Source organism: Schistocerca nitens, chromosome 7 (assembly GCF_023898315.1).
Source record: "Schistocerca nitens isolate TAMUIC-IGC-003100 chromosome 7, iqSchNite1.1, whole genome shotgun sequence".
NCBI classification, from domain to species: Eukaryota; Metazoa; Arthropoda; class Insecta; order Orthoptera; family Acrididae; genus Schistocerca; species Schistocerca nitens.
Window position 1 is genome coordinate 19,903,347 of NC_064620.1, and position 72,089 is coordinate 19,975,435.

Sequence of the window (72,089 nt, forward strand, 5' to 3'; positions counted from 1 at the left end):
GTCAATGTCGGGCTAGAGGGGAACACATTTCACCAGGTGGCAGGCAATGGCGGAGGTTGTGTCATGAGCACCGGATGAAGGGAAACACATGACGAACAGTGTGTGACCACGTAGTATTATAGAGATGTCATGGATTATGTCCGGGGGGACAGGCACAAACACCTTGAGTGAGGGCACGTTCAAGATGGGGGGACATGAGAAACCTCGACAGGGCGAGGCAGGCAACAGGGGAGAGGTTGAAAGGACTGGAGAAGGGCCCGGCAGCGAGGGCGTGATTGTAGGTAAGCTCAATGTGGGGAGCATGTGACCACTCCATGGAGTGCGTGAGACCAGAGTAGAGGGCGTGAACCTTAGGGTGGGAATGGCTGGCGGGCGGAGGGATGTGGAGGTTGATGAAGTGGCGTCTGACGTGGTCCAAGAAGGAAGGTAAGTCAGACTGAGGGAGAGAAGCGAAAGGGCTCATAAGTTCGCCGGGGAGAACAATGTTCTGGCTGTATACGAACGCAGCAGGCCTTTGAGGTCTTCCATATAGATCGCATGAATGTCTAGTAGCACAAGAGGAAGGGATTCCATCCAAAGAGAGTCATGGCATCGAAGAGCTGCCTTGAAAGTGCGGTGCAAACACTCAACTAGCCCGTTACTTTGTGGGTGATATGCTGTGGTATGGATGCGCCAGATATGTTACAAATCTTGTTGAACAGGGCCAACTCAAATTGTCTGCCCTGGTCAGCTGTGATGATAGCTGGACATCTGAAACGCGACACACACGACTCGACGAAAGCTCAAGCAACAGTTTCTGCTGTGATATTGGGGAGGGGGACAGCCTCGACCCAGTGAGTTGTTCGGTCGATAGACGAGAGAACATAACAAAAGCCATTAGAGAGGGGGAGAGGGCTGACAATGTCTATATGAATATGCTGGAAATGCCCAGGAGGGATCGAAAAGGTGCCGAGGGGGGGGGGGGGGTGAAGTGTACGCAGGAGCATTCCCATTGCTGGCAGTTCTTGTTGACATTTCTCCACACAAAGCACTCCGCTACGAGGCGGGCTGACGCACGAACACCAGGATGGGCTACATTATGCAGTGCGTTGAAGACAGCTTGACGGAGCATGGTTGGGATGAGAGGGCGTAATGTGCCTGTACTGTCGTTGTACCAGATCTCACCAGAAATGCCAGGGAAGGTGGTGCGTACGAAGTGTAGTGAAGAGGTAAAGTATGAAATCAGGTTTTGCGTGCCCTTGTCAGCGGGTTGGAGGTTAAGTAGTTCAGAGAGGTCTAACAGTGAATTAATGGCGTCGACTCATGAAAGTAATCAGCAGCTATATTTCAGCACCCTTTATGTGTCTGACATCGGTGGTGAACTGAGATATGAAGTCCAAGTATCTGAAACGGCGAGGAGGTGGGTCAGCTGGCGGGTTTGAAATGGCCGCAGCCAGGGGTTTGTGGTCTGTTAAAACATAGAAAGGGTGTCTCTCAACATCGGTCTTAAAATGTTTGATCGCTTCGTAGACCGCAAGCAACTCCCTGTCAAACACGGAATATTTCCATTGTGCCTTGGTGAGCTTACGCGAGAAGAACTGCAGAGGCGAAGTTTGGCTGTCGACTGTCTGGCTAAGGACAGTGCCAATGGCAGTATCGCTTGCGCCTGTGTTGGTGAAAAGCTGTGCATTGGGATGAGGATGCCTGATGGTACAGGCCTCGGCAAGAAGATTTTTGAGGGCAGTGGAAGAGTCACTCATAGCAGGGGTCCATGGAACAGGCTGAGATCCAGAAGTCTTGGTGCCTGCCAAGGTGTCTGTCAGTGGAGCCTGAATCTCTGCAGCCTGAGGTAGATGTCGGCGATAATAATTAATCATCCCCAGAAATCACCGGAGCTCTTTGAATGAAGAAGGTCTGGGTAGGTTTAGCATTGTTTGTACTTTGTCAGGGTGTAGTGAAATGCCACTGGCAGAGACTCGAAAACCAAGAAAAGTGACAGCGGGTGGATGTAGCTGCAATTTGTCCTGGTTGGTCTTGATGCCTGCTGCCGCGAGAGTGTCCATAACAGTTTGCACATGTCGAATGTTGTTCTCGACGGAGGAGCTGAACACAAGAATGTCATCAAGATATGCAAAGCAGAATTTTAGTCCGAATAGCACTTCGTTGTTGAACCGTTGCCAGGTCTGGGTTGCGTTTTTCAGACCGAAGGGCATGAATCAAAACTGAAATAACCCAATCGGGGTAGTGGTTGCTGTTTTCTCGATGTCTTCAGGTGCCATGGGGATCTGGTGGTAGGCCCGTCTTTCTTGGGTGTCATATGTATGGGCATAGACCAGCTACTGGCAGAGGGTTCAATGCCACCAGAGCTTTGTAGTTCAGAAATCTGTTTTTTAAGATCGGAGAGGTGCTCGGGACAAAGTCGACGTGGTTTACTGGAGATTGGGGGGGGGGGGGGGGGGGCTGGCGTGAGGCAAAGCTTGTGAACTGTGCTGTTGGTGACGATGGAAATGTTGCCGGCAGCACAGGAGGCGGTTTGTTTACAATGTGTGGCGGGTGGGGCAGGCGAGAAGGGGTCGTGGTGTTCGGAGCCACTTGGCAGACCCAACGGGAGCCGAGGCGGCGAAGTGTCCCAGGAGTCAATGTGCCAAGATGGCCGCCCACAAAAAGCAGTGGCACCGTGGTCGGGTGAGCTTGGTAGAGCTCATTAAGTGTTAGTGAGTCCATTGCCTGGGGGCACGGCCTGTGGCAGCACGGTCACAGGTGAAGCGCTTGCCGTGAGTGCACTGTTTGTGATACCAGTGGCAGTCGCACGGTGGCGCGCAGGAGTCGAAGTTGCATAGTTTGAGGTGCTGTCCGTGAGGGGAGGGGTAGGAGCTGTCAGTTCGGGAACACGTGACGTTCGTCGCGCATGCGCACTCGTGTCTGGCCGAGTGTCAAATGCTACCATGTTAGAGGAGTGAGGTCCTGTGGAACTGTCAGTACATGTTATGGTAGACTTGATAGTACAGTTGTGAGGGGTAGCGGGAGGTAAGCACATGGAGGCTCAATTGCTGGGACTGCAAGCAGATTCGGCGCACTTACTGACCTTGCTTTGTCCTTGCTGCAGTGTCTGTAATTCCTTTGCTGTGTCGGAGAGCTGGAGCTGAGTTTCGTGGAGCCGGAGGGAGAGCTCGAAGTTTTCCTTGCCTAGGCAAGCGATGTTTTCGAGCTCGACAAGGCACTTATGCGAGGTTTCTTGTAACGTTGTCGACAGAGACGAGCATGTACAGATGAGATGAGCCCGGATCGATTTATCACTGGGTGGTTTGCACGACACAGCACAGGGGAAGTGAGTCTTGGATGGGTGATGAAACATGGTGTTTCACACTAGGTCCAGTGAAAGTTTGTGGAGTCGCCAGAAGTCACTGCCTAGTATAGGTTCATCAATTACACACACTAAAAAAGTCCACTTGAGTTTGCAGTTTGCGGAGAGTGAGACGACATGTGAAGTTGAACCCGAGCATTGTAGTTTAGTTGAATTCACGGCTTGGAGTGAAGTATGATAAGGGCGGATGTTCGACGATGCTAAGGACATAGGCAGCAGTGAAACATCGGTGCCTTTGTCCACTAGGAAAAGGTATCCCGACAAAATGTCTTTAATGTAAAGTGTCTACAATTATCCAGTCGTCACCGGACAGAATGTAGCACTGGGGGATGCCTGTCATGTTGTGTGCAGGAGGCGGCACCCGGACCTACCCGTGATTGGCATTTGGGAAGTAGCAGGGTGGTCTGCAGTTCCGTGCTGCCTCACCAAACCATGTGTGGAAGTAACAGTCAGGTGGTGCAGTTGCATTTCCTGTGGAACGTTCGTTGCCAGTGGCAGTGGCCGAGGTTCAGTAGTGGCAGCAGGCTCAGTTGAAGGAGGGGGCATGACCGTGGGCGGAGCTGGTGACGTCCCAGTAGCTTGTTTACTGTTTTCCGGAGCGAGCGGAATGGTCGGCACAGTGCGGCCCCGGCCGCATCCTGCCACAGGACAATGAGTCTGATCCTGAGATTACCAGGTAGGCAGTGGCTGGCGAAATGGAGCAGTAATGCATCGTGTAGCTTGTCAGCAATTGTCACTGTTTGCTCAACAGGTTCAGGAGGCCTCTGAGCCAGAGCAAAGCGGATGTGAGGAGATAGTTTATCTGACCAGATGGCGAGGAGAGCTGTATCAGAGAGTAGATCAGTGCTGACCAGGGTGCGTAGCCATCTCCAGAGTTGGGAAGGTATTTTGTTGCCTAGTTGCTCAACGAGGAGAACTTGCCGTATTGCTGCCGACGTGCAAGCCGACGTAGAACTGTCTCTTTGGCTAGAGTGTACTGGGTATATGAGTCCTGGGCATCGACCAGGTCAGCAATCAAGTCCTCCTGGTCGTGCAGGTTGGTAATGAGGCACAGAAACCTGGCTAACTCGTCAAGTTTGTAATGGTTGAACACTTCATCCACAATTTTGAACCAGGTTGTTGCTGTGTCAGGATTAAACGGCGGCAGCGTCGGTAAGCATTGTAGAATGTTCGGAAGAACAGGTTGAGTTGAATTCGTCGGGGCACTGCCTGAAACAAGATGTTGTTGCTGTAGTATTCCAGGAGAGTGTGCCTCCCGGGGATGTGGTGATGATGGCTGGTTTGGTGGGTGCGTGAAGGTGACGTGTTGTGGTTGAGTGCGATCTGTCGCGACACGGAAGGCTGACATGAGTGAGACGACACTGTAATGTGTCGATTGCATTTGTGGAAGCTCAACACATTGTGGTTGGGTTCAGATTGACGTGTCGCAGAAGACTGATGTGGATGAGGCACGGGATTTGCTGAGAACGGTAGCAGAAGCTAGACTGGTGCCAGCTGTCCAGAAGCACAGTGTGGAAAATGATGTCGAACATCGGACGGAATGTGTGAATGTTCACTGTTCGTAGACACTTCACTCAAAACGGTGTGCGGATAAGGTGAATGTCATGGCACAAAACACTGAGGAATAGCAGTGGGACGGAGATAACAAGTTATTGTTCCTGTTGCAGGCTGAGGTATCGAAGCAGGAAGGCATTTGCTGATCCTTAACCGAGGCAGCCCAGGCGTGGTTGGATGCTGAGGAGGTTGACCTGTGAACGAAGCAGTTCCGGCCAAGTGGCAGGAATCCGCATGGTACTGCAAGGATTGCGGCGTGGCAAATCTTTGTCCTGGCAGTGGTAGGTTGTCCAACAAAGCATTTGCAGAAATCGGTATTGGTGACGCACTGCACGGAGAGCCGTAAGAGGTAACTGCACCATTGATGAGGGAGGCCACATGTGGTGGGAACAAAGGTGTCAGATAGCCAGAGTCATACACACTCCTAACCTCACTTATTGTTGCACACTCGAAAACATCCGGCAAAATCGTTGTAATCGTCGAGTGAGAGGCATTGTGTTGCAGTCCTGGTGGGTGTACATCGCCCGCAACTTGATGCATGTCGATCACAAAATCCGGCGTTAGGCATTGCCCCCACCCCCCGACACCAGTTTCTCAGAACTCCGTAGGTGGGAACTAATACTAAAACATGTCCTTGGTTCTCACCTCCAACATGACCTTAATTTAAGTTAATTCCTTCCGTCTCAGCATTTCTTCGCAGTAACTAATCCCTTCTTCACTCCATTTTAGTTTTCTACATCTTTCATTTTCTGACCTGTCTTTTTTTTTTTGCTATCCCCCCTGCCACCTTTGTTACATACAATGGACTGAGCTTTTCACTCTTATTAACCCATGCATGATATTTTAGTGGTGAACTCTGTATTGCATAATACCCTGTCTTCCAATTTTAAGCTCTCAGGTTTTCAAATCTTATTCAATGCAGTCCCAAACAATCAGTCTTCCCTTCTCATCTCATCAGGTAAGTCTCCCCTTATCAAGGGGTCTGGGTGACTTTTCTGGACTGCACCCCTTTCCCTAAACCTCTCCAGTCCTTTTCCTTCACCCCTCTTTCTTCCCATTCAACTCTTCTGCCAGAGGAAGGGGCACAGGCTCCAAAATCTTTAAAGTGAAACATTTTGATGTGTTTGTTCTCCTGCTGCCACTTCTTGAGTAGAATTTTTATCAATCCATTTATGTTATATCGTCAAAACAAATTTTGCTAGTAATGTGGAACAATTACATGTAAAACTGTATAATGTACAACCTACTTCTTCAAATATCAGGCAGCATGTCTTTAATATGCAGTAAATGAAATGAAATGTCAGAAGATTCCTCTAAATTGACAAATGCCATAAACATAGGTTTGCCTTTCTTCAACCCACCTTCTAAGTCAATAAGTCACAACTATCTCCCATGTTCCTACATTTGTCAGAAACCCCAAATGATCTTTCCCGAAGTTGAACTCTATCAGGCTTTTCTTTTGCAAATAATTAGTGCCAATATTTTTCAATCATGAGTAATTAAACTAATAATTTGGTAATATTTGTACTTTTCAGTAACTGCCTTTTTATAAAATTGGCATTATTAGTGGCTGTCTGCAACCTGATGTGTCTTCTGTATAATGTAGCAGTCTGTGTTTTCCTACATTGTTAATTATTACAGTCATCTTGACATTTGAGGGTGTTTCAACTGCCTGACATACTTTGCACTCAAGTTGGGACATATCTGTAGTGGCTGGCTTTTCCAAGGATCTCAACTATTCTGAGGCAATGTCATCCACTCTATGGACCTTGTTTTGATTAATGTCCTTCACTTCTCAGTTACTTCAATGCTCTGTAAAATTCTACTCACTTTTTTGTACAACCTGTTTCTATAAACTGTCTTCAAATTCATTTCCCTTGTATAGCCCTTCTATATACCAGTTCCACCATTCAGATCTCCTTTCTTTTCTTAGTACTGGCTAAGCTTTGATATCCATACAACTGCTTCTGTTTTGTCCTAAGGTCTCTTTGTGTTGTAGGTTGCATTATCTTGTCCCTAGACCTTCATACATCTACAGACTTATACACTGAAGAGCCAAAGAAACTGGTACACCTACCTAATATCGCTTATGGCCCCTGCAAGCAAGTAGAAGTGCCGCAACGTGATGTAGCATGGACTTGACTGATGTCTGAAGTAGTGCTGGAGGGAACTGACACCATGACTCCTCCAGGGATATCCATAAATCCATAAGAGTAAGAGGGAATGAGGTCTCTTCTGAATAGCACGTTGCAAGGCATCTGAGATATGCTAAATAATGTTCATATCTAGGGAGTTTGGTGGCCAGCAGAAGTGTTTAAACTCAGAAGAGAGTTCCTGTAGCCACTCTGTAGCAATTCTAGATGGGTGGGGTATCACATTGTCCTGCTGGAGTTTCCCAAGACCATCGGAATGCACAATGGACATGATTGGTTGCAGGTGATCAGACATGATGCTTTCATACATGTCACCTGTCAGATTCATATACAGACAGATCCATGTATCACTCCAACTGCATGTGCCCCACAACATTACAGAGCCTCCGCCAGCTTGAACAGTCCCCTGCTGAGGTTCTCTCCATACCCGTACATATCCATCTGCTCAATACAATTTGAAATGAGACTCATCTGACCAGGCAACATGTTTCCAGTGATCAGCAGTCCAATGTTGATGTCGACGGGCCCAGGCAAGGAGTAAAGCTTTGTCTTATGCAGTCATCAAGGCGCCATTGTAGTAGCAGTAACCAATCTAATGACTGTGCCGGACACTTGTTGTGTTATATAGGCACTGGTGACTGCAACGCCATATTCTGCCTGTTTACATATCTCTGTATTTGAATATGCATGCCTGTACCAGTTTCTTTGGTGCTTCAGTATATATGTCCTCTAACCATTCCTGTTTAGCTAGAGTGCAGTTTCTCTCAATATCAGTACCAAATTTCAGTATTCCTTTTTGCATGCTTCTTTTGCTACAGTATTACATTTCCTCTTTTTGTCATTTAAATTCAATGTCTCAATTGTCACTCCAAGGAAGATGTCTTCTTTCCTACTAATCCTCTGCTGCCTTCAATATTTCATTCTTGAAAGCTACTCATTCGTCTTCTATTGTACACTCCTGGAAATTGAAATAAGAACACCGTGAATTCATTGTCCCAGGAAGGGGAAACTTTATTGACACATTCCTGGGCTCAGATACATCACATGATCACACTGACAGAACCACAGGCACATAGACACAGGCAACAGAGCATGCACAATGTCGGCACTAGTACAGTGTATATCCACCTTTCGCAGCAATGCAGGCTGCTATTCTCCCATGGAGACGATCGTAGAGATGCTGGATGTAGTCCTGTGGAACGGCTTGCCATGCCATTTCCACCTGGCGCCTCAGTTGGACCAGCGTTCGTGCTGGACGTGCAGACCGCGTGAGACGACGCTTCATCCAGTCCCAAACATGCTCAATGGGGGACAGATCCGGAGATCTTGCTGGCCAGGGTAGTTGACTTACACCTTCTAGAGCACGTTGGGTGGCACGGGATACATGCGGACGTGCATTGTCCTGTTGGAACAGCAAGTTCCCTTGCCGGTCTAGGAATGGTAGAACGATGGGTTTGATGACGGTTTGGATGTACCGTGCACTATTCAGTGTCCCCTCGACGATCACCAGTGGTGTACGGCCAGTGTAGGAGATCGCTCCCCACACCATGATGCCGGGTGTTGGCCCTGTGTGCCTCGGTCGTATGCAGTCCTGATTGTGGCGCTCACCTGCACGGCGCCAAACACGCATACGACCATCATTGGCACCAAGGCAGAAGCGACTCTCATCACTGAAGACGACACGTCTCCATTCGTCCCTCCATTCACGCCTGTCGCGACACCACTGGAGGCGGGCTGCATGATGTTGGGGCGTGAGCGGAAGACGGCCTAACGGTGTGCGGGACCGTAGCCCAGCTTCATGGAGACGGTTGCGAATGGTCCTCGCCGATACGCCAGGAGCAACAGTGTCCCTAATTTGCTGGGAAGTGGCGGTGCGGTCCCCTACGGCACTGCGTAGGATCCTACGGTCTTGGCGTGCATCCGTGCGTCGCTGCGGTCCGGTCCCAGGTCGACGGGCACGTGCACCTTCCGCCGACCACTGGCGACAACATCGATGTACTGTGGAGACCTCACGCCTCACGTGTTGAGCAATTCGGCGGTACGTCCACCCGGCCTCCCGCATGCCCACTATATGCCCTCGCTCAAAGTCCGTCAACTGCACATACGGTTCACATCCACGCTGTCGCGGCATGCTACCAGTGTTAAAGACTGCGATGGAGCTCCGTATGCCACGGCAAACTGGCTGACACTGACGGCGGCGGTGCACAAATGCTGCGCAGCTAGCGCCATTCGATGGCCAACACCGCGGTTCCTGGTGTGTCCACTGTGCCGTGCGTGTGATCATTGCTTGTACAGCCCTCTCGCAGTGTCCGGAGCAAGTATGGTGGGTCTGACACACCGGTGTCAATGTGTTCTTTTTTCCATTTCCAGGAGTGTATTTCTCCCCCCTGTTTCTGTCAATTATTAACTTATGCTTCCTCTGAAACTCTAATCTCAGACAGGGCATACATAGCATTTGGGATCCCACAAGCATCCTGGATTGCTTATTTTGACTGATGTAGCATACTTATCACTGTTAATCATTACTTTGTCTAATGCTTTCTGCGTAGGCAAAGGGCATACATAGCATGTGGGATCCCACAAGCATCCTGGATTGCTTACTTTGACTGATGTAGCATACTTATCACTGTTAATCATTACTTTGTCTAATGCTTTCTGCATAGGCAACATAACTCTGGTTGGGAAATCTACTGTTTGTTCTAGATTACATTCTTTTACTACATTTAATAAAGTACCATTATGTTTTTTTCTGTGACAAGTATATGTCTATATAATCATAAATTTCTGCCTCATGATTAATTGCAATTACATTGTATAAGAACGTTTTCCAAGAATATTTTGAAATTTTCAGATGGAGAAGAGCATACAAACCAGCTGTTAAGTTTATTTTTGAAACTTTAATGATGCAGTCTTGCAGTCTTTGTGAACACTAAGTGAGGCGATGTTAGTTACACTACTGACCTATACGTTAGTTATAAAGTCAAAGAGATTGTCAGATCTCCAGTAGGACTAAGCCAGAGCAAAGTTTTGAAAGGAGATGATCAGATAGTGTGGAGTCAGCCAGTGTCCTGAAGAGTATGACATGAAATAGCTTCCAATTCACTGACTATTAACACATTTTCTATTTTGTTAGGTAGGGACTACACCTCACGGTGACAGTTTTTAATTAGTTTCATAACTTTCTTGATTTTTACATGACTTGCCTACAGTATTACTCACATACAGTTTAACATCAGAATGGCAAAGTTTCAGACTTTCCAAAAAGGTTGACAGGGCTCATTTTGACCCTGCATAAAATATTTTCATATTTATGTTAATCAAGTGCTTTATTTTACTGTATGTTAATCCCCATCTTTTCAAAAGATGTAACAACAATTATTTAACATTATAATTGATGTACATTCGCTCACGATGTGCACGATTTCTGAGACTGTACACCCATACAGTTTGCAAGCCTGCTTATAGAGGCCACCTGGGTTGGCCCCTGATATGCTCTGTTATTATTATTATTATTTTAGCAATTGCAAATGAGTGCTCGGCCTATTCTGTAACTTGTATTACTATCTATATCCGAATCCCGCTCCATCTACTGCCGGGTCTGGGTGCTGACAAGTCCTCTCCATTTGGCTCGGTCCTCCCACCACTTTTATTCCTCCACTTGCTGCCAGGTCACACCTCTCCTTTCAACAGATATTCTCACTCCCATTTTCCACCGTGTTCTTGGTCGCCCTCTAGGTCTTTTCCCATCCATCTTTAGTTCTTCCATAATTTTGGGGAGTCTCTGCCCATGCATCCTCTTAACATGCCCATACCATCTTAATCTCTTTCTTTCAATTTCTTCTCTCATACTTTCTTGTTTGAGGTCCTTTCTAATGTCTACATTCCTTACTCTGTCCATTCTTGTTTTTCCCTTAACTGCTCTGAGAAATTTCATTTCCCCTGCTTGCAGTCTGCTCCAGTCCCTTTCTTTCATTGTCCATGTTTCTCCACCATAGGTGACAATAGGGAAGTAATAATTCTTATACATCAGGAGTTTTGCTCTTTCTGAAACTTCATTATTCCAAATCAGATGTTTTATTGTTTGGTAGAAATTGCCTCCCTTCTGTAACCTCCTATTAATTTCGTTAGTTATTCTTCCATCCCTAGATATTTCACTCCCTAAATAAGTGAAAATTTCTACCACTTTGAGGGGTTCTCCATTCAAGGTAATATTTCCATTGATTCCTTTCTCTCTTCCAAATACCATTACTTCACTCTTATCTTTATTTATTTTTAATCCATACCTTTTCATTATTTCCTTCCACGCATCAAGCTGTAACTGTACATCTACCTCTTTATCACCCCATATTACCATATCATCTGCAAAAATCATCTTTTTGTCTTTTTCTTTTACTATATCTTTAACTGCCCTATTCATTCTCTCCATCACAACAGTAAAAAGCGCAGGAGATAGAATACTTCCTTGCTTAAGTCCTTGACTTATTTCGAAGTATTCAGAGTTCCCCAATGGTGTTCAAATTCTACAATTGTGGCCTCTGTACATTGTCTTTATAACATTAATGTATCCATCTTCTATATCTATCTTCTTCAGTTCTTCCCAGAGTCTTTCCCTGTCAACTGAGTCATATGCCTTTTCTATGTCTATAAAAACCATTATCACCCTTTTGTTATACTCCTGACTTTTTTCCATCAGTTGATGGATGGAAAATATCAGGTCGATTGTGCTCCTTCCTTTCCTAAACCCATGCTGTTCTTCACTCAGCTCCTCTGTAGTTTTTACAAAGTCTTTTATTGCCTTTCTTGAAGATGGGAACAATGTCTCCTGTTCTCCAGTTGCCAGGTATTTTACTATTTCTCCACACGCTTGATAGTACTCTATACAGCCACTGCATTCCCACTGGACCTGCTGCTCTTATCATGTCCACTGATACTTCATCATATCCTGGGACTTTCCCCCCATTCATCTTCTTCACAGCTTTTTCTATTTCTTCCTGTGTAATTTGTCCTAATTCTGCTTCCCAACTTCTCTCAATTTCTCCATTATTTGTTGTTTCCTCATATACCTGCTCCTCAGCATTTAAGAGCTTCTTAAAATGTTCTTTCCAGAGATCTTTTATATTCCCTGGATCTTCAATAATGGTACCATCCTCTGTTTCCATCTTTACTGGTACTTCAGAAGCCTTCCTTTTATTTTTCATCATTTTATAGAACATTTTCTTATTGCTCTTCACATCTTCTTCAAGTTTTTTTGTAAACTCTTCCCATGCCTTTTTCTTTGCTGTTTCCCCTATTTCTAAGATTGCAGATAGTACCGAAAACATTAAATGGACAACAGTAATACAAGTTACTGGAAACAGTAACTTGTATTACTGTTGTCCATTTAATGTTTTCAGTACTATGAGCAATCTTTACTTCATTGTATCTTATGTTGGTTCTATAAAGTACTATGTTCCATAAATCATATTTGTTCTTGCTATCACAATAATTAATATATTATATTATTTCAGCAAGAAAAATCTTAATGGTTTATTGTTGCTCATACTAACAAACATTATAAACTGTAGACTTTCATATATCAACTATTTGTAGAACCTTTTAGATACATTATGTACATATAGTCCATATTATACTCATGTGTGTTTCACATGTGCCTTTGTCGTACCTTTTTATTCTTTATTCAAGTCGTTGGAATTGCTAAAGACATTTAGTGCACGTGATTTCTGTTTCATGCACATAACTTTGTGGCACTTAATTAAGTTGTTGCTTGTCTTATTTCCATCTCAGAGGCCAATTTGGTGCTTCTTTTGCTTCCTAGATGATTTTCCCTCATATCCTCTTCTTCTGTCTGTTTCTCCTGCTCTTTTGTTCCCTTGAATACATTTGCTAACCAAAATATGAACTTATTCCTTTCCATCTTCTTGTTTGTTTCTATTTTGTAGATGTTCCATGCACTTATTGCCACCATGTCCAAGATTTGTAGAAGACATGCATTGGCCATCTCCTCCATGCAATTTTGTAGCTTATTTATGGATCATTTGATCAACAAAGACCACGTGTACTTTTTTGTGTTGTACAATGTTATTTTTTCAGGTTTCTTCTTTCCTTCTTTGCTTATTGCTACTTCAGCATGCAGTTATGGGAACAGGATATGATTATCGGGTGAATACAATAACTATCCCCATTAAATTCGACATAGAGATATATTTCGTAGTTAGTCATAAACGTGTACACAGCTTCAGATACAGAACAGAACTAAAAGCTAACATGGAGGCTCGGCAGATGGTTGATATGACCTATCAATGCCCCCCCCCCCTCCCAATGTGGGTGTCGGCGTCAGGCGTCAGTAGTAGTGATGTGAGGCAGCAGGCACATGACCGGGATTTCCATCTCGGTCCAGGCGGAATGTGGAGGCGGAATGATTGGCGGCAGGCAGGTCCACCTCATATTCAGTCAACCAGTGGGGCAGACAATGCATCGGCTTGCCTGAGAGCAGGCGTGTGGAACGGCCTGTGGTGTGGTGCAGGTGTGCCCACCCCGAATGCAGATCAAGCCATCCGAGGAAATGAACGCGCGAATTTCTGGTGGATCGCAATCATGGGGGAGGGACAGGCTATGCACTACATTGACATTTAACTGCCAATTGGAGGGTGAGGCTGCAGTGTCTGTTAGGAGCACAAGCACACAGTCATCAAAGGTGACGATTGACACGTCGTCCACACAGTGTGGTGACATGTTGCAGCACAGGCTGAATGTGGGTGAGCAAGTCTCCGCAGTCGGTGAAGTGGCGGCAAAACCCGCACATGGGGTGGATGGCGGCTTGCCTGAAAAACCTGCGAATGGCAACGACGAATCATCGGTTGGAGAAAACAGTGCTGTGGGATGAGACAAAGTATTTTCATCCTACATAATGGAAAAGTCATCAGGAGGGCCTGACTGAGATGGCAGAGGGGCGTTGGAGTCCACGAAAACAGGTTTGAGCCTGTGCAATGAAACAGTTTGAGGATGATCTTTAACCATAATGTCGAAAGTTGTCTCGCCCCGTCGGAGTACTTTGAAGGGACCAAGGTAGGGTGATTGCAGGGGCTGTCTAACAGAATCATCCCTGAGCATAACTTGGGACGAAGTGTTGAGTGCATTTGGCATCTACGTATCCGGTGGGGAATGGCTGATAGGATGGTGTAGCCATGCACGTTTGAAGTGAGTGCGCATGCGACTAATGAAATCTGGGGAGTGGGGAAAATCCTGAGGTGCTCGAGGCAGAATAAGTTCCCATGGTAGGACTGGGTTCTCCCCAAAAACGAATTCAGAGATGGTTCCTTGTAAGTCTGGTTTAAAGGTCGAACAGAGACTGAGTAACACCCATGGAAGAGCCTCAGATCAGAGGCAGTAATGGCACCTGAGGGCAGATTTGAGGGTGCGGTGCCATCGTTCAACTAACCTGTTGCTTTGTGAGGGTTGTATGAATTTTTTTAATGCCGCAGATGTTACATAAAATGGTGAACAGGGCAGAGTAAAACTGCCAACCTTGGTTGTTGGTGATGGTGGTGGGGCAACCGCACCTGGCAATCCATTAGGAGACGAAACCCTTGGCCATTGTTTCAGCAGTGATGTTGGGAAAGGAACAGCTTCCACCCAGCAAGACATGTGGTCGATTGTGGAGAGAATAAATCTGTGGCCCTCCAATGGTGGTAGTGGCCCGATAAGGTCGATATGTACATGACAAAATCTTCCTTGCGGAATGTCGAACTTGTCTAATGGAGGAGAGGTGTGGCAGCCGATTTTGTTGCATTGACAGGAGACGCAGCTGCATGCCCAGGTCTGACAGTCCCGTTTAATATTTTTCCAAATGAAATGCTCGGATGTGAGGACGGCAGGGTGATTGAGGTTATGCAAGGCGACGAAGGCTTGCCGGCGTAATGTGGGCAGGAGCAACAGCCCAAGGTGCCACTAGAAGAATCACACCACACCTCATCCAAAACACCAGGCGACTTGGCTTTCGTAAACACAAGATGTTTGAGGATCTGTGAGGAGAGCTTGAGATTCCTTGTCAGAGGCCTGGAGAGCACCCAGGTTGGATAAGTCGATGATGTGTGAGACAGTATTGATCCATGAGAAAAAAATCAGCAGATAGTGCCTTTGATGTAGTGAATGTCTGTTGTGAATTGAGAGACTAAATCAAAGTGGCGGAAATGCTGAGGGGGTGGGTCCTTGGGAAGGTTACAGAAAGCATCCGCTAGTGGTTTGTGATCAGTAAGGATGAAGAAAGAATGGCCCTCAACATTAGGGCAAAAGTGTTTGATGGCTTCATAGACTGCCAGAAGTTTCCTACCAAAACTGGAATATTTCTTCTGAGCTGTAGACAGTTTTTTAAGGAAGAAATGAAGGGGAGACACCATGTCACCTTTGCGTTGCTGCAGTACTGCCCCACCGCGGTGTTGCTGGCATCCGTAGTGAAGAACAGCTCTGCCGACGGGTCGGGATGGGCGAGTGTCACGGCGTGAGCTAAGGAAGTTTTTAGAGCCTTGAAGGCCTCCAAGCATAGGTTCAGTCCAGCGAACTGGTTTAAGACCTGAAATCTTTTTGCCTGACAGCGAGTCTGTCAGCAGGGCCTGTATGGCGGCAGCAGAAGGCAGATGCTGACAGGAGTAATTTACTGTAGCCAAGAAACGTCAGAGTTCTTTGTAAGTAGCTGGAGGCGGCAGTGACATTATGGCATGCACATGGGACTTGGGAGGCTGTATTCTGTCTGTGGAGATGGTGTAACCCAAAAATGTGACAAGCCTGGTGCAATTGGAATTTGTCCTTGTTGACCTGAGCGCCATTTGAGTTCGAGGTCTGGAGGACCTTGTATAAATGATTTTCTTGTTTCTCAGCCAAGCTGCTGGAAATGAGTATGTCATCCAGATATGTAAAGCAAAACTCAAACTGTCATAAGATTGAGTCGATGAAATGCTGCCACGTTTGTGACGTGTTTTTCAGGCCGAACAGCATGAAGTTGTATTGGAACAAATCGAGAAGCATGATAATAGCTGTCTTTGTAATGTCTTCTGATGCTACGGGAATCTGATGATAGGCACATTTACAGTCCATAACACTGAAGATTGTGGCGCCCAATAACATATGAGTGAAATCGTTTATGTTCAACACTGGGTAACTGTCCATGACGGTATGAGTGTTTAAGCGTCTGAGGTCACCGCACATTCGGAAAGAACTGTCATGTTTGGTGATGAGGTGAATCAGTGGAGACCAGTTGCTGTCCGATGGTTGCAGGATAGCTGCCTCCAAATGTTCATTAATTTGCTGCTGGGCCACACGCAACTTAATGGGGTTGAGGCGTCACGCAACTTAATGGGGTTGAGGCATCACACAACTTAATGGGGTTGAGGCATCTAACTTTGCCCCTAATAAGAGGGCCAGCAGTGGTAACTATCTTGTGTGTCATTCCGTCAGTGATGGAAGAAACAGAGACCTGAACACGAGACTGAGCAACGTCCTGATGTGAAGTTTTTGGACGAGTGGGGTGCGACAAGGCGTAACAGTTAGCGTGAGTGGGAAAAGGCAGCACGAAAGTCACATGTCTATTACGTGAGTGCAGCGTGTGCTTGTTTGGAGATGTCAGCTGTACGGGCAGCATGGAGCGGGTCGGGACGTGCAGCAGTTGTCTGTTGTCATCCTTGCCTTGGGTAACTGGTGCTGGCGAGAGAGGCGTTGGCATCGTGCGAGGAACAGTGATAGCCGCCGAGTCATGTCATTGGCGTCTGAGAGAGGGGGAATGTTTATCAACACTCGGGGCTGCTGCCTGTGCAGTGGGCGTGCTCATATCGCATGCAAGACTGCTTGAAACACATGGCGCTGAATGTGGCGAGCGTGTTGGGGGTGCAGTGTCTACTGGACATGAATTGTCATACACAGTTAATGTTTTTGGACTAACCTGCTGAGTGTCCGAGCTGATGTCTGCTGGAGAAAAATGATTAGGTGGTGGCACTGTGGACTGCAGTTTCAGCAGCGAGGTACGAGCCGCAACAAGCTCATTGTAAGTGTATGCTATTTGTTGCTTCAGCTCGTCGTTTTCCTGGCGGATTTGTGCCACTGAGTCATATTCTGACAGTAGGTTAGTGATGCAGGTCACAATGTTGTCCAAGAGGATGGAGCACTCGCGTGCTAACTCACATGTGACAAGAAAAACAGAACGTTGAACATAAGTTTGGGAGCACAGTATCTGAGTGTTAGTGGGATGATGTAGCACGGAGCCCTGAACCACAGTTGGAGAGAGTTTGCAATGTGACAAAAAATCCATACTGAGAATTGGTTCATCAATGTCAGCAATGTAGAAAGTCTACAGAAAACACAGAGAAGGAGACAGGTGCACCACAACTTTGACAGAGTCTGAGGTTTGTAATGTTGATGCGTTGACAGCTTGTAGAAGTGACCTTGTTGGTGAAAAGGCAGGACGAGCCAACAATGTGGGTATGATAGACATGTCAGCACCTGTGTCAACTAGGAAGATGAGCCATGATGAAATATCGGTCATGTATAAATGACCGCTCGGCCAGGTGGACGAATGGACGGAGTGCAATGTGTGAGGATGCCTGTGAGGTTCCCCGCAGGACTCAGCGTCTTCTAGATCCTGCGGCCAGTGTTTGGATGCTGGCAAGGTAATCAACACTTCTTGGCATAATTGCCAAAAATTTTGTAGTACCAAAAATACGGATGAGCAGGATGTGGTGGTGGTGGCGACTGTGGAAGTGGAGGAGGCTTGTCCTCATTGATTTGTTCCGGGATGTATACTGGCACAGATAGTGCGTGGGTGATTCTTGAGTGCTCAGACAGAGGAGAGAGTGAGGGGATGCTGCCAGGCAGTGTAGATGGTGTGGAGGTGGAACGAGCTCTGCCTCTGCCCACAGACAGCCGGTAAACAGGAGCAGTTGTGCCAGCCAGTGGTGAGTGGTGGGCTGGTTGGTGTTGTAGCAGTGCATACAGCTGGTATGCGATGCGAAGATGAGATCATATGGACTTGAAGGAGTGCGGTAGCAGGTGAATGTGTAGGTCAGTAGGTAACTTGGCAGACCATACTGTCGACAGAATAACGTCCGGCATCATATGTTCACTCACAAGTAATCAAAGGCGGCCCCAGAGTTGTGATGGAGATCGGTCCCCGAGGTGCTCCTCGTACAATTCTTGTGGTGAAAAGGTGAGTTGGTCCAATATTGTTTTCTTTGCAAATTTGTACTTCAGTGGAGACAGAGGCGAGAGGAACAGATCATAAATTATGTCTGAGTGATCATGGAGGTGTGTGACGAGACATAGGAATTTAGAGTTCTCATTGGACACATCCTGTAACTCGAACAGATGCTCCACAAGTGCAAACCATGATAAGGGGTTGTCCGCGTATAAAGGGGGCAGCTTTGGCAGATGGCCGGGAGGAACGGGCGGGGGGGGGGGGGCACGAAGACGGCTTTGGTGTATCTTGTAAGGCCTGCTGGTCTGTGGTAGGAAGGGCCATACTGCTGCCAGCTCCATAGGCATAGGCGTGTTATTGGTAAGCATTTCCAAAGCAACAGCAGGTTGCATTGTCCTTGACATGTTGGGGAAACATGATGCGGCTGGCACGGTCGATACCGTGGGGATGAGCGGTTGCACAATATGTGTGGCAGTCCTGTAAACTGGACCGGAGTTGGAGTTTAGAGGTACAGATTTCAAATTGTCCACCTCAAAAATGATGTGGAAGGCTGGCACAGCAGACACATGCAGAACTGTGGGAGAGGCAAGCAGCTGAACAGTTAGAATTGGGTCCTCCTGTGTATATGTTGGGGGGGAGGGGGGGCTGTTGTACTTCATGCAACAACAGTGTGAGCTTTCTATGCATATCGGGAACACACCTCGTGTGGTCAGACTATAAATTACTGGCGAAACTTCCTGAAGATCACATTGTTGCAGTAAAACATTCCTGGAGTGTGAAGCGCCGTAAGATGTGCTCGAGCCCACGTGTTCGAAAAACTGAGCAACAGGACTGGTGGGTGAGCAAGGGGAATTTGGTACATGAAAATGTCCATCAATAGCTTGTGAGTGAGGCAAAACTGGAATGGGTTGATAGTGGTTATAGCGTGTGTGTTTTGCACAAATGGCAGCATTGCACATGGCATGACTGTAACTGATGTTGTGGCCCACTGAGAGTCAAAGTATGTGTGCAAATGTAGATCGCTTTGAACACTACGCGATCAATTAGTAGTTACACAGTTCTGAAAATCATCCACTTCACATTTCTCATGTTGGCGAGCACAGTCCAGTGAAACGAAACCTGAGCCCCTTGTTTGAGTTAACGGTGTAGCACTCAACCATTGCAGAACAACAAAGTTTGAGGTTAACTTGGTTGGAAATGGCGAATCACTGTCAATTATTGAAGAGCTGGACGTTGGTGAAGGATTGGAGTGGTCTGGTTGTAGTAGTTGGGCCTCCAAATCTTTTAACAAAGCATTGGGTGAGGTAGCCATGGTGTCGTGTGCATAACCTGTTGATTTACAACACCCAGCGGAAGATGTAGAAACTTTGGGGTCACCAGTATGGGAACGGGGTACAATTATTGGCCGAATGCAATAACTATCCCCATTAAATTCCACATAGAGATATATTTTGTAGTTAGTCATAAACGTGTACACAACTTGAGATACAGAACAGAACTAAAAGCTAACATAGAAGCTCGGCAGAGCAAATAAGAGTCCAAAGATGGTTCTAATTGTGGTCGATACGACCTATGTATGCCACTCAGTATACCCTGAATAAGGCCGTTTTTGTTCTTCTTTCATTAGTATACTGTTGCAGTGGAGTCCATGTTGCGATTTTGGTGCAGGAGCATGGAGCGTGTTTCAGCATTGGGCTTCTTTCTTCATCAGGAATTTCATGATGGTTCTTGTTCATTGCACCAATAATGAAATTTTTTTCTTTGAGCTTCTTAGCTAATTGAGGAGCTGTGAAGAAGTTGTCATCAAATTTCTTCCTTGATGTAGGAATGGCTCCATAAAATGGAGAATTACGTATTTTACAAGTGGTTGCTTCTCTCTATGCATGTTATCTTTACTGAGTTATGGGAAGCATTATGTATATGTATTTTGTTGATATATCAGCAGCAATCCAGAATTTGAGATCATATTTGTTGGATTTGTTAGGCATGAATTGTGTAAACCTGTATCTTGTTATTCTTGGTAATATCTGCATGTCTATGGTTAACTTTTCTCCAGGGTGGTAAAAATGAATAGTTTTTTCCATAAAGTTTTCCCAAATTTCAGATACAAGAGTGAATTTGTTGCTTGACAGGCATACAGCTCAGCTTTATTTTTCATCATAATGAAGAAATCTAACAAGTTTCTGAACTCTATCCCTTAGCATAATGTCCCTTATGAAAGTAGGCCCCCAGCAATGTGACCAAAGATCATCTTCAGACATATCCTTTGTAAAAAGAACATCCCAATGTTATGCAACAGCCTCCCCCCTAAGTTCATTATGAACTGTCCGACACCACCTTTTTTATATGCATCCCTGTATTTATCGTATGATTCAGTGCTTCCTAGGGCCTTTTATGTGTATTTTTATAGGTATCGTTCAGTTCAGTTTGCCCAAAAACCTATTCTTCTTTGTAAATAAATATAGAATATTCTAGAATGACGTACATTCTCGTGATTGTTAATACACTCCTGGAAATTGAAATAAGAACACCGTGAATTCATTGTCCCAGGAAGGGGAAACTTTATTGACACATTCCTGGGGTCAGATACATCACATGATCACACTGACAGAACCACAGGCACATAGACACAGGCAACAGAGCATGCACAATGTCGGCACTAGTACAGTGTATATCCACCTTTCGCAGCAATGCAGGCTGCTATTCTCCCATGGAGACGATCGTAGAGATGCTGGATGTAGTCCTGTGGAACGGCTTGCCATGCCATTTCCACCTGGCGCCTCAGTTGGACCAGCGTTCGTGCTGGACGTGCAGACCGCGTGAGACGACGCTTCATCCAGTCCCAAACATGCTCAATGGGGGACAGATCCGGAGATCGTGCTGGCCAGGGTAGTTGACTTACACCTTCTAGAGCACGTTGGGTGGCACGGGATACATGCGGACGTGCATTGTCCTGTTGGAACAGCAAGTTCCCTTGCCGGTCAAGGAATGGTAGAACGATGGGTTCGAAGACGGTTTGGATGTACCGTGCACTATTCAGTGTCCCCTCGACGATCACCAGTGGTGTACGGCCAGTGTAAGAGATCGCTCCCCACACCATGATGCTGGGTGTTGGCCCTGTGTGCCTCGGTCGTATGCAGTCCTGATTGTGGCGCTCACCTGCACGGCGCCAAACACGCATACGACCATCATTGGCACCAAGGCAGAAGCGACTCTCATCGCTGAAGACGACACGTCTCCATTCGTCCCTCCATTCACGCCTGTCGCGACACCACTGGAGGCGGGCTGCACGATGTTGGGGCGCGAGCGGAAGACGGCCTAACGGTGTGCGGGACCGTAGCCCAGCTTCATGGAGACGGTTGCGAATGGTCCTCGCCGATACCCCAGGAGCAACAGTGTCCCTAATTTGCTGGGAAGTGGCGGTGCGGTCCCCTACGGCACTGCGTAGGATCCTACGGTCTTGGCGTGCATCCGTGCGTCGCTGCGGTCCGGTCCCAGGTCGACGGGCACGTGCACCTTCCGCCGACCACTGGCGACAACATCGATGTACTGTGGAGACCTCACGCCCCACGTGTTGAGCAATTCGGCGGTACGTCCACCCGGCCTCCCGCATGCCCACTATACGCCCTCGCTCAAAGTCCGTCAACTGCACATACGGTTCACGTCCACGCTGTCGCGGCATGCTACCAGTGTTAAAGACTACGATGGAGCTCCGTATGCCACGGCAAACTGGCTGACACTGACGGCGGCGGTGCACAAATGCTGCGCAGCTAGCGCCATTCGACGGCCAACACCGCGGTTCCTGGTGTGTCCGCTGTGCCGTGCGTGTGATCATTGCTTGTACAGCCCTCTCGCAGTGTCCGGAGCAAGTATGGTGGGTCTGACACACCGGTGTCAATGTGTTCTTTTTTCCATTTCCAGGAGTGTAGATTATTGTCATTAATAAAAATATGTACATACGCCAAATTAAATATCAGATCATGAAATTGAAGTAATAAATGTTTAGCAACAAACATTAAGAGGCTGTGGAAATGTTAGTATAAATAACTAATGCTTCTAATTACCATAATTGCAATTTTTAAATTCACTAACACAAAAACCTCATTATGATTCAGATGAAAATAACAATCATTATCCTGTGATGTAATTTCATTTGTTGTTCATTTTTATGTAATTAATTGTAATTAACAGTGCTTGTAAATTACGTAACTTGATAGTTGCACCACCCAAATTTATGAAATTCCATATCTGAGAAAACATGTGTATTTAATTTTTGTAATCTGGCAAAGCACGATGTGTATACTTTGAACAAATGTTATCAATAAAATCCAAATAGTCACTAATTACAAAATTACAATTAAATCAAAATAATTGTTGAAATCAGATTGTGAATAAATTTTCACACATAAAACCAAGATGATGATAAAAATATTATGCTATTTGACATCATATTTTATAACCTTTACAAATTTAACAGCAGTTAGTTTAGATGAAATTGTTTTTAATTGGAAGCTACATTTTGTAATAAATTAACAATGGTAGCGATTGTTAAAATTGTATTTAAAGCAACGCAGTGATGCTGCGTGGGGAGTCAGTCAAGTTTTGTTCACTTCAGGAGTCAGTGTAATTCAGTTTGGTATGGCTCAGTTTCGTCAGTTGTTTTGCACTTATGTCAGTTCTGTCTATCAGCTGATGTCAATAACTAATTTGTCAAGTTTGAAATTTTCATGATGTTCTCATTATTTGCAGCATCCATGACATTGATGAACCACAGGCCAACGGAAGGTAAATAGTAACGTTTAAAGATCGTTATACAGAGCACATATGACAGTGTCATTGTTCTCTGTTCTTCATATGATACAGTCCGTCCAACTGTTATTTTATTACTATTCAAGCATTTCATTCTTTGCATTTCTTCATGAAATGTAGCAGTGCTTCATCAAAAATATGACAGATAGCCATGATGACAGATTCATTTACTCATTGACAAGCTATAATTGTGGAATTGTCTACTTCTCAAATGGTTCAAATGGCTCTGAGCACTATGGGACTCAACTGCTGAGGTCATTAGTCCCCTAGAACTTAGAACTAGTTAAACCTAACTAACCTAAGGACATCACCACATCCATGCCCGAGGCAGGATTCGAACCTGCGACCGTAGCGGTCTTGCGGTTCCAGACTGCAGCGTCTTTAACCGCATGGCCACTTCGGCCGGCTGTCTACTTCTCCTTTAGAACGTTCACACCAACCTTCTTCCAGAAGATGAAAAACTAACACTCTACCAACTGGTTCCATCCCTAAAGACTACCTTTGTAAATTCATCCGACAGGGTCTGCTGTGATGGATGGGGGGACGACTGACATAGAGCAGCTGTTGAAACCTACTCCACCAATCCCTTCTTGTTCATAATATCTTCATCTTCATGTTCTACTTCACTTGTATCTGATGCGAAATATTCATCTTCATCAGTTAAGTCCATTTATGATTCAATGATGAAATTCTCTAAAAGACATAATGTTTCTTGATCAGAAAGTCCACCCTCATGAGACACATAGGAAAACATCTTTCATGAACAAAGAATACTTCCTGATATAAAACACTACAGATTAGAATTTGCATATGCAAAGATGCAACAATGAGTATTAACAATCCTACATGATTTCTAGTTGTTGATGGTGCACTGTCAGACTCTATACATAAAAAAGAGAAAACAGAGGTGAGAAAAGTTAGGAAGACTCAAGTGATTTCACAAATGAAGCAAAAGAATAGGATATAACACTGAAAAAAATATGTGGGCGGCATCCATTTTGACCCCTTCTGATGATTGAATCATTAGCTTGGGGAGTCTACTTCATTTCATTTGGGTGTTCCTAATTGCAACCCAGTTTTCCAGGAAGCACTGATTCATGCTATGGTCCTTTGGTTGTGTTTTACTGCTTCTTATTCTATCCTCTTTATTACTGCCTTAATTTATAATTTGAACTGCTGCTTATGTCTGCTGTGAGTCTCTTCTTACCACAACGATAATTGATCAAAATATTGTCAATCAATAACTTTTAATACTAATTACTTGAAAATAATATATATTGTAAAGAATGATCTAATAGGAAGCTCTATAGTGCTGTTAACTTATCCAGATGATAATATCAAAAAGAGTATAATAATACAATTCAGGGTTTATGTAAAAACTCATAGTCAGTCAGTTTGTGATTTGCTACTGTAGAATTTACATGGGTCAGGGTGATACATGCAAATGATGCAATCTGATCCTCGGCTCTTATTCTCCGAAAAATCTTTGAAATTATACCCTATTCGTGTCAATCTGCTACTAAGTGAAACAGCAATTCAGAGTTTGGACATCTAGAAATTTTACTAGTGCTCTACGAGTAATGTTTAATATGAGAAGAGGAAATGTGACTTCACGATTTTTCCCCAAGCCCGAATTTGGCCACTACTTTGAACAGAAGTATGTTTCAATGGCTGTACAAACAAGTATGGAATTAAACCTCTAAAGTTTAATATATGTTTGCACTTTCATTAAAAGTACAGTGTATTTTCTTGGTGAATTTGGGAATTTATGCCACACTGATGACTTCTGGACCCAGGTAGAATTCTTGGAAGCCTTAAAGCAAACCAGGTTCAGACTACAGTTGCAAATATAGTAATCAATGTAGCATGATGTGTAATTTCAATTGTTTGGCGAGAGTCCAAAAATGCATGATATATTCATAATAAGTTAGTCCAAGGTTGCCCACGAGCAGCCACACTACAAGACCGATTATATGGCCTTAAATTCATGATGAAATCCAATTATATATGCAAGATATTTATTTGCTGAGTTAAGCTACATTGCAGTTTCTTAAGGTCAAGGTCTCAGATGAGTTAGTCCGTATGCTACAGATCTGTGACCTTTTCACAGATGAGCAGTTATTGACCCATTTATTGTGAAGCCAGTAACACTAAGTTTGGGCCAAAAATGAGTGGAGGAATGTGCTTTTCAAAAATGAAACTAGCGTCAATGTAAAAAATGACATTGCATATTCACCTGGGAGAAAGTAATAGTCAGTAATACAACTACAAGAATATAGTTGAAAGAAACCAATTAACGCGACACAGCACTGGGCAGTGGGAGCCACCATCCTATCTGGTGTGTGTGTCAAACTTCACATCTCTTCAATGGTTTGATAAATACTGCTAATACTCAGAGGTAAATCAACGAGATAATGCAGTGATACGTGACTTTTTAGTGGTGTAGTTGGTTCGCACTTCCTCTTCACAGATTATAAAGTCCTTGTACATAGAGCTCCTCTGGTGAATGAATTTTATTTAGGGGAAGATATTACCTGCTTCAACTGACCAGTAATGTCCTCAAATCTGAATCTGGTAGAGAATGACTGGGATGTAACAGGGGGAGTGGGTGATGAATTACAGCCTGTCAGACACCACCATAATCCTTTCAAATATCCATATAGCTGTTTTTCAGGATCTGAATCAACTGCCAACAGAACTCTTCTACTACCCCAAAGAGATTACATTGCATCAATGGCAAGTATGTGCAGTAGCTAGAAATAACTGTGCCCTTTTTAACTGCTCTGATGGCAAAAAACTGCATCATCAAAAAGGAGTTGTAGAACATCAACAGAAGTTGGTAGGTGTGTTTCTACATGTGTCTCACATAAGAATAATAGCACCACTATGAGGACAAAAATCAGGTTTGCTTTAAATACACTCTGTAAAGGTTATGAGTGTAGTTACCTTTGAGATTGTACGTGGTGAGGTGATGTTAGTAAAGAATGCCTTTGAGAGGACAAAGGCACCATTATCAACACCTCACTGACTTTGAACGAGTTCATGTATAGTGTTATGAGAATCTGGATGTCTTTCCATGACACTGTAGAAAAACTTGGCAGGCATGTAGACACTGTACATGATTGCTGGCAGCATAAGTCATGGAAATGTACAATGACACAAAGACCAGACTTCAGATGGCCGCGTGGCACTACCGAGAGGGAAGTCCATCACGTTCAGCATATGGTTCTGGCACATCTAATCCATCTGCAACAGCAGTCTGAGCAGCAGTTGGCACAACAGTGACACAATGAATTGTTACAAATTCATTACTTTAAGAACAGCTCCAAGCCAGACACCCTGAAATGTGCATTCCACTGACCCCAAAATACTGCCATTTGTGATGTCAGTGGTGTCAAGGGAGAGTTCATGGGAGAGAAGGGTGGAGATCTATTCTGTTTCCTGATTAAAGCTGGAGCTGAATCGGTGCCAGTGATGGCTATGATGGTTAGAAGGGCCAATTGAGTGCCTGCAACCAATCTGTCTGTGTGCTAGACACTCTGGACCTATACCTTGAGTTATGGTCTGAAGTGTGTTTTCATATGACAGCAAGAGCACTCTCGTGGATATTCCATGGACCCTTACTGCAAAATTGTACATAAATTTTGTAATTTGACCTGTTATGCTGTCATTCATAAAGGGCATTTCAGTGGCTGTTTTCTATCAGGATAACATTCGCCCACATACCAATGTCATAACCCAACATGTGTGTTGCCTTGGCCTGCTCAATCAGCTGATCTGTCTCCAGTTAAACACATATGGGTCATCATCAGATGACAACTCCAGTGTCATCCACAAACAAGAAGAGAACTATATGCTGCAGCCAGGAGTTCAAATGATAACAATAGGATTACACACTATAAAATCTACAATAAAGTTCTGAATAAGACAATTCAGGCAGCAAAGAACATGTGCTTGAAGGCAGAAATTGACAACTCGAGCAATAAAGTAAAAACTATCTGGAAATTTGTAAAGAAGGAAAGGGGGAGAAATGCAGTTTGTAGTGAAAATATCCAAATCAAAACAGAGGGTAATCTTGTTAACGATCCAAAAACAGTTGCAGACACATTCAACTACAATTTTTTAACAGTAACAGAAAAAATAGGTTTACAAGGGTCCATGAAGCAAGCCATCAATCTTTTGAAAGCTAGAGTACCTGGTTTAGTGCAACACATGAAGGTAAAAACAGTCACTGTTCAAGAAATTGAAAGAGTTATTAAATCCCTGAAAAGTAAAAACTCTGCTGGAATTGACAACATTTCTAACAAATTATTAAAATACTGCTCCAGCCATGTAAGTAAAGTCCTTTGCCACATTTTTGATGCGTCACTTAAGCAAGGAATAGTTCCTGAGAGGCTTAAGTATGCAGTTGTAAAACCGCTGTTTAAGAAGCGGGATAAGACGGATACTGCTAACTATAGGCCAATATCACTACTGACAAGCTTTTCAAAAGTTTTAGAGAAACTAATGCATGCCAGGATAGTTAAGCATCTCAGTGAACACAATAGCTTCAGCAAAAGTCAGTTTGGATTTCAGAAAGGTTTGTCAACAGAAGATGCAATATTTGCATTTACTGGCAAACTCTTGGAATCTATCAACAAAAAACTGAAAGTGATTGGCATATTTTGTGACCTAACAAAAGCATTTGACTGTGTAAATCACCAAATTCTTTTACAAAAAGCTGCACATCTCGGTATAAGTGGTGCAGCAGGGAAATGGCTTGACTCATATCTGTCAAACAGAAAACAAAAAGTTGTAGTAGATAGTCAAGATGGTGTCCCAATATCTTCAGAATGGGGTACCATTACATGTGGAGTGCCGCAGGGCTCAGTTCTGGGCCCCCTACTTTTTATTATATTTATAAATGATCTTCCTCTCTCTACGGAATATTGTAGATTCACCATTTTCGCGGATGACACTACACTACTTATTGATAATTCGGAAGATAAGCTTGAGGTAACGGCAAATAAGGTTTTAAATGAAACGGTGAACTGGTTCAACATTAATGGTATTATTTTAAATTACTTTAAAACAAACTACATTCAGTTCCACAAAACTTCCAAAGATGAGGAAATGTTTGTAAAGGTAGGTGAGCAGACAATAACCAGGGTAGATTCCTCAAAATACCTAGGCTTGTATATTGATAGCAAACTGAATTGGTCCAACCACATTGTGGATCGTTGCAAAAGACTAAGTTCAGCAACATATGCATTGCGCATGGTTACTTCTTATAGAAATATGGAAACCATGAAGTCAGCGTATTATGGTTACTTTCATGCAATTATGGCATTTGGAATTATATTTTGGGGAAATCAGCCACTGGCTAAAAAAGTACTGTGTGTACAAAAAAGAGCCATAAGGATCATGTGTGGAGTCCATCCTAGAGCCACATGCAGGAATCTTTTTAAGAAGCTTGAAATACTTACATCCACTGCGCAATATATATTCTCATTTATGTGCTTCATAAGAAAAGAAAAATCCATCTTTAAACTGAATAGTGCATATCACAGTCACAATACTAGAAGGAAACATGATATCCACTATGAACAGCCAAATCTAAATATGGTGCAGAAAGGAATTCATTTCAGTGGCTGTAAGATTTTTAATGCCCTCCCTTCAAGAATTAAGTGCTTGGTAGATGATGATCTCCTGTTTAAAAAAACCTTAAGGCAGTTCCTATTGCAAGGATCATTTTATACATTAGGAGAGTTCCTGAACTACAGTGCTTAACATCTCTTGTATTGTAAATTGCAAATGTATGCCCAAATTTGTATTTGTAATACCGAATATTTTTATTGTAAACATATATTTTTCAATATTTATTTCTCTGTAACACTTATTATTTTGTAATCTTTATCTCTCCCTAAAATGTATTTTTGTAGTGGGACCTAAGTTACTGTTTACTGTTTTTTGTTTTGTAATCTCTATCTATTTCTAAAATGTATTTTTTTTTTTGTAGTGGGACCTAAGTTACTGTTTACTGTTTTTGTTTTGTTTTATGTATTACCATAAATTCTGGCCAAAAGCTTGTAAAATTGACACGTTCCATATCCTGTGATACTGTCACAACATGGATCACCGGAACAAGAGATAAATAAATAAAAAAAAATAAATAAATAAAATCACTGTATTGAATGACAAATGCAACAGGCATGGAACTCCATCCCACAAATTGCATTCAATATGCTCACAGTTACACCAGTTATCAGTGTAGCAGCAGTTCACATTTGCAGCGGCTTACTGGTATAGGAACTAGGCCTAAGCACAATGAGAAACTCAGACAGGAGAGTACTGCAAATGTTAGAATAAGGAAAGGTTCTCATAAAGGTATAATTAAAAATAATGTAAGTATATTTCATCAAAATATTGGGAGTTTAAAGAATAAAGTAGATGAGCTTCTGGTTTGTTTAGAAGATTTAGAAGCTGAGAATGAAATAGATATACTATGCCTGTCTGAGCATCACATTGTTACTGATATGGATAAGGTAAATGTAAGTGGATATAAGCTCTCTGCACATGTAATGAGAGAAAATATGGAGAAAGGAGGAGTTGCCATATATGTCAAAAGTTATCATTGTGCAAAAAGTATAGAAACAAAAAAGTTTTGTGTAGAGAAACATATAGAAGCATGTGCCTGTGAGCTTAAATTAAATAAAGGCACATTTATAATTGTAACTGTATATAGGTCCCCATCAGGAAATTTTCATCTATTTCTGAAAAATTTGGACTCCTTGTTGTGCTATCTGTCAGACAGGGGGAAGCAAATTATTATTTGTGGGGACTTCAATGTAGATTCTCTGAAAGAGGGTAATAGGAAAAATGACCTTGAAGTATTACTCGGTTCTTTCAATTTGACACCCGTTATTGATTTTCCTACTCGGGTGGTAAAGGATAGCAGCTCACTGATAGATAACTTCTTTATAGACCAAGATAAGTTTAACCAGATAAATGCTCAGCCTGTTGAGAATGGTCTTTCTGATCATGGTGCACAGCTAGTTACAATATATGACATAGCTCCATTCAGCAATACTAAACAGTCCTCCAAAGTGGTACGTTCAGTCAACGATTTAACAATTGCAAATTTCAGGGAAAGCCTACAGCAGTTAGACTGGGATGAGGTGTACCGTGAACCTGATGCCAATTTAAAATATAATTTATTTCATGACATTTTTGTAAATGCATTTGAAAACTGCTTCCCCAAGAAAATAGTTAAATATACTCGTAAGAAACCTTGTAACAAACCATGGCTTACTAAGGGTATAAAAATATCTTGTAACCGCAAAAGGGAAATGTATCTGACAGCAAGAAAGAGTAGTGACCCAGAAACTATCAAAAATTATAAAAACTACTTTGTTATATTAAGAAAAGTTACTAAAAAATCCAGGAGTATGTGTATCATGTCTGAAATCAGCAACTCTGATAATAAAATTAAAACAATTTGGAATATTATTAAAAGAGAAACAGGTCAACCAAGAGCAGAGGAAGACAGTATTACCATCAAATTGAATGAAAACTTTACGAACAAAAAGTCAGAAGTTGAAAATATTTTTAATAATCATTTTCTAAATGTTGTGGATATAGTAGGATCCAGGTGTTCATTAGAAGATGCTAGGCTGTTAATGGAAGAGGCCATACCTATGCAATTTGATACAATTGAAATCTCACCCACTTCTCCCTTTGAAATTAGGAAAATAATAAACTTGCTTAAAAGCAAAAACTCACATGGAATTGATGGCATTTCCAGCAAAATACTAAAAGCTTGTTCTCAACAGATAAGTAAGATTCTCAGCCACCTGTGTAATAGCTCTCTGGAACAGGGCATTTTCCCTGATAGACTGAAATATGCTATTGTTATACCTTTGCATAAAAAGGGGGATAGATCTGATGTCAACAATTACCGTCCAATCTCCCTTCTAACAGCTTTATCCAAAATTTTTGAGAAAGTAATGTATTCAAGAGTAGCTTCACATATCTGTAAAAATGAAGTACTAACAAAATGTCAGTTTGGTTTTCAGAAAGGTTTTTCAACAGAAAATGCCATATATGCTTTCACCAGTAAAATTTTGAATGATCTCAATAACCGAACACCACCCATTGGGATATTTTGTGATCTCTCAAAGGCTTTTGATTGTGTAAATCATGAAATTCTGCTAGACAAGCTCAAGTATTGTGGCATGAGTGGGACAGTGCACAAATGGTTTAATTCGTACCTAACTGGAAGAGTGCAGAAAGTTGAAATAAGTAGTTCTCGTAACATGCAAAGATCAGCACATTCCTCAAACTGGGGAACTGTCAAGAATGGGGTTCCACAAGGGTCAGTCTTGGGTCCTTTGTTGTTCTTATTATATATTAATGACTTGCCATTCTATATTCATGAAGAGGCAAAGTTAGTTCTCTTTGCTGATGATACAAGTATAGTAATCACACCTGACAAACAAGAATTAACTGATGAAATTGTCAATACTGTCTTTCAGAAAATTACTAAGTGGTTCCTTGTAAACGGACTCTCACTGAATTTTGATAAGACACAGTACATACAGTTCCGTACAGTGAATGGTATGATGCCATTAATAAATATAGACCTTAATCAGAAGCATATAGCTAAGGTAGAATATTCCAAATTTTTAGGTGTGTCCATTGATGAGAGATTAAATTGGAAGAAACACATTGATGATCTGCTGAAACGTTTGAGTTCAGCTACTTATGCAATAAGGGTCATTGCAAATTTTGGTGATAAACATCTTAGTAAATTAGCTTACTACGCCTATTTTCACTCATTGCTTTCATATGGCATCATATTTTGGGGTAATTCATCACTGAGGAATAAAGTATTTATTGCACAAAAGCGTGTAATCAGAATAATAGCTGGAGTCCACCCAAGATCATCCTGCAGACATTTATTTAAGGATCTAGGGATATTCACAGTAGCTTCTCAGTATGTATACTCTCTTATGAAATTTGTTATTAACAACCAAACCCAATTCAAAAGTAATAGCAGTGTGCATAACTACAATACTAGGAGAAAGGATGATCTTCACTATTCAAGATTAAATCTAACTTTGGCACAGAAAGGGGTGAATTATACTGGCACTAAAGTCTTTGGTCACTTACCAAATAGTATCAAAAGTCTGACAGATAACCAACAAGTATTTAAGAAGAAATTAAAAGAATTTCTGAATGACAACTCCTTCTACTCCATAGAGGAATTTTTAGATATAAATTAAGAAAAAAATAAAAATATATAAAAAAATTAAAAAAATTAAAAAATAAAAATAAAAAATAAAGAAAAACAAAAAACACAATAAAATAAAGTTGTTATATTAACTTAAGTATGTTGTTAAATTAACCTAATTATGTCATGTATTGGAAAATTCGACTCGTTCCACATCATTACGAAATATCGTATTCATGATCCATGGAACTAGTATTAATCTAATCTAATCTAGCACTTATGTTAACCAGTGATCTTGCAGTGTTAATCATTTAAATATGCTGCCTAATCAAATGTATGCCTGAAATTTCATTATTCCACATTGATCATTTTTTGGTGCTGCAATTTTTTTTCCATCAGTCTACTTCAGTGTTGTGGAAGGGATCTTAGGATTTTTGTTTTAGAATTTATCTGGTAAAGTGTTTTGCATATTGTCTTGTAATTAAATTTTGCCTTGATCTAATATCCCATTCTGGAAATATGTTTGGATTTCTTTAATTCCACTTAACTTGTAAATAGTTTCTTTATGCTTCCTTGTTGGCTGTCAACTCAGAAGGCATATTGTCCCCCCAACTCCCCCCCTCCCCCCCCCCCCAAACGGTACTCTAAATCCTTACAAAGTTCATCCCAATTTGGAAATTTTACTGAATGTATGGGTGATTAGATTATGTTACTTCAGCAGAAAAAGATTCGGTATGAGATTATGAATTTTAGGGCTTCACTAATGATAGTATGAAACAAGATACATCATGAGCGCAGTATTATCAATAGAAGTTAACTTATCTCTTAAAACATACATTCACATGTAGGTGCAACAAAGTACAAATACTAGTTGGTACAGTTCTCATCTTTGTCATCTACTATGCAGAAAACAACACAATTTAAGAAACGGGAAGCATTTATCATCATTTACAACTTCATCTTCAGAGCTTGTGCATGGCTTTTTCTTCTACCACTACAGTATTAGTTCCCTGTTACTTCACCATTATATCTGAACAATTTTTTTTAGGAATTGGTGCATATTCTGATTTAAGAGTACTTAATCTAAACATAATCAACAAACTATATTAATAAACATCTGCCTTTGGCGCATGTATATTTTCAATGTCTGTTACTGCCATGTACTGCCAATCATAAATACCTTTTTAATTGCACAATGGGTCAGTGTCACTTCTGTTAGTTTAGATAAGTCTGTGGTGTACAGCTCCTTCAAGAGGTAGTTCTTGTCCAAAATACCACAAAATACTTGACTGGCTTCAGCAATGTCTGAGGGCTGAATCTGATAACCATTGACTATCTAAAAGAAATGGAAATAAATATCAGCTGTCACAGCTTTATCAAATGTACTTAAGCTAAAATGAAACTAAACACTCTGCAAATAGTTATCACATAGCAGTTCTTAAGAAGCACTCATAATTTAGGCATTGGGATGGGAGCAGAGTGGAAACAGTAGAGAAAAAAACCACTCAAAGATGAGGACGAACTCATGAAAAATATTCAGAATATTAAACAAAACACTATAGAAAATAATTTTCTGAATAGAACTTTCATTTTAAACTTGCTGTGACAAATAATCTTCTTGGGAAGTGCACCCATGATCAATAAAAGATTTAGAGTACTAGTAATAATGACTAGAACTCATAATCAAATATATTTCAGAGGCTCTTTCAAGACCATTGGAATTCTAAAACTTACTTGAGAGTACATTTTCTATATAGTCTTACTCATAGCAAATAATAAATGTACTGCCAATGGAAAAAGCAGAAAACAAAATTTCTTGATTTCAGAAAGATAAGCTCTTTCTGCAGGAAGGAGAAAGGGAAAGGGTGGTGGACTTCACTGAGTTGAGAGGGATACAACTTCCATAGTACTCATAACAGGTGAACTCCCCACCCTATAAACTTACAGTTATGAAAGCAAGTACATTAATTTCTCCTTCTCTTTGTAATTTTAACAATTTCCTGAACTGAAATTTCCTTTTATGCAAACAACAAACGTTAGTTTAAAATAAACCATATGTGGTATACAGCTAATTTGAATGTGGGTTCTACACTCATATCTACACTACAAAAAGGAAATTAATACACTGTTGTAAAACATTTTAACCAGTATTCCACAGTCATAACACAGAAAATTGGAGTACTTTAAAATATGTGCTGCCAGCCTCTCCTGCTATAAATTACACAGTTAGGCTAAATGTGTGTTGACATCTATCGACTAGCTGTCTGGTCTCAGCAGCTAGAAACAATGATCATGTGTGTGCCATGCTTGGGTGAATGTGTATGTGCTTCCTACTTTAGCAGAAGACCTTTTAGCCAAACTCTCAAATGTGTAATAGCCACTGTTGTATGTGTCTGCAACTCAATGTGAGTGAGTAGGAGACTATCCTTTTCATAATACTGTTGTTAATACATAGTGGATTTTCCATTATTTGATTTATATACAATCTTTTATTCAATGACTGCAATAAAGGGAATGCCAAATGACAATTTCAACAATAAATCTATTTAAGAAGCTGTGAAAATAAAAAAATGAGTGGTGCTTGAGGAATAAGATAATGTGGAGCAGGAACTGGCTCTAATGTCAGGTGAAAATTGCATTCATGCCAGTTGGTAGAATTGGGAGATGGGGTTTCACTAGGGAAGCGAAATGAAGAGAAGGTGGTGGAGTTAATAAGTAAGAATATAAAGGATGGATATGGAGCTCTGTATGGTCAAATCTCTGTTGTCATAACTAGAATAACTAGACATCATTAAGAATACATAACAGTAATAGGTTGTCCTACTTAAAAAGAAAGTTTGAAACAGTTTAGGGATTTCTGCAACAGGTTCAGGTAAGACAGAATGAATGAGACTTGTGGGTACACATACATACTCACAGTAGATATAAGAAAGGAAAAAAAATGTAAGAACAAACACCAAAGAAGTGTACATAAAGTTATCAGTCCTTTCTCAAACAATGCAGTCTGTAAAAACCTTTAAGTTGAATTACAGTCTTTGAACAGTCCAGTATTATGCAGTATGGGGCATTGGTATAGACACACTGAAATACCACATGTTGTGGAAAGAGAGGCTGCACCTTTAGAACTATTATAAAGGGTGTGAGGTGACAGGCTTTGGGGGGCAGATAAAAGACCGCAGTTTCTGTAGTAAAAATCACAGCAAAGTGGCAGTCGAGAATCTGGCGTGTTTACATCTAAGATGGGTGTGTGTCAGCCACCTTGACAGCAGCAGAATCGTCCTAGTTTCAGCACTGACTGACAGATGGTGGTACGGTCAGCCTGGCACCCAGCCATGTGATGGGGAAACTCAATGGCTGGCACGTTGGCTCATGGTGGGCTTTCTCCGGCCGCTTTTAGCATAGAGCTAAAGTGAATGTATGATGTGGAAATAAATAAAAACTGATCCCAATGTGGCACAAAGGAGCTTGTAGGCTCATTTTAAAGCAGAAAATTAACCGGTTGTGCTCTTATAAATGCGTCTCCAGTTACCCTGGTAGTTTCTGAATTATAATAAATTGAATATTTTAATAACTAAGTAAGATTGTAAATTGGACATCTTGGAGACGCTTTGACAAAATTTTGTGAACAAGGTGTCAAATGAAAGGTCTGAATGAGTAGTATTAAGATATCTATGTAAATTTTTTTACATGTTTTAAAAATTCAAATGAGGAGCCGGAATGCTGTCTTCATGATAAAAGTGCAGAATTTTGATAAATAAAAAAACAGGAACTATAAAGGTAGCAGCAGTACAGAAAAGTAGACATAAGGAAATAGGTAATACAATAATAATATCAGTTATTTATGCATTGAAAGTATTTAAAATAATGAAAAAGTTTTATATGAAGAACACATAAATTTTAACAATATGACAATAAGATCCCATGCAGAAATTCTGATGATGAATCTGAATTCAATGGAAAATTTCTGTCTGAATGGAAGTATTACATGCGTTTATCTATATTAAGTGAAAAGTAAATTTTATGTGCAAACAAACTTGATTTGACTTCAGAGTGTTCAAACCGAGGGCTTTTAAGGGTGGCCATTTTCTGTGGTAGGGGGCAGTCATTCAGATGAGTTGAAAGGGGTAGCATGTGTGACTGGCAAAAGTCCGTGCACCAGTTGAACTTAGAATTTTTTCATACCGCGACGTTGCGTGGAACTTGTGATTTTCAGCAGTTGGGTGTTGCTGGACTTTGAAGAATTCTCAGTGGTGCATTTGTGAGACTTGTGAAAATTTCATGCACGAGTTTAACTTAGAATATTTTTGTACTGCAAAGTCATGTCAAACTTTAACTCTGAACAACCGCTGTGGCGCATTGTTATTTCAGCTTGCAGTTGGACTTCGGATTGTGTTTGGTTTATTATTATTTTTTGAGAAGTATTCTCCACTTGGAACTTTGTTCATCTTGGGGTTTCAGTTATTTTAAAAGAAACATTAGGGGAATAATTGGTGAATGATTGTGATTAATATTTGAGTGGCGCTGTTGAACTATCTTGGTAAATATCTGAGGTCAAATCAAGAACACTTAACAATATTTCAGTCAAATCTGTCCTGAACCAGTTAAAATAAACTCCAATTAGTTAAAACTGTGTTGTGTTCACTAAAAACTATTCCTGCCTGCTAACATTTGATTTTTATAAACTTAACATTAATTTAAAATTACTGGGGATAATGCAGTGGATGTGGTTGGCACCCCTCAGACCTAATGTAGCCTATTTAGTTAATCAGTCCAAACACATTTTATGGAACCGAAGGGGGATGGATGCTATGTAGGTGCTTGGGTGATAATTTTTTTTTTGTTTTTTCATGCAGAAGCATGTGGGGGCTCGAGCCATCTAGTTTTACTAGATAACTGACTTTGAACTAATATTATTGTGATCACCCAGTGCAACCAGTGTGTTTCTCTCTTTCTCACCCATAAAGAGAAACCGTAGCATGTTGAAAATGGTCTTCTTGACCCAGTGAAGCTCTCAAAAGGGCAATTCTAATATCATGCAGATATTTCAGAAACCGGACATAGTTCAAAGATGAGCAAGATCCAGATCACAGTTATTGTAGATAAACATTTTGAAATATATATCAGCCACTGAGCTAACAAAGCTTGACATGACATTGTGTGAGTACTGCTCACCTTGTGGCATATCTTAAAAGTTAACTGAAGCTGTGGATAGAATCTGAGTTCTCAAAACTAATGTAATCTTTCATGGATATGTGAACATAAACATGACTGATTAGCAAGATTGCAGAATATTTCATTTGTTAAGGTGATTGCTTTTGGCATGTTCAATCAGCAACTTTCAGATATGAGCATTATTTGCTGGAGGTGGTGGCATGGTGAATGGCAGCATTCACTACACTGCTGGCTCCAACTAGTTGCTGCTATAATCTGAAGATGGCTGATTACACATTCCAAAACAAGTCTTTTTAGTAAATAGGTTATTCTGAAATCTTGACTATATTTACTAATGATCATCAAGAACACGTCACTGTTACCTCCTCACCATACTGCTCAAAATTACAACTAGATAAAGCTGGTAACAACATCCTAAATAATTTTGGAAGGTGACTATTAACAGCCGTCAAGTAATGTATAAAATGCATTTTCGACAATGAGCTGCTTGTTTTATGTGAAACCCAAATATCAACTGGTTTCAGTCCCAGACCATCTTCATGGGTTATGTTTAAAAGAATTCAAACTGCAACATCACATCTGTCTACATATGAGATGTCTCATGTGTAGAGAATGTCATGAATTCCAATATACATACACAGGACTCTTACATCTACATAGCTACATCTACATACATACTCCACTATCCACCAAGCGGTGTGTGGTGGAGGGCACTATTTGCAAAGTTGGTGGTAATAATATATCCACTACATCCTCAGTGAAGATCAGATTTTTTGAATTTAGTGAGCAACCCCTTCCATTTAGCGCATCATCTATCTGCAAGTGTGTCCCACTTCAAACTTTCTATGAGATGTGTAATGCTCTCACAATGGCTAAATGTACCAGTCACAAATATTGGCACTCTTCTTTGGACCTTCTCAATCTCTTGTATCAGACACGACTGGTAACAGTCCCATACAGATGAACAATACTCTAAGACTGGATGAACTAAAGTATTGTAAGCAATTTCCTTTGTTGAAGGACTGCATCACTTCAGGATTCTACCAATAAACTGAAATTTAGAGTTCACCTTACCCATTACTTGTGTAATCTGATCATTTCATTTGAGATCATTTCGAATAGTCACACCCAGATGCTTGACAGATGTTACTGCTTCCAAAGACTGGGCATTTATTTTGTACTTGTACATTAATGGGGATTTTCGCTTTTTATACACAGTAAGTTACACTCACTAATATTGAGAGATAGTTGCCAGTCATTACACCACACATTTATTTTCTGCAAATCCTCACTGATTTGTTCACAACTTTTGTGTGATACTACTTTCCTGTAGACTACAGCATCATCAGGAAACAGTCTAATGCCACTGTCAATACCATCAACCAGATCGTTTATGTAAATCATAAAAAGCAGCAGACCTATTATGCTACCCTGGGGCTCACCTGATGTTATGCTTGTTTCTGTTGAAGTCTCCCTATTCAGGATGACATACTGCTCTCTGACTGTTAGAAAACTTTCTATCCAGCCACGTATGTCATTGGATACACCGTAAGTGCACACTTTTTGGAGCAAGTGACAATGTGGAACTGAGTTGAATGCCTTTCGAAAGTTGAGGAATATGGCATCAACCTGGGAACTGGTATCTAGAGCCTGTTGTATATCATGCACAAAGAGGGGCAGCTGTGTCTCGCATGACCGCTGGTTTCTGCAGATGAGCTTCTGAGTCTAGAAAGGTCATTATATCTGAACACAAAATATGTTCCATTATTCTACAACAAATCAATATCAGTGAAATTGCTATGACCTGGGCCTTCTTCCAGTCCTGTGGAACTTTCCGCTGTTCCAATTATCTCTGATAGATGATGGATAAGAATGGTGCTATATTTGTAGCATAGTCAACATAAAAAACTTACGGGAATACCATCTGGGGCAGATGCCTTCCTGGCGTCTAAGTATCTTAACTGTTTTACAATACACTAAACACTATGTCAGCCATCCTTGTATTTGTTCGATAATTGAAAGGTGGAATGGTGCTGCAGTCCTCTACCGTAAATGAGTTTTTGAAAGCTAGGTCTAGAATTTTGGCCTTCAGTTTACCATCATCCATTACATTACCCATACGGTCAGCAAGAGAAGGTACTGAATTATTTGTAGTGTTCATAGATTTTACATACAACCAAAATTTTTGGGGTTATTTTAAGAATCTGCAGATAAAATGTTGCTTTCAAATTCTTTAAAAGAATCTCTCATTGACCTTTAGACAGCTGGATCCCGAGTGGTGCACATCCCAATCACATCACTGCAGTCTCCCTCACTGCTTTCACCACCGGGCACATTCCCCTTCCACTGCACTCAAACAGTGCTCCACACTATGTGGGGAGGGGGAGGCTGTGTGGCATCGACAAGTATGAACGACATATCTCCGCCATAGCAAGTTCTTTGGACTATGTAACCTAACGGCCCATGACATCTTGCTTGTTCAATTCTCTGCGTGATTTGTTATAATGTGGACATCTGTATGGAATGTACTGAGTCTTACGGAAATGAGTGTTTTTCCTTGGATTACAGCCCACTAGAAATCCCACATGTTAACTACAAAATCAGTAAACTGTAGTTATTAATTCTAAAGATGTCTAAAAGCTAAAATAACGTTAATGCAGCATATTAGAGGGAACCATTGTGGCCTCAGCTGCTGGAGTTGGTGGTCAGGTGTGCGTGACGTATGTTTGCCTATGTGTATGAATGGTGTGTGTTTCTCTGTTTCTCTTTTGCTGATGAAGGCTGTGACCAAAAGCTTTGTGTAAGTGTCTTGTAATTCTGTCCATTTGCAACATTACATGCCTTCTTTACAGTAAGTAGCAATCTGTTTTTACCTATATTATTGATACTAAAGAGACGTGTATTTGTAAACAAAGAAATTGCATGAAAAATAATGAATGTATATCAACAAAAGCTTTAAGATGGTTGAAATTGAATTTTGTTGTCTACAGTTGCATGTGAACTGACATGGCAGTTTAACAGAACAGCTGACATGGTGTGTGAAACTTTTAACTGTTTTCAAATTTTTGTTGTTGTCTAAAGCATTACACACAACAATGCAGGAATATAAGTGTATAGCATAATTAAATTGATGTGAGTGTTGTTCCATCAACTGGTGGGAATATATCAGAAGAAACTTGAGTCTGCACACATAGAACTGCTACGACAGCCACAACATCAGAGCAGTGAGTATTCCAGGCCATGTGGCCTCTGCTCAGCCCACAGCACCTCATTCAACCACAGCATGCCCACTTCGATCATTCATATTGGAACAAGCTGTGCCCCAGTACTTGAGCAAGCAGAATCCTCAGTATGCAGTCCTTCACTTTCTGGGTCTTGAATGTGTTGATCAGCTACTTCAAGAAGGTTATGACTTCCTTAAATTCTGCCCTGAAATGAGGTCCATTCCAATTGACATTTTGCTCACCACCCACCACCCCCCTCCCTCACCCCTCCACAATCCCTGAAATATCCTGGCCAGCCCACATGCTCATTCTGCATGAATTTCTTACCCTTTGGCTCCTAACTCTGTGACCGTCTCTGCTGTAAGGTCAGCACTGTAGAATCAAAGGGAGAGCTACCTGTGAAAAGACACATGTTGTGTATCAAATTTTATGTACTATCATGACCTTAGTACTTGTTTCACCACAACACAGGCCATCTGGATTTTCCCTCCTGACAGCTGTTTCTCAGAACTCAGCAGATAGAATCAACTTGTGCATGGTTCTTTCTGCCCATATGGCCTACATTTACTTTTATTTTTGTGGTCTCAGCATTTCTTTTCAATAACTATTCCTTTTCTTTGCTCCTTATTTTTTTCCTGGCCTGTCTATTCTTCCCCACATCCCTCACTTGCCTGACATCTATAATGCACTTAACTTCCCTCTCTTATTCACCCTTGTGCGATATTTTTTCAGTACTCTCTGTCATGCTTATTATCCTGTCTTGAGGTTCATAGGTTTCCAAATCTCATCTGGTGCAGGCATCAACAATCAATCTTTCCTTCTTGTCCCATCCAGTAAATCTCCCCTGACCTGCAGTTCTGGATGAATTTTCTATAACTCTTTCAATTTTTTTAAACTTTGCCAGTTGTTATCCTTTCTGACTTCTTCCTTTCCCTTTAACCCTTTTGCCAGAAGGAGCCACTAATTCCAAAAGGTTGCATGTTTCCACATCTTTTGTATTTGTTTTCTTCTGTCTGCACTTGTTGAGTAGATTTTTTAATCTAATTATAATATGTAATATTTTCCAAACATTGATTATTTTTGTTGCTACATAATACCATTTTGAAAAACTATAAAATAACTGTGTGATACTGCTGCTAACATTACACCTTGTAGCAGTGTTTATCATTTGTGCCATACCAAAAGTATTCAAAACATTTGGGATATTGTATAAAATGCATGTTTGACTGTCAACTGCTTTTTTATTTAAAATCCAAACATCAACCAGTTTCAGTCATAGGCCATCTTCAAAGATTACAGTTACAACAGTTATACTTCTGATCTTCTCTTCAGTAATGCTCTGCTTATGCTTGTTATTGGTATGTTTGCCTTTAAGAGTCCGTGGTCCGCTGGTTTGGAGTTGAGTGGAGAATCTAAACCAGATGCTACTTTGACTCTGTGACGAAAATGGTTGTAAATTCCTCAACCTATGCTGTGGGTTGGAAGGTTGTAGGATGCCCTCCATAGATCAGCTACATGGGTAGCACAGTACTTGTGGCGTGCACATGGGTTTTTTTTTTAGATTGGGTTCCTCCCCAGGGGAAACAAACCGTTGGCCTGAAAAATTACCAGTTCTTGACACTGATGTGGGTGTGCCAACTGTAAAAATTGTTAGTTCACCTAAACAGGTCATTCCAAAGGATTTAAATATGCTAAATCTCATGTTAGTAAATTGACGAAGTGTCTGCAGCAAGATCCCCGAGTTACTCTCTGAAATAAACAATAGTAATGCCAATATTATGTTAGGTATCAAAAGCTGGTTGAAACCATACATAAATAGCAGTGAAATTTTGAACTCAGATTGGACAATGTGTAGGAAGGATAGGACTGATGCTAAGGGAGGTGGTGAGTTCATTGCAGTTAAAAGCTTTTTAAATGCAGTTGAGATCTGTACTGGGTCGGACTGTGAAATAGTCTGGATGAAGCTGTCAATCAGACAAGGAGTGACCGTTGTATTAGGACTTTTTATAGATCACCAGCATCCGCAACAAATGTTGCAGAATGTTTCAGGGAAAGTCTTGAGTACATAGGAAATAAATATCCATATTATCCATTAGTTATAGGTGGAGACTTTAATCTAGCATCCATTGATTGGGAAAATTGCATGTTTATCACAGAGGACAGAAGCAAAGACTTATGTGAAGTTATTCTAGGATGTTTTTATAGACCACCAGCATCCGCAACAAATGTCACAGAGCAATTGGTTAGAAAACCAACTCGAGATGGGAACATTTAGATATATTGGTGACAAAATAGACTTGATCTTTTTGAGGAAGTTAATCTAGAAGAAGGTATAAGTGACAATAATGTCGTTGTGACTTCTATGTCAGTGGAAGTTGCAAAAAAAAAAAAAAAAAATGTAGAGTTTTCTTGTTTGGGAAAGCAAGTAACAGTGTCATTAATGAATATCTGCATAGTCAGTTCCAAGCATTCACCATGGGACACAAAGATATTCAGCATCTTTGGTTGGAATTTAAAGGTTCTGTCCACCACATGCTAGAACAATATGTGCCTAGCAAAAATGTAGGGGAGGGAAAGGATAAACCTTGGTTCAAAAAATATATTAGGAAGTTGCTGAGAAAGCAGAGAATTTTGCACCTTTAGACAGCTGGATCCCGAGCGGGAGCCAGGGATCGACTGATGTACTGGGTCCACGATTGAGTGGACCGAGTTATCTTGCAGCAGGATGAAGATGTGATTGTCGTTGTCATCGATGGGTATGGGTCGTCCTCCACATGTTAGGGCAGGGCGTCAGTTTGCAGAACCACTAGAGGGGGTAGGGGGGAGGAGGTAAAGAGTGAGGGTGAAAACATGAGGAATCGTGTTGATGGTGACGCAGATGCATGTTTGGGTGAGGGCTGTGGCAGCAGCTCTGAGGGGTCATAGCTTGGGCATGAGTCCTCCATGCTGGGAGGCTACATAACGTTATCGGGTGTGGAAGACGCTGGGTCGAGGTGTGCTGGTTTCACATGGTGGAGAGAAACAGTGAGTGGCAAATCTTTAATCTGGATGTCCATCATGTTAGCAATGCAGTTTATGACCTTGTATGGGCCTGAATGTGGTGGGGCAAGTGAAACCTGGATGGTGTCATTGCAGAGACAAATGAACTTGCATGAAAGGAGATCAGAGGGCATGTAGGAGTGGGGGGTTGGGGGAGTTTGGCAAGATGGGTGGGGGGTCAGGGAAATGTTTGCAAAATGCATTCATATCCAGCTTACAAAGTTGGGAAGGGGGGGTGGGATTGTCAGGGGAGGTAGGTTGTAACAGTTCTCCAGGGAGGTCAGGGTTTTCAACACAGATGAACTCACTCGTGGTGCCCTCAATATCTGGTCTGTATGATGACCGTAGGGTGAAGAGTACCCAAGGGAGTTCCTTGGTCCTAAGACTATCATGACACCACAGTGCTGTTTTGAAAGTGTGATGCCACGGTTCTATCAGTCCATTTGCTTGGTGGCTTTGGCGGTTATGTTGGTGAGAGGTATGGGCTCTACCCACTGAGATAAATGATTGATTCCCTCTGAGGGGAAAAGGGAGCTGATGAGGTCCCAGGTGTATGAGGTGAAAGTGGCCAGATGGAATGTCGAATAAGTGGAGAGGTGGAACAGTGTGCCAGTTGTCTTTGTTGCACTGGCAGGTGATGCATTTCCAAGCCCAGGTCTGACAATCACACTTCATGTCTCACCACATGAATCATTCAGACATGAGGCATGTCAATGACTTAATTCTGGGGTGTGCTAGGGACTGCAGTGTGTCAAACACTGAATGGCAGAGGGAGGTGGGGATGAGAGACATCCTGGTTTTGTAGGGATGCAAGGTCAGAAAGGTTGAAGACTGTTGAGATGGTGCTAATGTGGAAAAGGAAATCTGCAACAATGTGGCGGACATCAGTAGAGAACTGAGAGATGAAACTTAAATGTCGAAGGCGTCAGGGGTGGGGGTGGGAGGTGGAGGGGGAGGGTCGAGATAGGGGTTGCGTATTGCTTCTGCTGCTGTTTTATGGTCAGTCAGGATGTGGGAAGGTTGGTTCTCGATGTCAGGGTGTAAGTGTTTCACTGCCTGATAAACTACTAAAGGTTCGCTGAATATTTTTATTGGGTGCGGGGAAGTTTCTTCAAAAATAAGTGAAGTGGTGTAACCACGTCATTGTAGCATTGTTGTAGGACTGTGCTTACTCCGGAGTCACTGGCATCCATGGTGATGAAGAGTTCAGCATCCGAAATTGGATGAGCGAGGGTGATGGCTCGTGTGTAAGAGTCTTTCAGGGCCTGGAAGGCTACGCACATTGGTTCCATCCACAGAATGGGACGCGTCCCTGAAGTTTGCTTGCTGGTGAGGGCGTTCGTGAGTACTACCTAGGCATCGGCTGCTGCAGGCAAATGACGACGGTAATAGTTTATCATTCCCAGGAACCAATGGAGCTCTTTGTATGTGGCCGGGAGTGGCATGTATGAGATTGATTGCACCTTCAATTCAGGGGGGTGTATACCGGCGGCCGAGACTGTGTACTCAAAGAATGGGACAGATTGTTGGCGCAGTTGCAGCTCGTTAGTGTTGATCTTGACTCCATTTGATGAGAGAGTGTCCTTTACCATCATGATGTGGCATTCATGATCTTACATGGATTTTCTGAAGATCAGGATATCATCGACATATATGAAACAGAAGTTGAACTGGAGCAAGAGTGAGTCAATAAAGCATTGCCATGTCTGTGTGGCATGAAATGGTGCTTGTAAAACTTGATGGGGTGATAATCGCCGTTTTCAGAATGTCTTTGGGTGCAACCAGGATTTGGTGATAAGCACGTTTCCAATCCAGTACACTGAAAATTATAGTATCCACGAGAAGTTGAGTGAAGTCCAAAATATTTGGTATAGCATAATTATCCATCACAGTTTTAGTGTTCAAGTGTTTGTAATCACCACACGTATAAAAGGAGTCAACCTGTTTAGGGGTGAGGTGTATGGGTAATGACCAGTTACTACCAGAGGGCTGTAAAATTCCCATCTCAAGAAGTTCCTGTATTTGGTGGTGAGCCGAGCATAACTTGAGTGGTTTAAGGCAGCAAGCCTTGTGATAAATAGGTGGGCCCTTGGACGTGATGATGCGATAAACATTTCTGTTTGTGATGGTGGAAAGCAAATGTTGGATGACTGGGCATGGTGTTGGTTGATTTATCAGGAGCACATGGCTTGAGAGCAGCATAGTTGTCTGCTCGAGAGAGGAATGGTAGCAAAAAATTCACAGTTTTGTTATGTTTATGCCAGTGTGAATGGCAGTTTGTGAGTGCTGAGAGTGAGGCAGGTGCAAGCGGTACAGGTAGAGGCTGTCTATTGTCCATAGCGTGCGAGAGAGACGTGCTCAGTGGTGGCGAAGCAGCTGGCATGCTTGGAGCTATGGAGCAAGCCATGTGAGGAGGTGCAAGAAGGGGGGGAATGTTTAACAACGCACTGGACAGGCACGTGCATGGAGGGGTGGGCATGGTCAGAGGCCAGTCAGCTGGATAGTCATGAGGCATGCGAGTGTCAGTTTGTGAAACAAGTGAGAGAGGCGTTCAGTGGAACACACTCGATGAGGGTGGGGGAGCAATGTGATATTTCAAAATGGCATTTCTGCCAGGACATGATTCACAGTTGCACAAGTCCTGATTGTCAGAGCCATGCACTGACGCACTAAATAATGAACGGCCGTTACACTCAGAGCAGGTGGTGGTGCATGGTCACACAGGATGTGAGAGTTAGAGGTGTGATGAAACAGGGAATCTCAAACAACAGTCAGAGACAGGTGGTGATGTGATACAAAGTCAGTTCTCAGGATCAGTTCTGCGATGTCCACCACATGGAAGATCCAGGGGAGGGAGAGGCCGTTAAAGGGATGGAGTTGAAGCTTGATGGATCCACAGGTATGGAATGTAGATGAGTTCACAGTGCACAGGAGAGAGTGTGTGCATTTGAGGAGGCATGTGACCATCGATTTAGGTACAATTGAGATGTCAGCACCAGTGTCCATGAGGAAGTACTGACACGAAGAATAGTCTTTGGCATAAGGCAGCCATTCGATGGGACAGAGGTGTGGATGGAATGTGGCATGGGTTGGGGCTTATTGGATGACTGGCTTTTTGGATGCCTGCATGGGGGGGCGGCACTTTTTTGTGTTGTCGCCGAATACTGTGTGATACCAACAGTGATGGTATTTGGGAGAGGAGGTGGCTGGTCATCCACTATGTGTTTGGATTTGTACACTGGGATGGTCAGTGCAGGTGTAATATGCACTGGCTCAGTGGGCAGAGAGTGCGCATGCTGGGTGTCAGTGGTGCAGCAGTCTGGGGGGCAGAGCACAGCCTACCCCTGCCTGTGCCTGGGTGAACTACTGGTGCAGGAGTGCCAACCTGTTGTGTGAGCTCCTGCTGGTGGTGAAGGTGTGTGAGCAAATAGACCTGGTCAGCCATCCGCAGCCGCAAACAGATGGATTCCAGGGTGTGGGAAAGGAGATGAACCTGGAGATATGTGGGCAGTTTTGATAAGCACACCAACCACAGGGTTTCATCTACATCTGCATCTACATCTACATCCATACTCCGCAAGCCACCTGGCGGTGTGTGGCGGAGGGTACTTTGAGTACCTCTATTGGTTCTCCCTTCTATTCCAGTCTCGTATTGTTCTTGGAAAGAAAGATTGTCGGTATGCCTCTGTGTGGGCTATAATCTCTCTGATTTTATCCTCATGGTCTCTTCGCGAGATATACGTAGGAGGGAGCAATACACTGCTTGACTCCTCGGTGAAGGTCTGTTCTCCAAACTTCAACAAAAGCCCGTACTGAGCTACTGAGCGTCTCTCTTGCAGAGTCTTCCACTGGAGTTTATCTATCATCTCCATAATGCTTTTGCGGTTACCAAATGATCCTGTAACGAACCGCACTGCTCTCCATCGGATCTTCTCTATCTCTTTTATCAACCCTATCTGGTACGGATCCCACACTGGTGAGCAATATTCAAGCAGTGGGTGAACAAGTGTATTGTAACCTACTTCCTTTGTTTTCTGACTGCATTTTCTTAGGATTCTTCCAATGAATCTCATTCTGGCATCTGCTTTACCGACGATCAACTTTATATGATCATTCCATTTTAAATCAATACTAATGCGTACTCCCAAATAATTTATGGAATTAACTGCTTCCAGTTGCTGACCTGCTATATTGTAGCTAAATGATAAAGGATCTTTCTTTCTATGTATTCGCAGCACATTACACTTGTTTACATTGAGATTCAATTGCCATTCCCTGCACCATGCGTCAATTTGTTGCAGATCATCCTGCATTTCAGTACAATTTTCCATTGTTACAACCTCTCAATATACCACAGCATCATCCGCTAAAAGCCTCGGTCAACTTCTGATGTTATCCACAAGGTCATTTATATATAATGCAAATAGCAATGGTCCTATGACACTCCCCTGTGGCACACCTGAAATTATTCTTACTTTGGAAGACTTCTCTCCATTGAGAATGACATGTTGTGTTCTGCAGCGTGTAATGGTCGCCTAGTCGTAGATATTCCTAATTGCTATAATCACACTATTTCACTCCAATTTATGGAGCTTGTTAGCACTTGATGTTAGGTTGGCACCATTAAAATGCATTGTGGTAATCGCTGCTGCTTGCTGGATTGCTGCTGTGTCTCGATGCTGATGCTGGCTCTAAATCTGGTTGTCTAGGGTTAAAAACATGAGGTCCCGTGTTTTTCATGTGCTTTTGATGATAAAGAACGAGCAAAACCAACAAATATGTAAACTTCAAATATTTATTACTCTGGTGGCCATCTTAATTCCACTGTCCACCAAAGACCATGACACAAGACAAAGTAGTACTTCCTTTACATGTTCTTTGCATTGCTTATCCACCTCAAACAATAACACACAAACACACTTTACCAAAGTGACGTTCCGACTGCGCCCCGACCCTTCTTGCTGCTTGTATTTATAACATTGTCAAAGAACTACTAAAAAGAGATATAGTTTATAAGTCACATGTACATCTGTTATCATAATTTGTGCAGAAAAGTTATTAATTTGCATCGAGTGACATAATTTAACATATTATTAAAATGACAGACAGATTTGTTGACTGGCCAGAATAATTCTTTGTTACAAAAAGGCTGTTTTATAGAAGTTTGTCAATTGACTTCTCTAATTTGCATAAATAAGTAAATAACATGAATTATTAAGAATTACATTGGTTTTTGTCTAAAATAGGATTGATTACTTGAATACTGAGTGAAAACGCTCTTAGTCAACAAATAGGTTTCACTGGGTGATTTTTATTTAAGGAGATCCAAAATACCTAAGTTGGCCACTATTTTTCGTACTTCATATTAATTATTTAAGATGAACTTAGTGTTTTTACATGATGACATTTGCTGTATCAGTGATCAAGTGATACTAACTTTTGTGAGGGTCAGTTATTCAGTATAATTTAATGGGTTGACTGTTTATGGAGACACATTATGCAATCATTGTTAACATACACAATAACTTTTCTATAATCATAAATACTCGTTAAACTGGTTGAATGTGGAGGGTATCGCATACTTCGGTAAAGTAAAGCCTTTAATATGTTCCGTTACAAGCGGCATCATCTGCTCACTGACAAGGAAGTGTAGCCAGTTCAGACCTGGGAGGGGTGCATTCACCAAGATGTTCCCCATACAGTATTTGCAGAATAATCTCTTAGGGGGAAGGTGAGAGGTGCTCAATGATAGTCTGTTTTGTGAAATCATACTTTGAAGTTAGTGGTGGCATCAGAAGTAGGTCACAGATCAGGTCTGTGTGCCCATGCAGTTGAGTCATGAGGCACAGGAATTTTGAATTGTTGTCGGTGACACAGTGCAGTTCAAACAAGTTCTCCACCAGTGCATACCATGTTGCTCAGTTGTCCTTGGATAGAGGGGGCAGGGTTGGTAAGAGGCCTGGTGGTGGCAATGAAGGCACAGCTAGTTCCGTATCTCAGTCCCTCTCATCACTCATATGATGATGCAGTCAACACAGAGGGCACTGCATAGGGTGTGAGCGAGCAGTCTGCTGAAGTGGATGAGAATGGAACGGAAGCTCTAGAGAATGATGCTGAAGAACTGTCCGATGCAACATTCGTGGTGCAGAAGTCCAATGTGGAAGTCATGGCTGGTGACATATGAAAAGTGAGTGGGTGAACGGCTGCAGCTGAAACCCCCTGCAAGTTTACTTGCAGTGGCAGGGGGTGGAAGAGCAAATGTGCTTGGAGCTGCACAGTAAAATGTTCCCATGGGGCTGTTGCCATGACAAGCTGGGGCATGTTCGGAGGGGCAGAAACCACAACAGTTAGTATCACTATGTGGCACATTGTTCACATCAAGTGGGGGCCCGTAAAGTGCACTGAGGGGCCAAATGATCACTGGGGGTGGAAACTGGCCTACAAATGTTCATGATATACACTGGGCATGGTCCACTTTGTAAACCAATGAAGTGGTAAAGCACACTGGCATCGCAGAAGCACAATCAGTACATGTGGGCTGTCCTAACAAAGGCAAGGTTGGGTGTGGCACTGCTGTAACAGTCCCCTGGCCGGCAGTGTCTGATACATAGTTTGTGCACAAAATGCAGAAGCCATGTCAGCATGATGAAATGCAGGAACTTTGCCCTTCTCATTATCATTTTCGAAATGCATGTGTCCATGCACACTCACTGGAGAGGAAAATCCTGAGTCTGCAGTCACATGTTGCACCGTTGAGTAGTGAAAGTGTTGAGGCAACGAAACTGCAGGAAATGTGTTGTAGAATCCAAGTGGTGGTGAAGCAACAAAATGTCCTGTTGTAGGTGCAGGAGCTTTGATATCCACATGCTGCACGGCAGGATACATGGTCAAGTGGAACCATTGAAGGTGTACACAAATCCGGCATGGTAGGCACGAAAATAGTTGCACTACAATAAAACGACGCATGAATTCTAACTCGGGGTCACCACTGTGGGATTTCTGTTGGGTTGTAGTCCAAGGAAACACACTTATTTCTGTAAGATTCAGTATATTTCATACAGAGGTCCAAATTACAAAAAATCATACAGAGAACTGAACAAGCAAGATGGCATGAGCCATTAGGTTACAGAGTCCAAAGAACTTGCAATGGCAGAGATATGTTTTTCATACTTGTCGATGCCACAAACATAAAAATTACATAGCAGTAATGGTCTAAATTTGGGCTGTTACATGCAGTCTAAATTTGGAGTCATTTCAACCATTTTGACAGTATGACTAACCAGTACCATTTTCATTTTTGTCTGCTGAGAACAAAGCCAAAATACATGTCACAGGGAAAAAGGAAGAAATGGAAGGAAACAAATTTGACCAAAGTGATTCATGCAGTCAGAAATGAAACCATACAGACACTGAAGTCTACTAGATAATTTAATGTGCTACAGTCAATGTTACAGGCATTTAAGTATCCTGATGTTTCTCCTTAAAAAATGGAGAATTGGAAGGAAACTTCTATTAGGTATAGAACTGGAAAAGGAGCTACCGCCTTACTTACTTCACACAGAAGACACATTTTATAGCTTCACACATGGTGACCTACAATGAATGGATTAGCAGTTAGTGGCAAGGAATGCTCTACAAAGTGACAAGGAATGGTCTGCAACTACTGTTTAACAAGGGAGGGGTAGGAAGAGCATGGGTGGATACATTTTTGCAGTGTCATAAGAAATGGACATGACTTAATGGCTTCTATGATGCAATCTGTGGGCTACTGTATGACCATAGATGATTCTCCAGTGCAATTGATCATAGCCAAGTGAAAAATTCATAGACATTTGGAGTTTTCTGACCTTAAACTAAACGCATGCAAACTCCATTGGCATTATGTTACAGTAATTTCTGTGGTCCAGCATTTCTCTTTAGTAACTATTCTTTTTCATCACTCCCTCAGATTTTTATTTTTATACATATTCTGACCTGTCTAGTTTTGCCCACACCCCTCGCCATGTATAGTAAACTTTGCTTTCCATTCTTACTGACTGTTGCACGATTTCAGTAACCCCTGTCTTGCTTATTACCCTAGCTCCTGCCTTTAATTTGTCAAGTTTTCCAATCTCAGCTGGTGCAGGCATCAATAATTAGTCATTCTTTCTTATCTGGTCTGGTCCAGTGAGCCTCTCCTAACCCATGTTGTGGGCAAATTTTCCATAATACTTCCCATTTGCTAACCCACACCAGTCCTTTTCCTTCATCCCTCTTCCTTTCCCTTCAAACCTTCTGCCAGAAGAAGAGGCCACTTGTGCTGAGAGCTTGCACATTTCCATATCTTTCATAAGTATTTTCTCCTGCCACTGTATGCTGAGTAGACTTTTTATGAAAGCCTGTTATGTTACGAGTACTATGTAATTCATTTATACTTTTTGAGATGCAAGCTTCATTAGTCACTCAGCGGACTGGGGTGACCACATATGGCTGTTACTGATGCATTGTCCCTCATGCAGTCACACTACACATGGTGTGGTCTATACATAAACATTTCCACTAAGAGATTTCGTACTTGTCTAACTACTAGAAACATACATTGTCACCAGAATACTGTGCAATCCCCGTGATTTCCAATATTTTCACAAGGTTTCTTTACAGTACATATCTCCAAAACACAGAGATTTCCAATAACTATACAGGATGAAGAACAATTTGCACACTCAGACTTCGCAGCACAGTTCCTCATGTACTACCAACATAAAAATGTCTCTCACACAAATTTGTACTGTGCATATTTCAGGCAGTAAATGGATGTTGAAGATTGGCAGTCTGTCAACACTGTCTACATCTACATCTACATCTACATCTACTGTAATCACATGTATGGTAACCATCTCTGTCAAGCTGTGTTCTATTCTGGATCAAGGATTATTTGTTTTTATTTGCTAAAAGTAATCTGGGTGGTACACTATCTGGTGTCTTAATTGTTGAACAATGATTACAGTGTATCATTTACAAAACATTTGCTGTTATGTACTATGCACAGAATGGAAATACAATCATTTGCTTTGGTCAGCTCTTAAAGAAACCTTTTGTACATCATGGATATGAAGTGTTTTGCACAACTTCATCTACTAGATTCCAACTTGTTTTGTGTGTACCCTCCCCGAGTGGTACCATTGATGAATACTAACTATTATTCTTGCCATGTTCAGGTCCATTACAATTAGTTAGGGCCTTACTTCACCAGTAGGGCTAGCAACATGCTTTCCAAACAATTCTGGTGTGATCACAGGGGGAGGGTTCTGGGGGTTTCTGGTGGTTAAGGGGGGCAGTGTGGTACTGGTGTGCAAGACTCACACTCCCCATTGGCTATTGAAATTACTTAGAGTTGCTTCGCTGATCTCTTTTTCAGGATAGTGGTTGTGATGTCCTGCACAACTTCTTCTCCGAAGATAAGATGCTACTTTGGAGGAATTTTTTAACTCCGTACACTCGAGAATACTTTGAACTCAATCTCACTGTATTTTCAACACACATAACAGTTTTCATACAACTAAAACATTTTTTGTAAGCTCAACACTGTCCAGTCCATTAGAAACTATCACATTCATCTTTCCATAAATACAGTCTACAAATTTCTCCAAGTTTAAAAAGACAACTGTCTGGACCTTATGAAAGTAAGAGAATGAATGAATAAGTAATTGTCTTGTCTCTTCTTTCAACAACATTCAAATATTCACACAATAATGTATGACATCGCACCGTCTTGGTTACTCTTTGTGCTCGACGTGTAACATCTTAGGTGGGCTCGACGACTACCTGCCCGCACCGATCATCCATCCAATACACGTCCACACACACACATAATTGTGGTGCAGTAGACACAGTTCTACTTTACCATTCTCATCTCTAAAATAACGTGTGTTCGAGATGGTGGATATACTAGGGTCGCTAGAATTTACCCCAAAATTTTTGAGGCACTATAGGGTATACAGAAAACAGGTTTGGAATCTAGTGGATGCAGTGGCATGAAACAATTCATGTCCACAATATGCAAAAGGCTTCTTTAAAAGCTGACCAATGAAAATGATTGTACTTCCATTTCTGTGTTTGTAGTACATAACTGCAAATGTGCTGTAGAAGACCCACTGTAATTACTGTATGATGATTAAGAAGCCAGACACTGTACCAGGCAGACTACTTTTAGCAAATAAAAACAAATAATCCTCAACCCGGACATGAACGCTTGACCTCCTGCATGCTAGCCCAAAATGCTGTTCACTGTAACAACTGCAGAGCACTGCTTTGTTTGCTGACAAAGGTAGTTACCGTACATTTGATTACAGTGTCACCAGATTCCAGTCCTTAATGTCCATTTACTGCCTAAAATATGTGCTGGATTAAATTTTGTGAGAAACTTTTTTGTATTTGGAGAATGTGAGGAATTGTAAAAGTGTTAAAAATGATATGCCATGTGCAGCTGTCGAACATAAGGTAGGCCAAAACAACCTAGTAAATAAGTCATCGTCGAAATTTATGCTCCTGCACCAAAATGTACAATCCTTATCAAATAAAGTTAGTGAGATAGAAATATTGTTATCAGATGAACTAAAAGAAGTGTCAGTTATATGTGTTAGTGAGCATTGGTTATCAGAAAATATGTTACATCACACAAGGATAGAGGGCTTTACCCTTTCATCTTTTTTTTTTTTTTTTTTTTTTTTTTTTTTTGTAGGAAAACCCCCATGCATGTATGAACATGCATATATGTTAGAGAGGACATCAAACACGATAATTTAAAGTTCACTAACCAGCTAGGAGAAGAGCGAAACTTCGAAATCTCTGCTACACAACTGACAAATTTAAATATAATTGTTATTTGCATATACAGAAGCCCAGAAGGAAACGTAACTACTTTCATTGAAAATCTTGAGAAGGCACTTAACAGTATAAAAATAGTTATTAAAACAACCATCATATGTGGTGACTTTAATATAGATTTCAACAAGAACTCAAAAGACAGATTAAACCTTGAGGCCTTATTAAAAACCTACAATATACATACAACTATCAAATCCCCCACCAGAGTCACCAAATCGTCAAGCAGTGCTATACATCAGATACTAATAAATACAGATAAATATTTATACAAATCTGGAAATATGAATACAGGTTTCAGTGATCATTATGCACAGTTTATTGAATTCCCAGTAGAGACTGCAGGAAATACTGAACAACAAATGACAAGCAAAGGTAGAAATTTTAGCAAGCACAACCTAGAACACTTCAGGCACTTACTAAAAAAAGAAACATGGAATGATATAGACAACTATGAGGACACATGTAAAAAGTTTGACATGTTCATGGAAATATTCTCCCATTATTTCAATATTTCTTTTCCAGTTAAAAACCAAACCTTAAAAACTAGAAAAAGAAATGTTACATGGCTGACAAAAGGCATTAAAATATCATTTGCTGAAAAGAGGAGACTTTATGAAATCTCAAAAACACAAAATGTTACAGAAGAATTTCTGGTGTATTTCAAGAATTATAAGAGAGGGCTTCACAAAGTCATAAAAGAAGCTAAAAAAACAACAAATGATCACCATATAAAAATGGCCAGGAACAAAATGAAAGCCATGTGGAAGATAGTCAGAGAACAAGTAGGAAATGAGACCTCCCAAAATGTAAATCTCCAGGTAATTCAAGATGGCAAAAAAATTACAAATCCAGAAGAGGTAGCCAATGCTTTTAATACATACTTTGCAAATATTAGTGAAAAATTACTCTCTGATATAAAATCTTCAAATAAAAATCCTGCTACAACACCATCAAATCAAAATAGAAACTGCAACTCCCTATTTCTTACTCCAACCAACCCTGAGGAAATTATACTATCAATTAGAGAGTTAAAAACAAAATTTTCAACAGGTGTGGATGAGATTCCAGATTATGTCATTAAAAATGTGGGTGACCTCATTGCAATACCATTAGCCCACGTTTTCAACAGTTCATTAACAAATGGAGTCTTTCCTTCCTGTTTAAAGACAGTAAAACTGAAACCACTGTTCAAAAAGGGTAAGAAAGACGACATAGCCAATTATAGACCTATTGCCTTGCTATCTACATTTTCGAAAATACTAGAAAATTTTTTTCATAAGACGTTGCTAGATTTTCTATAAAAGTGCAAAATATTATCCACAACCCAACATGGCTTCCGGAAAGGCCACAGCAATATATGAATTTCTGGGTGAAGTACTCGAAAAAATTGATAGTGGACAAAAAGTAACTGGCATATGCCTTGATCTGTCTAAGGCTTTCGACATCATAGACCACACCCTACTGCTGCAGAAGCTTGAAAGAATTAGTAACAGAGGTATGCCTAACGACTGGCTTAGATCATATCTTACTGACAGCAAGCAAGTAGCAGAAATACATTTTCACAAAGAAAATAAATCAACAAGACACTATTCTGATTATAAAGCAGTAAAATATGGAGTACCGCAGGGCTTGGTACTGGGCCCCATCCTATTTTTGATATAAATAAATGACCTAACATCAACCAACCAGTACCATGGCACTATCCAGTTTGCAGATGACACAAGCATATTAGTCAGTGCGAAGACTGCAGAGATACTACAGACAAGACTGTCTGAGGCATTAACAAATGTTGTAAACTGGTTCAATCAAAACAAACTAATAATAAATAAAAGTAAAACAGTAGCATTAAATTTTCATAATGTCAAGAGAAACACTGAAGAGGATATAAGAATTCAGATGTCAGACACAGATATTGCAAGTGTGCCTAATACAAAATTTCTGGGTGTCTGGCTACAGGATAATCTTAGATGGGAAACTCATATTGACAACATATTAAAGAAGCTAAGTACCATGTGTTATTTAATGAGAGTGCTAGAAAACTGCTGTCATAAGGACTGTCTAATGACAGTTTACTATTCTAATATACATTCTGTCCTAAAATATGGGATCACTTTCTGGGGTAACTCGCCATCCTGCCTAAAACTCTTCAGGATGCAAAAAAGAATAGTGAGAATCATGGCTGGAATAAAAAGGAACAAACCATGTAGACCATTATTTAAAAGGATGGGGATTCTTCCCCTTCCATGTATTTTCCTATTTGAAACTGCAATGTTTATAAAGAAATATACAATAACAAATCCTAGTATCCTCCCCAAAAATGAAAATGATCATCATCATAATACAAGACAGAAAACTGACTTTCATGTGCACCATACAAAAACCAGTTTGTGCCAAAAAGGAACATTACACCATGGAAAAATTATCTACAATAAATTGCCAAGAGAAATTAAAGTAAAGACTGATGTAAAAAGTTTTAAAGCAGCATTAAAAAATATCTGTTGACACATTGCTTTTATAGCGTGAAAGAGTTCCTCCAAAATCCTCGAGAGTCCAAGTGATGATTATGCAAATACTGTAACCATTAATACTGGCCTATAATTAAATTCAGATGTAATTCTCAAGTTTCTAATGGGGTTCAAGTATAAGTTGTATACCGACTTGCCCAGTATATGAAGTAAAATTCTGTGAATGTAATTCCCTAGTGTACATGTCAATTCATAATGTAGAAGAGTTCCTCAAAAATCCTTAGAGCTTAAGTGAGGATCATGCAAATACTGTAATCGCTAATATTGGCTTATACATGTATTCAGTTGTAAACTTCAAGTTTCTAATGGGGTTTAATTATAACTTACACATTGACTTGCCCAGTATATGAAGTGCTGTAAAATTCTGTGAACATAATTTTCTAGTTTCTAAAGTGTTTTAATTGTCAGATATACTTTGACCTGTCCAATATTGATGTGCTGTACTGTACATGTAAGATTTACTGGACCAATAAATACAATACAATACAATACAACATGGTAATGAATGTACTCTTATCTACGCCATTTCCCCTGTTAATCACATTTTGTTATTCTCTGTTCTCTTTCAAATAATTTTTGTAGTGGAAATTGGTTTGACTTTTGCTCAGAAACGCCACAAGGACCACCCCAACAATAGCTTTTCCAAATCACGAAGCAGCTAAGAAGCTTGATAATGATACCTATATTGAGAAAGGTAACAACAAAATGAAGTCAACTTGGGAGGTAATAAATAAAAATATAGGTAGACACAAAAGAAAAGATAACAGCTTTGTCATTAAAAGTGGGGGTAAAACTGTTAAGGACCCACTTCAGATTGCAACATATTTAATGAACATTTCACAAATATAGCCATAAATTTAATTAAAACTAAATGCAATTCCAATAGCAACGTAAAAATCCCCATGAATGACATGACAATGTTCCTTTATCCAGTAACTGATTCAGAGGTACTAAATGCTATAAATAAGTTAAAAAATAAAATGTCATGTGGGTGTGATGGGATTCCTGACAAAGTCATTAAGCAAAGTGCAAGAAACATAGCCTCGCATCTCACTGAAATTATAAATGAATCTTTTAAGACAGGGGTGTTTCCATCAAAACTTAAAATGTCTACTATAAAGCCACTTTACAAGAATGGTGATAAATATGATGTTAGTAACTTTAGGCCTTTATCAATGTTGTCAGGTTTCTCCAAAATAATAGAAAGGATAATGTATCAGAGACTATACAAATTTCTTATTAAGAATAGAATATTGGTTAATGCGCAAAATGGTTTTCGTAAAAATAAATCAACTGAAACAGCTATCTTCAATTTTTTGCAACTTGTTCTAAATTCCATAAACAGAAAGGAATTAAATTGTGGATTGTTTTAGACTTATCAAAGACCTTTGATGTCATCAACCATAAGTTACTGCTTAGGAAGTTATATGCCTATGGGATACGTGGAGTTGCCCACAAATGGTTTGAATCATATCTGTCAGACAGGTATCAGAAGGTGGAGATAAGCCAGGCAGATAGGACATATTCATCAAGATTCGAGAGAGTTTTGTATGGAGTGCCCCAGGGATCTGTATTAGGGCCATTACTGTTTTTAATATTTATCAATGACCTACCAAGTCAGCTATCTGAAGCAGAGGCAGTACTGTTTGCTGATGATACAAGTTTGTTTGTTAAAGCAAATAGTGAAGCTGACTTACAGGAAAAAGTCACATTAGCAACAGACGAAGCAGACTCATTGTGAATGCCAAAAAAACAACGTGGATCAACTTCAGACATATTACAAATAAAATAAAAACTAACCTTACAGTAGAACGGGGTAAGTGTAAGATTGAACAAGCATCATACACTAAATTCTTGGGAGTATGGTTTGATGAACACTTAAGATGGGAAAAGCATGTAATATCATTGAACAAAAAATTAAGTCAAACATGTTATATACTTAGAATGCTTAAAAGCTCATGTAATATTAAAACAGTGTTATGTGTTTATTTCTCATTCATGCACAGTTTATTAAGATATGGCGTACAGTTTTGGGGGAACATCAGTCTAACAAAACACTCATTTAGACTAGAAAAGAAGGCAGTCAGAATAATAAAAGGTATAGGATATAGAGACTCTTGTAGGCAAGCTTTCAAAGAATTAAAAATCATGACACTACCATCTTTATACATATATGAAAGCATATGTTTCTTAAAAGAACACGAGGAATTTTCTACATTAAACAGAGAATTTCACAACTACGAAACAAGGAATAGGAATGATTTCCACAGAGAAATTCATAAAACAGCTATGTATCACAAAAGTGTACTATACCAACCCAAAATCCTCTACAGTGCTCTCCCCAAAGAACTAAAAATAATACCAAAACTGTACATATTTAAAAGAGAATTAAAAAACATGTTATTGAGCAATAGTTTTTACAGTATTGAAGAGTTTATGAATCGTTGACAATAAAAGCGCAGTTAATATTTCCCTGACATAATAAATATGTGTAATTGCTCACATTTAAATACTTGCTGTTTCTATGAAAGTGTGAAACAGTGTTAATGTAAGAATGTAAATAATCTTTGATGTGAGAATCACTAACTTTTTTTTTGTACGTTGTCATCCTACCTGTATATTTTTATGTTAATGTTCTAAAAGTTCTATTAAAATTGTAATGTCTAAGTGACAAGTAAATTCAATTACAAATTTCCATGTATATGTATTTTAAATTGTAATGTTTATTGACAAGTCCCATATCATTTCGATGATGTACTACAAGGACGCTAATAAATTGAATTGAATTGAATTCATAGCTTTTCTGTAATACAAAGTCCGATTTGCATTTCATTCTTTCTCATTTTCATGGTCATTAACGATTTTAAAACCCCCTTTTTATTCACCATTTCTTTCCACATTTTCAACCTTTTCTTTTCTTCTCTTTTTCTTTTTTATTAACCACTACATCACAAAGAATGTTCCTGATGTGCCTTCATAAAACATATACTTTCATAAATATAGGTATGTGGTAGAGTCATGATTTGTAGTTCCTTGAAAACTTTTTTACATGATTCTCTGTATGTCATACCTCTGATTATCCTGATTTCCCTCTTTTGATGCACAAACGAGTTTTTGGCCAAACTGGTATTCCCCTAAAATATGATACCATATCTTAGTGTGCTGTGTATGAGTGCAAAGTATGAACATAACACTGCATCAACACTACAGGAATTTTTTAGTATTCTAAGAACATAACAATACTGACTTAATTTTTTGTTTAACATTTCTGTGTGTTTCTCCAACATTAAATATTCATCTAGCCATAATCCTAATAATTTAGTGTGGTGGTTTGCTCAATCTTACACTGCCCAAGTTTTATCAACGAGCAAGATGGCGCCGATAGAGAAAGTACGTGTAGGTTCAGCTCCCAGTTATGAAGATAAAAGTAATAGTAATTGTAAATTGTGTATCAGAAAAGTTCGTAAAGGAATTCAGTGTAGAACCTGCAAGTACTGGTTTCATGAAAATTGCTGCAAGATCAACTTAAAACTCGTAACTGATGACTATTTGTGGACCTGTGAGCCGTGCATAGCAGCCGCGTGCGAAAGTAAATTTTCAAACATTATCAAAAATAAGGACGAAATAATCAGAATGCTACAAACCGATATTGAAGTGCTAGAAGTGAAATACGCTGTCCTCCAAGACCGATATACAGCTCTACAAAACAGTAGTTCTTCGACAGTGTGTGTAGATCGGTGTTATGTACGTCGTGACAACGTAACCGTCGACGACGCCACATTTATATACAAGAAAGGAAACCCACAAGTGAATGAAGAAGCCTCAACAGTGGACAAATTTCAGTGCTTGATAAACAGTGATAATTCATATAACAAAAGCAGTGCATCTAAAATTGTAGTAGACGGCAACACGTGTACACAAAACACGCGTGGTTGCGTAAGAAAAAAGTTCCGATCGCGTACGTAAACAAACACAACTAAAAATAACGTAAAAATATTTGGAGACAGTCATGCTCGCAATATTTCGACATGCATGTCGAACTCTGCTCAAGATGGTTCGTGTATATCAGCAATTGTTAATTAAGGAGCATGTGGTAGAAGACATACACACAGAATGTGCTAAATTCACGGAAAAAGACTGTGTTGCTATAATCGCAGGAGCAAACGATGTTTATTGCAACGAGGCCAGCACTTTAATTAAAAAGCTACTCGTATTGCTGCAGTTATTACAGCATACAAACATAATACTAACAACTGTGCCCACGAGATATGACCTGGCAGACTGGTCTTGTGTGAACAGAGAAATTCGCCTAACGAACAGTAAACTGAAACACTTTTGCACTAAGTTTACGAATGTGACACTACTGGATACAGACAGGTATGAGAGACACTGCTTCACAAAGCATGGACTACATAAATAAATCTAAATCAGTTTGGCAAAAATAAACTAGCAGCAGACATTGGAATAGCTTTTCATGAAATAATAGGCCTAAACAATAACGATCATCAAAGCAGACCAGTCATAGCCCTAACTAACGAGGGAAACTAGTGAGCTGGGCCAACTCTAGCAGGATTTGGTCCAGTAACAAAAATCTGCAACAAGTAATTAATACACAAACGAAAGTTCACTCAAACAGCAATACAATTAAAGACAAACAAAAGTTAACAGTGTTTCATCAGGACATAAGAGGCCTATACTGCAAGCTGGATCAGTTCACAGCAAATATAGAAGACACAAAAGGTATAAACAGTGCCCACATTCTGTGTCTAACAGAACACCACATCACTGCTGGTATTGAAGTTGTCCCTATTTCCAACTATGTTTTGGCAACGTCTTATTGCAGGAACTATATGGACAAAGGAGGAGTAGCTGTATATGTAAAAAACAATGTCTTGTTCACGGCAATAGATGTACAAAGATTCTGCTTTGAGCTACATTTTGAAGTATGTGCTATAGAGGTGCCAGACACTGTCTCCAGATTAACAGTTGTGGCACTTTATAGGGCACCATCTGGTATTTTTAAAGTGTTTGTTAAACAATTAGATACTCTTTTGTTGTACTTAAGTAGAAAAAATAGGGGCATGGTAGTTGTTGGGGATTTTAACATAGATTTCTTGGTTAATTCTCCCTGCAAGGTGGAGTTTGAAAATCGCAGGAGCAAACGATGTTTATTGCAACGAGGCCAGCACTTTAATTAAAAAGCTACTCGTATTGCTGCAGTTATTACAGCATACAAACATAATACTATAACAACTGTGCCCACGAGATATGACCTGGCAGGCTGGTCTTGTGTGGTTAGCTCGCCCACCAGAACCACAACCTCTTCCAGTACTCTCATTGATAACGTTTTTGTTGATCAGAGTAAAGTCAACCATATTAATATTGAAATGGTTATAAATGGTCTGTCTGACCATGACGGACAACGAGTTACTTTCAACAGCTTGGGAATTCCTCTTGAGTGACACCTCACTTAGATGGAAAACAGTAAGGAAAATAAGTGAGGAAGCTATTCAAACGTTCAGATCATGTCTTCAGCATACTGACTGGACACCTGTTTATCTAGCAGAAACCGCTAATTCAGAATACAATTTATTCACAAATGAGATAGCAGGTACCTTTGAAAGTGTATTTCCAAAAAAGTCATACAGAGTCCAACCTGCTAGGTCCTCAAAAAAAACCATGGCTCACTAAGGGCATCATAGCTTCCTGTCAGAGAAAAAGACAACTCTACATAGCATCAAAGACTTCTAACAACCCTGCTCAGCTAAAACATTATAAACTCTACTGTAAAATTCTTGCCAAAGTAATTAAAAACTCTAAAAGTATGTGTATAGCATCTGAAATTACTAATTCTGAAAATAAAATTAAAACAATCTGGAATGTGATAAAGAGAGAAACAGGGACTGTAAACTACACCAAAGACAAAAATATTGTTTTAACTGTTGACAACTCGGAGATAACTAATAGTGAGGAAATTGCTGAAATCTTTAACCAACATTTTTTAACTGTCCCAACACAGATAGGTCCTGTAGATAAAGCTGCCTGTATAATGAAAAATAGTTTTCTAGAACCTTTCAGTCAAATAAGTGTGCTTCCCATTACTGCCAATGAAATCAAAAAAATCATACAGTCTTTGAAAAATAAACATTCTGCTGGTATCGTTTATATTTCAAGCAAGCTGTTGAAGGCTTGCTGTAGTGAAGTGACCGAAGTTTTGTCTCACATTTTCAACACATCCATGCAACAAGGAGTGTTTCCAGACTGTTGGAATTATGTAATACATTTATATCGGATATGAGAAAGTTCCAGAACATCGTTCTAGAATAAGTTATATCGAGTATGTTCGAGAAGTATCGATTGTGGTGACATCTATGTTTGTGTATATATGCGTGAGTGATGAGGCGCAATAGCTAGTCTTCGTGTGTCTTTTGTAAAGTGAACATATGTATATTTTAATAAAGTATTTTATAAGTAAAAGTGTGAACGTGATTCAAAACATGGTAGCAGAGCGTGGTTATTGAAAAGAAAAGTAGAAGTTAAATATTATATTGTGGCCGTCGCGTGTTATTCAGAAAGTTCGACATGGCTGATATAACTATTACTGTATTTGATGGCAAGGACTATGGGAACTCGAAGCAGCGGATAATCATGTACCTAAAAATGAAGAAATGCCATACAGTGACTACGAGGGCAAAAGTGAGCTCAGACAACGAAACGTGGGATGAAGAGGACTTGAAGGCTATCAACTATATTTATGGTGCAATCACAAATAAGCAACTAGAATTCGTGAGTGACAGAGAAAGTGCTTTCGAGATCATGAAGAAATCTGATGAATTATATTCGAAAGAGTCTACAGCCCTTCAAATATTATGCAGAAACAAGTTGGACAAATTGAGGTTAAGTGATTACAGTGATACGGGGACATTTTTCAGTGCATTTGAAAAAACTGTAAATGAGCTGAAATCTGCAGGCGCTAAAGTAACGGAAAAGGAGAAGTTAAATTATATGCTGCGAACGTTACCAGAGTCAATGAACTATATTGGGGACTTAGTGGACGTCTTGAAGGAAGAGGACCAGACAGTTGAATATGTTAAAAGTAAGATTCAATTATTGAATGCAAAAACTGGAAATGAATAGGTAAAATCAAATGCATTTCACACAGAAAGAAAATTGAATTCAAGAAATCAGGAGCAAGTATGTTATCGATGCGGCAAAGCAGGTCACTTCAAACGTGATTGTAACCAGGGAAAAACGAGTAACAGAGGCACATGGCATCGTGGAGTACATTTTCAAAGTAGCGACAGAGGTAATGGAAATATGCAGCGTGGAGGCTATAGCAATGTACAGCGTGGAAATTACGGCAACATGCAGCGTGGAGGTTATGGCAGCAGGCAACGTGGTCGAGGAGAGCAGCATGGTTTTAGCAGCGGTCGGCATCACAGCAAGCAAGGTTACCATCAGAGTGATCATGGTATGAGTAGTTTTATAACAGAGGTTAATTCTATGATAGGTCAAAATAGAACAGTAGAGTCAAGTAACAACAATCAAATTCAAATCAATTGGTTATTAGACAGTGGCTGTACTGATCATGTTATTAATAATGAGGAATATTTTTCTAAGAGTATAACTTTAAAACAACCTATAAATGTAAAAATTGCTGATGGAAAAATTTTGCAAGCTACTTAAGTTGGTAATGTAATTAGTAATTTTCCTGTCTATGATCAAATGGTTCCAATTAATATGCGAGATGTTTTCTTTGTAAAAGACATAGACAAAAACTTGATCAGTTATGCCAAAATTATAGATAATCACAAAATTGTATCGGTAGGGAATAATGCTAAAATTTTTGATAAAGCTAATGAATTGATTGCGATTGCATGGAGAGAGAGTCGGTTGTATTGAATGCTTGTCCACCTTATGTGCATGAGCTTAATGGTACTGCTGAAAGGTATAACAGATCCATCATGGACATGTCTCGGTGTCTGCTAGCCGAAGCGCGAGTAGACACGAGATTTTGGCTGTGTGAGAAAAGAAAAAATTGTTAAGATTATGAACATATTGTCAAAACGATTTAATATGAAAGATTTAGGTGAGGTAAAAAGATATCTTGGCATCGATATTAATTATGATTGTGAAACAAGAGTTATGAGTTTGAGTCAAGAAAAATATATTGATTCGTTAGCTGCGAAATATAAAATTGAAGATTTGATCTTGTACAAAACTCCAATGGAAGTAAATTTAAAGTTAGAACCAGCGTATGAAGATTGTAATGACGTTAGATATAGAAACTTGATAGGTGCACTCTTGTACGTAAGTTCGGGTACTAGACCAGATATTAGCTATAGTGTGAATTACTTGAGCAGATTCCAAAGTTGTTACAGTAGTACTCATTTTAAATATGCTTTGAGAATTTTGAAATATTTATATTTAACTAAAGATTTGAAATTAATCTATTGTAGGAATGAAAGTGCTGAGATATTAGATTGTTTTGTGGATTCAGGTTGGGCAGGTGATAGTGTGGATAGAAAGTCAACTTCTGGTTATGTAATTAGATTATTTGGTAATGTTGTATTTTGGAAGTCAAGAAAACAAGCGAGTGTTACAAAGGCTTCAACTTTTGCAGAATATGTAGCATTGTCTGAAGCTGTAACCGAGGTGAAACTTGTACATGATATTTTAGACATTTTTAACGTTATATTTGAAGAACCTATTGTCATATATGAAGATATTTCAGGAGCATTAAATATAGCGAAGTTTGGTAATTTTACAAAGAATTCAAAATACATAGAAGTGCATTACCATTTTGTGAATGAGTATTATTTACAGGGACTCATTGATATTGTTAAAGTAGATTCAAATGAATACGTTGCAGATATATTCACAAAGTCGTTATGTAAAGAAAAATTCATTAAAATTAGGAATATGTTAAACATCGCGATATAAATGTAAGGAGGTGTGTTGGAATTATGTAATACATTTATATCGGATATGAGAAAGTTCCAGAACATCGTTCTAGAATAAGTTATATCGAGTTTGTTCGAGAAGTATCGATTGTGGTGACAGCTATGTTTGTGTATATATGCGTGAGTGATGAGGCGCAATAGATAGTCTTCGTGTGTCTTTTGTAAAGTGAACATATGTATATTTTAATAAAGTATTCTATAAGTAAAAGTGTGAACGTGATTCAAAACACAGACAGAATGAAATACTCTGTTGTCAGGCCCCTGTACAAAGCAGGGGATGCTACAAATGTGTCAAACTATCACCCTATCTCTCTATTAACAATATTTTCAAAAGTCCTAGGAAAAGCTCTGTACAACAGGATTGTGGCACACCTTGGTGACCTGAACATCATTAACAGTCAGCAGTTTGGTTTTCAAAAGGGAGTTTCAATAGATAACGCAATTTTCTCATTCACAAATGATGTTCTAGAGTCTATAAACAGCAAGAGGCTGCCAATTGGTGTCTTATGCGACCTATCAAAGACGTTCGACTGTGTAGATCAGCAGATACTCTTCAAGAAGGCCTGTCATTATGGAATTACAGGACCTGTAGGGAACTGGTATCTTTTTAGATTTATCCAAAGCGTTTGATGTAATTGACCATACCATACTCCTTAAGAAGTTAGCAAATAAAGGTATAAGAGGAATTGCAAAGAAATGGTTAGAATCTTACCTGTCAAACAGATTTCAAAAAGTTGAAATTAATTTTGAAAAAAAGAATACAACCACCCATCAATCTACTGTCCACTCCTCTGACACAATGCCTATTAGATATGGTGTGCCACAAGGCTCAATCCTGGGACCCATACTGTTTCTGCTATACATTGATGATATAAGCACAAAGCTTGCTACAGGACATACCACACTATTTGCCGATGACACAAGTATTCTAATAACGGGTACTGATACAGAGGACCACAATCAAAAAATTAAACCGCTTATGTCGTCACTCAGCAAATGGTTCAACGAGAACAAACTGATTATAAACATACAGAAAACAACCTACATCAACTTCAGACTCTCATCCCAAAAACAAGAAATGCCTGATGTGATTCTAAATAACCAAGAGCTTATGTGTGTGGACTCCGTCAAGTTTCTTGGCATATGGCTTGCAGAAAATCTTAAGTGGGAGACACACACAAATTATATCTCAAAAAAGCTCTCAACTGTGTGTTACAATTTAAGGGTACTCAAAAAATCAGTCACAAAATCTGTTCTCATACATGTATATTATGCTTACTTCCATTCTACATTACAGTATGGAATCATATTTTGGGGGAACTCACCTGGAGGTAGATATATTTTCAAAATGCAAAAAATGGCAATACGCATAATATGTAATCTAAGACATAATGAATCATGCAGACAACATTTCAAAACAAATGGCATTATGACACTGCCCTCTGCTTACATTTATAATATCGTCTCATTTGTCAAGTCATACCTGTTAAACAATGACTGCACACTAAAATTCAATGGAGATATTCATAACTATGCAACAAGGCAGCAATCTGACCTACATATGATTCAGTCCAGAACTACCTGCTACCAAAAAAGTGTTTTAAATGTTGGGATAAAAATGTATAATAATTTACCCAATGAAATCAAAGCAACAAAGAACCCAAGAGCCTTCACACATAAGTTAAAAAAATATCTCTTGGACCATTGCTTTTATGCAGTTGATCATTTTTTTTGAAAGGGGTTAAAAATGTAAAAAATATGATAAATGTGCATGTCTATGAAATACACTGGACTACTTTACTATTACATTTGTATTGGCTGTTTGTATTTTACCATACAACATTTGCATTTACTGTTTTGTTGAAGATAGCTAACTTCCTCATTGCAAAATGATGTAAAATCAATTTATTAAATATTACCTGCAAATATGTTCCCTTGACCTATCCAATATCGTATGTAAAATCTTACATCTCTTTGATTTGTGTTAACTGTTTTGTTGAAGATAGATAATTTCCTTGCTACAAAATAATGTAAACATCAATTTGTAAAAATTACTGTAAATAGCTCTCTTGACCTATCCAATATCATATGTACAGCTGTACAATACTATGATTGCCTGGATCAATAAAAATACAATACAATACAATACAACTGGTTAAAATCGTACCTCGAAAATAGGAAGCAGAAGATTATTCTAGATGTTTCAGATAGTGTATCACAATATATAGTGGACTCTGAGTGGGGAATTGTGCAGCATGGAGTGCCACAGGGATCAGTGCTTGGGCCCTTGCTGTTCCTCATATATGTTAATAACCTGCCTTTATCCATCAATAAGCAGTGTAAATTTACAACGTTCGCTGATGATACAAGCATTGTGGTGGATAATGTGTCAACTACTGACTTCGAATCCGAGGTCAATGATATCCTTAAAGAAGTTCTGGGTTGGTTTTGTATTAACTCCCTTTCAATAAACCTGAAAAAAAAAACCAATTTTATCCAGTTCCAGACAATCCACAAAAACCCAAAAGAAATAGTTATCACACAGAATGATCAGATGATAAAGCAAGTGTACTTATCAAAATTCCTAGGCGTATACGTGGACAGTAGGCTGAACTGGGAACATCACGTTCTACACACACTAAAATGGCTGATGTCGACAACATTTGCTTTACGAATTTTGTCACGCTTCAATGACATTACCATCTCAAAGTTAGCTTACTTTGGCTATTTTCATTCAGTCATGTGTTATGGCATCATCTTCTGGGGCAATACACCTGCCGCAAAGAAAATCCTCACAGCAATAAGAATCATTTGTGGTGTACCCCCACGAACCTCATGTCGAAATCTTTTTAAACGACTTGAAATACTGACAGCAACATCTCAGTACATATATTCACTGATGTGCTTCATAATAAATAACCCCACTCTGTATGAAACGAATTGTCTACATCATGAACATAACACCAGAAGAAAAGAGGATTTCCACTGTGAGTTAAAGAACTTGACACTTATTCAGAAAGGGGTAAAGTACGCGGGAACGAAAATTTTCAATTCCCTACCCAACAGCATCAAAAGTATAAGGAGTAGTACATCAGTATTTAAACGTAGTTTGAAAAATTATTTACTTGAGACCTCACTTTATTCACTAGAGGAATTCTTTCAGAGAAATACGTAAAACCCAGATTGGAAAGATATTTTTAAATTTTTTGACGCTGTTTACTGTTAAACTAATTTAATAACGCCCTAATGTAAAAATTCCTCTTTTTCTCATTTCCATTTTTGGGTCACTTTTAAACCCAAAGTGGGAAGTTTTGATTACTGTTCAATGTTAAAATAGATGCAATAATGCCCTAAATATGAAACTGCTATCTTCACATTTATGTTGACTAGTTTTTAAGCTAATAAGTATGACTTTTGTGCACTGTTATTAATACTATAACAATGTCTTTATTCTATGTTTTTTATTATGTACATTGACACATTCCACATCTGAGTGACTTGCTCACATGTACAGATCTATGGAAAAAGTATATAAATAAATAAATAAATAAATCATTTATGAAGAGAATAGTGGAAATGGTTTACAGCAAATAATCTATTCCTTAACCTTAAAAAAAACTGATATTACACAGTTCAAAACATATAAAAATGACTTATGGTTCCACAAAATATGGAACAGATAGATAAGAATCTACGTACCAAGTGGCAGCAGGAAAAAAAACCACACAAAAGATGTGGGAATGCACTAACTTTCAGAGACAATGGCTTCTTCCTCAGGAAGGAGCACTTAATGGAAAGGAAGAGAGAAGAAGGAAAAGGACTGGTGAGGTTTAGGAAAAGGGAAGAGTTAAAGAGAAGTCACCCAGAACCTCAGGTCAGGGGAGACTTAATGGATAAGAGTTCCTCCTCATTTGAAGCAAGTGCCAATAATTGTATGCACCAGTTTGGAATCTTATCAAGACCTGACTGAATATTTGTGGACCATTTTTAATTTCCTAACAGGTAAGTGCATCATTTGTGAAACGTCTGAGGTTACTATTAATATAGTACGTTTATAAATATAGAACATGAACAGCGGGAGTCCCAACATCCTTCCCTGGGGCACACCTGAGTTACTTTGACATGTGTTGATGATTCTTCATCTAGATGTACTTATCATAACTACAGTTTGAGTAGATTAGTGCTAGTCATAATATGTTGTTATTATATTTCAGAGAAGTAGGTAACAGTGACATCTGTTCCTGTTACTGTATAACTTGATTTTATTCTACATTCCTGAATGCTTTCCTTCTCCATGATATTTATGGAAAGTGAGAGAGACTGAATGAGTGTTTCATATCAGACAGTGGAACGTCCATATTTTATAAATGAGTATGGTTCTGTGAATCTAAGTTAGTTTTGCTATTATACAGATTTGAATAGTTTTTATTGAGTCTTATGGATAATTTTGTGAACCTTTGGATGATAATTCGGTAAAATTATAACTTCCATATTTTTATTGAAAAATTTGTATATTTCATCGTCAAGTATGAATAAGTTCTTAACAGTGATAAAAATACTAACTTTAACATTAAATAGAAGTTTAGTAAAACATAATTTCATAATCATATACAGCTAAAAATTTAACAGAAATTAATAAATTATAACGACAAAAATTTGTTAAATAAAAAATAGCAATACCTATGCTGCACTACTTTATTTCTGTTTTTATGTCATCACAGTGAATCAATGGTGTAAACTGGGAGTGTTCAGTAAGACCTCATGGCAAGCAGTAATAAATGATGTGACACATGAAAAATGGCTACCAATGTATTGTATCATGCATGTGAATTTCAACTTGGATAAGCAAATGAGGTTAATGTGAAAAAACATTTTGGAGAAAGATATTATTTGCAACACTATATCACTCTTGTCATTGAGCACAATGTGCCCTGGAAAAGACTATGCTGAAAATCAAACAGTGAAGACCAGTCTACATGACTAAAAAAGTTACATATTATTTTTGAGTAAATATTACACTACCTAAGTTCACACATAATGCTTTTACATAATAAGAAAAATAACTGTTGAAGTCTGTATTAATGCTATATTTTTACTTATGGAGTTGTTTGTTGGAAATCCAGGAAGTTACACATGATAACTAGAAAACCTTAGACCACGTACTTACAGACACCAGCAGGGAAAATTGCTAGGCATGCATAAAAGGCCTTGGACTCTCAGATCAGCATTGACAGATAATAAATCTAAAGGCAGGCATGGTAAATGTTAAAACACTGCAGGAATGAGACAAGGGTTTTGGTAAATGAGCTGGTATTCTTAAAATTGTTTCCTTACATAAGTACTCACAACCAATGAATTCCAGCAGTTACACCAGTGGCAGACAACAAGAGTGGAGTCAGTGGAGGCCAAGCTATGTCACAGGTCAATCAGCTGATGGAAGATGTCAGCAGAACTACAAGAAGTCATTGGCTACTCCAGACATACAACCATCTACTCCAGCTTACCACTGGTCTGCCTTGGGGACAGCAAGTGCCCAGCTGCTGAGCATGATATACAGCTTGACCAAGGGACTTCAATGCCTGCTACATAATGTATGTGATATGTGATATGATACTAGTTTACTGGTTTCCTTGAATTCCAAAGATGGGAACTTGGCCTATGGCATATTCTTGCAACCTAAATTAACCTTCTCTCTCTCTCTTTCCATCTCAATTATCCCCTATCCTTCCTCCTGCCTTTTTTTGTTTTTTTTTCCCCACATCCTTTCTTTCTAGTTCTTATTTGCACTATTCATTGCAGTTCTCTTTCCTCTTAACTGATCTTTACTTCTCACTTTTCCTGTATCATCTCTGGACTGAAGCTGTCACAGTGCTCACTACTGTGCTATCTTTGATCTCCCACTCTCTCTCATCCCCCACCCTATGTATTTCATCTTTGTCTGTCCTCATCTTCACAATAAATGTGTTCCTCTTCTTTTGCAGTCTGAGTGATCTGCCCTTTCTTTTTAACCTTCCCCAAACTATCACTCTCTCTTACCCTAGGAAGGAACTA